This window comes from Carassius gibelio, chromosome A25 (assembly GCF_023724105.1).
Source record: "Carassius gibelio isolate Cgi1373 ecotype wild population from Czech Republic chromosome A25, carGib1.2-hapl.c, whole genome shotgun sequence".
Taxonomy (NCBI): Eukaryota; Metazoa; Chordata; class Actinopteri; order Cypriniformes; family Cyprinidae; genus Carassius; species Carassius gibelio.
Window position 1 is genome coordinate 12,741,521 of NC_068395.1, and position 62,915 is coordinate 12,804,435.

The following is a 62,915-nucleotide window of genomic DNA, read 5'->3' on the forward strand; positions in this document are numbered from 1 at the left end:
ACAAACTAAAGGTAAGAGACTCAGACTAAAGGTTAGAGTCGTAGAGTAAAGGTAAGAGTTGAAGAATAAAGGTAAGTGTCGCAAACTAAAGGTGAGAGTGGTAGACTAAAGATAAGAGTCAAAGATTAAAGGTAAGAGTCACAGAATAAAAATAAGAGTCATAGACTAAAGGTAAGAGTCGTAGACTAAAGGTAAGGGTCGCAAACTAAATATAAAAGTCGCAAACTAAAGGTAAGTGTCGTAGACTAAAGGTAAGAATCATAGACTAAAGGTAAGTGTCGCAGAATAAAGGTAAGAGTTCAATAAAAATAAGAGTTGCAGACTAAAGGTAAGAGCTATTGACTAAAGGTAAGTGTTGCAGACTAATTGCAAGAGTCGTAGACTAAAGGTAAGTGTCGCAGAATAAAGGTAAGAGTTATTGACTAAAAATAGTAGTTGTAGACTAAAGGTAAGAGTTGCAGACTAAAGGTAAGAGGCGTAGACTAAAGCTAAGAGTCGCAGAATAAAGATAAATGTCACAAACTAAAGGTAAGAGTCTCAGACTAAAGGTAAGAGTCGTAGACTAAAGGTAAGAGTTGAAGACTAAAGGTAAGTGTCGCAAACTAAAGGTAAGAATCGTAAACTAAAGGTAAGTGTCGCAAACTAAAGGTAAGAGTCGTGTACTACAGCTATGAGTCGTAAACTAAAGGTAAGTGTTGCAAACTGAAGGTAAGTGTCGCAGACTAAAGGTAAGAGTCGCAGAATTAAGGTAAGAGTTATTGACTAAAAATAGTAGTTGTAGACTAAAGGTAAGAGTTGCAGACTAAAGGTAAGAGGCGTAGACTAAAGCTAAGAGTCGCAGAATAAAGATAAATGTCACAAACTAAAGGTAAGAGTCTCAGACTAAAGGTAAGAGTCGTAGACTAAAGGTAAGAGTCCCAGACTAAAGATAAAAGTCACAAACTAAAGGTAAGTGTCGTAGACTAAAGGTAAGAGTTGTAGACTAAAGCTAAGAGTCGTAAACTAAACGTAAGTGTTGCAAACTGAAGGTAAGAGTCTCAGACTAAAGGTAAGAGTCGTAGACTAAAGGTTAGAGTTGAAGTCTAAAGGTAAGCGTCGCAAACTAAAGGTAAGAGTCGTAAACTAAAGGTAAGAGTCGCAAACTAAATATAAAAGTTGCAAACTAAAGGTAAGTGTCGTAGACTAAAAGTAAGAATCATAGACTAAAGGTAAGTGTCGCAGAATAAAGGTAAGAGTTCAATAAAAATAAGAGTTGCAGACTAAAGGTAAGAGCTATTGACTAAAGGTAAGTGTTGCAGACTAATTGCAAGAGTCGTAGACTAAAGGTAAGAGTCTCAGACTAAAGATAAAAGTCACAAACTAAAGGTAAGTGTCGTAGACTAAAGGTAAGAGTTGTAGACTAAAGCTAAGAGTCGTAAACTAAACGTAAGTGTTGCAAACTGAAGGTAAGTGTCGTAGACTAAAGGTAAGAGTCGCAGAATTAAGGTAAGAGTTCTAAAATAAAAATAAGAGTCATAGACTAAAGGTAAGAGTCTCAGACTGAAGGTAAGAGTCGTATACTAAAGGTAAAAGTTGAAGTCTAAAGGTAAGCATCGCAAACTAAAGGTAAGAGTCGTAAACTAAAGGTAAGCATCGCAAACTAAAGGTAAGAGTCATAAAGTAAAGGTAAGCGTCGCAAACTAAAGATAAAAGTCGCAAACTAAAGGTAAGTGTCGTAGACTAAAGGTAAGAGCCGTAGACTAAAGGTAGGTGTTGCAGAATAAAGGTGAGAGTCGTAGACTAAAGGTAAGAGTCGCAGAATTAAGGTAAGTTATTGATGAAAAATAGTAGTCGAAGACTAAAGGTAAGATTCACATACTAAAGGTAAGAGTCGCAGACTAAAGGTAAGACTTATTGACTAAAAATAGTAGTTGTAGACTAAAGGTAAGAGTTGCAGACTAAAGGTAAGAGGCGTAGACTAAAGCTAAGAGTCACAGAATAAAGATAAAAGTCATAAACTAAAGGTAAGAGTCTCAGACTAAAGGTAAGAGTCGTAGACTAAAGGTAAGAGTTGAAGTCTAAAGGTAAGCGTCGCAAAATAAAGGTAAAAGTCGCAAACTAAAGGTAAGAGTCATAGACTAAAGATAAGAGTCAAAGATTAAAGGTAAGAGTCACAAAATAAAAATAAGAGTCATAGACTAAAGGTAAGAGTCTCAGACTAAAGGTAAGAGTCGTAGACTAAAGGTTAGAGTTGAAGTCTAAAGGTAAGCGTCGCAAACTAAAGGTAAGAGTCGTAAACTAAAGGTAAGGGTCGCAAACTAAAAATAAAAGTCGCAAACTAAAGGTAAGTGTCTTAGACTAAAGGTAAGAATCATAGACTAAAGGTAAGTGTCGCAGAATAAAGGTGAGAGTTCAATAAAAATAAGAGTTGCAGACTAAAGGTAAGAGCTATTGACTAAAGGTAAGTGTTGCAGACTAATTGCAAGAGTCGTAGACTAAAGGTAAGTGTCGCAGAATAAAGGTAAGAGTTATTGACTAAAAATAGTAGTTGGAGACTAAAGGTAAGAGTTACAAACTAAAAATAAGGGTTGTGGAGTAAAGGTAAGAGTCGTAGACTAAAGGTAAGATTCCCAGACTACAGATAAAAGTCACAAACTAAAGGTAAGTGTCGTAGACTAAAGGTAAGAATCATAGACTAAAGGTAAGTGTCGCAGAATAAAGGTAAGAGTACAATAAAAATAAGAGTTGCAGACTAAAGGTAAGAGCTATTGACTAAAGGTAAGTGTTGCAGACTAATTGCAAGAGTCGTAGACTAAAGGTAAGTGTCGCAGAATAAAGGTAAGAGTTATTGACTAAAAATAGTAGTTGTAGACTAAAGGTAAGAGTTGCAGACTAAAGGTAAGAGGCGTAGACTAAAGCTAAGAGTTGCAGACTAATTGCAAGAGTCGTAGACTAAAGGTAAGTGTCGCAGAATAAAGGTAAGAGTTATTGACTAAAAATAGTAGTTGTAGACTAAAGGTAAGAGTTGCAGACTAAAGGTAAGAGGCGTAGACTAAAGCTAAGAGTTGCAGACTAATTGCAAGAGTCGTAGACTAAAGGTAAGTGTCGCAGAATAAAGGTAAGAGTTATTGACTAAAAATAGTAGTTGTAGACTAAAGGTAAGAGTCTCAGACTAAAGGTAAGAAGCGTAGACTAAAGCTAAGAGTCGCAGAATAAAGATAAATGTCACAAACTAAAGGTAAGAGTCGCAGAATTAAGGTAAGAGTTATTGACTAAAAATAGTAGTTGTAGACTAAAGGTAAGAGTTGCAGACTAAAGGTAAGAGGCTTAGACTAAAGCTAAGAGTCGCAGAATAAAGATAAATGTCACAAACTAAAGGTAAGAGTCTCAGACTAAAGGTAAGAGTCGTAGACTAAAGGTAAGAGTCGTAGACTAAAGATAAGAGTTGAAGACTAAAGGTAAGTGTCGCAAACTAAAGGTAAGAATCGTAAACTAAAGGTAAGTGTCGCAAACTAACGGTAAGAGTCGTGTACTACAGCTATGAGTCGTAAACTAAAGGTAAGTGTTGCAAACTGAAGGTAAGTGTCGTAGACTAAAGGTAAGAGTCGCAGAATTAAGGTAAGAGTTATTGACTAAAAATAGTAGTTGTAGACTAAAGGTAAGAGTTGCAGACTAAAGGTAAGAGGCGTAGACTAAAGCTAAGAGTCGCAGAATAAAGATAAATGTCACAAACTAAAGGTAAGAGTCTCAGACTAAAGGTAAGAGTCGTAGACTAAAGGTAAGAGTCGTAGACTAAAGATAAGAGTTGAAGACTAAAGGTAAGTGTCGCAAACTAAAGGTAAGAATCGTAAACTAAAGGTAAGTGTCGCAAACTAACGGTAAGAGTCGTGTACTACAGCTATGAGTCGTAAACTAAAGGTAAGTGTTGCAAAATGAAGGTAAGTGTCGTAGACTAAAGGTAAGAGTCGTAGAATTAAGGTAAGAGTTATTGACTAAAAATAGTAGTTGTAGACTAAAGGTAAGAGTTGCAGACTAAAGGTAAGAGGCGTAGACTAAAGCTAAGAGTCGCAGAATAAAGATAAATGTCACAAACAAAGGTAAGAGTCTCAGACTAAAGGTAAGAGTCGTAGACTAAAGGTAAGAGTCCCAGACTAAAGATAAAAGTCACAAACTAAAGGTAAGTGTCGTAGACTAAAGGTAAGAGTTGTAGACTAAAGCTAAGAGTCGTAAACTAAACGTAAGTGTTGCAAACTGAAGGTAAGTGTCGTAGACTAAAGGTAAGAGTCGCAGAATTAAGGTAAAAGTTATAGAATAAAAATAAGAGTCATAGACTAAAGGTAAGAGTCTCAGACTGAAGGTAAGAGTCGTATACTAAAGGTAAAAGTTGAAGTCTAAAGGTAAGCATCGCAAACTAAAGGTAAGAGTCGTAAACTAAAGGTAAGCATCGCAAACTAAAGATAAAAGTCACAAACTAAAGGTAAGTGTCGTAGACTAAAGGTAAGAGCGGTAGACTAATGGTAGGTGTTGCAGAATAAAGGTAAGAGTCGTAGACTAAAGGTAAGATTCGCATACTAAAGGTAAGAGTCGCAGACTAAAGGTAAGACTTATTGACTAAAAATAGTAGTTGTAGACTAAAGGTAAGAGTTGCAGACTAAAGGTAAGAGGCGTAGACTAAAGCTAAGAGTCACAGAATAAAGATAAAAGTCATAAACTAAAGGTAAGAGTCTCAGACTAAAGCTAAGAGTCGTAGACTAAAGGTAAGAGTTGAAGTCTAAAGGTAAGCATCGCAAAATAAAGGTAAGAGTCGTAAACTAAAGGTAAGGGTCACAAACTAATGATAAAAGTCGCAAACTGGTAAGAGTCATAGACTAAAGATAAGAGTCAAAGATTAAAGGTAAGAGTCACAGAATAAAAATAAGAGTCATAGACTAAAGGTAAGAGTCTCAGACTAAAGGTAAGAGTCGTACACTAAAGGTTAGAGTTGAAGTCTAAAGGTAAGCGTCGCAAACTAAAGCTAAGAGTCGTAAACTAAAGGTAAGGGTCGCAAACTAAAGATAAAAGTCGCAAACTAAAGGTAAGTGTCGTAGACTAAAGGTAAGAATCATAGACTAAAGGTAAGTGTCGCAGAATAAAGGTAAGAGTTCAATAAAAATAAGAGTTGCAGACTAAAGGTAAGAGCTATTGACTAAAGGTAAGTGTTGCAGACTAATTGCAAGAGTCGTAGACTAAAGGTAAGTGTCGCAGAATAAAGGTAAGAGTTATTGACTAATAATAGTAGTTGTAGACTAAAGGTAAGAGTTACAAACTAAAAATAAGGATTGTGGAGTAAAGGTAAGAGTTGTAGACTAAAGCTAAGAGTCGCAGAATAAAGATAAATGTCACAAACTAAAGGTAAGAGTCTCAGAGTAAAGGTAAGAGTCGTAGACTAAAGGTAAGAGTTGAAGACTAAAGGTAAGCGTCGCAAACTAAAGGTAAGAATCGTAAACTAAAGGTAAGTGTCGCAAACTAAAGGTAAGAGTCGTGTACTACAGCTATGAGTCGTAAACTAAAGGTAAGTGTCGTAGACTAAAGGTAAGAGTCGTAGAATTAAGGTAAGAGTTATTGACTAAAAATAGTAGTTGTAGACTAAAGGTAAGAGTTGCAGACTAAAGGTAAGAGGCGTAGACTAAAGCTAAGAGTCGCAGAATAAAGATAAATGTCACAAACTAAAGGTAAGAGTCTCAGACTAAAGGTAAGAGTCGTAGACTAAAGGTAAGAGTCCCAGACTAAAGATAAAAGTCACAAACTAAAGGTAAGTGTCGTAGACTAAAGGTAAGAGTTGTAGACTAAAGCTAAGAGTCGTAAACTAAACGTAAGTGTTGCAAACTGAAGGTAAGTGTCGTAGACTAAAGGTAAGAGTCGCAGAATTAAGGTAAGAGTTATAGAATAAAAATAAGAGTCATAGACTAAAGGTAAGAGTCTCAGACTGAAGGTAAGAGTCGTATACTAAAGGTAAAAGTTGAAGTCTAAAGGTAAGCATCGCAAACTAAAGGTAAGAGTCGTAAACTAAAGGTAAGCATCGCAAACTAAAGATAAAAGTCACAAACTAAAGGTAAGTGTCGTAGACTAAAGGTAAGAGCGGTAGACTAATGGTAGGTGTTGCAGAATAAAGGTAAGAGTCGTAGACTAAAGGTAAGATTCGCATACTAAAGGTAAGAGTCGCAGACTAAAGGTAAGACTTATTGACTAAAAATAGTAGTTGTAGACTAAAGGTAAGAGTTGCAGACTAAAGGTAAGAGGCGTAGACTAAAGCTAAGAGTCACAGAATAAAGATAAAAGTCATAAACTAAAGGTAAGAGTCTCAGACTAAAGCTAAGAGTCGTAGACTAAAGGTAAGAGTTGAAGTCTAAAGGTAAGCATCGCAAAATAAAGGTAAGAGTCGTAAACTAAAGGTAAGGGTCACAAACTAATGATAAAAGTCGCAAACTGGTAAGAGTCATAGACTAAAGATAAGAGTCAAAGATTAAAGGTAAGAGTCACAGAATAAAAATAAGAGTCATAGACTAAAGGTAAGAGTCTCAGACTAAAGGTAAGAGTCGTAGACTAAAGGTTAGAGTTGAAGTCTAAAGGTAAGCGTCGCAAACTAAAGCTAAGAGTCGTAAACTAAAGGTAAGGGTCGCAAACTAAAGATAAAGGTCGCAAACTAAAGGTAAGTGTCGTAGACTAAAGGTAAGAATCATAGACTAAAGGTAAGTGTCGCAGAATAAAGGTAAGAGTTCAATAAAAATAAGAGTTGCAGACTAAAGGTAAGAGCTATTGACTAAAGGTAAGTGTTGCAGACTAATTGCAAGAGTCGTAGACTAAAGGTAAGTGTCGCAGAATAAAGGTAAGAGTTATTGACTAATAATAGTAGTTGTAGACTAAAGGTAAGAGTTACAAACTAAAAATAAGGATTGTGGAGTAAAGGTAAGAGTTGTAGACTAAAGCTAAGAGTCGCAGAATAAAGATAAATGTCACAAACTAAAGGTAAGAGTCTCAGAGTAAAGGTAAGAGTCGTAGACTAAAGGTAAGAGTTGAAGACTAAAGGTAAGCGTCGCAAACTAAAGGTAAGAATCGTAAACTAAAGGTAAGTGTCGCAAACTAAAGGTAAGAGTCGTGTACTACAGCTATGAGTCGTAAACTGAAGGTAAGTGTCGTAGACTAAAGGTAAGAGTCGCAGAATTAAGGTAAGAGTTATTGACAAAAAAATAGTAGTTGTAGACTAAAGGTAAGAGTTGCAGACTAAAGGTAAGAGGCGTAGACTAAAGCTAAGAGTCGCAGAATAAATATAAATGTCACAAACTAAAGTTAAGAGTCTCAGACTAAAGGTAAGAGTCGTAGACTAAAGGTAAGAGTCCCATACTAAAGATAAAAGTCACAAACTAAAGGTAAGTGTCGTAGACTAAAGGTAAGAGTTGTAGACTAAAGCTAAGAGTCGTAAACTAAACGTAAGTGTTGCAAACTGAAGGTAAGTGTCGTAGACTGAAGGTAAGAGTCTCAGACTGAAGGTAAGAGTCGTATACTAAAGGTAAAAGTTGAAGTCTAAAGGTTAGCATCGCAAACTAAAGGTAAGAGTCGTAAACTAAAGGTAAGCGTCGCAAACTAAAGATAAAAGTCGCAAACTAAAGGTAAGTGTTGTAGACTAAAGGTAAGAGCCGTAGACTAAAGGTAGGTGTTGGAGAATAAAGGTAAGAGTCGTAGACTAAAGGTAAGAGTCGCAGAATTAAGGTAAGAGTTATTGATGAAAAATAGTAGTCGAAGATTAAAGGTAAGATTCGAATACTAAAGGTAAGAGTCGCAGACTAAAGGTAAGACTTATTGACTAAAAATAGTAGTTGTAGACTAAAGGTAAGAGTTGCAGACTAAAGGTAAGAGGCATAGACTAAAGCTAAGAGTCACAGAATAAAGATAAAAGTCATAAACTAAAGGTAAGAGTCTCAGACTAAAGGTAAGAGTTGTAGACTAAAGGTAAGAGTTGAAGTCTAAAGGTAAGCGTCGCAAACTAAAGATAAAAGTCGCAAACTAAAGGTAAGTGTCGTAGACTAAAGGTAAGAGCCGTAGACTAAAGGTAGGTGTTGCAGAATAAAGGTAAGCGTCGCAAACTAAAGATAAAAGTCGCAAACTAAAGGTAAGTGTCGTAGACTAAAGGTAAGAGCCGTAGACTAAAGGTAGGTGTTGCAGAATAAAGGTAAGAGTCGTAGACTAAAGGTAAGAGTCGCAGAATTAAGGTAAGAGTTATTGATGAAAAATAGTAGTCGAAGACTAAAGGTAAGATTCTAATACTAAAGGTAAGAGTCGCAGACTAAAGGTAAGACTTATTGACTAAAAATAGTAGTTGTAGACTAAAGGTAAGAGTTGCAGACTAAAGGTAAGAGGCGTAGACTAAAGCTAAGAGTCACAGAATAAAGATAAAAGTCATAAACTAAAGGTAAGAGTCTCAGACTAAAGGTAAGAGTTGTAGACTAAAGGTAAGAGTTGAAGTCTAAAGGTAAGCGTCGCAAAATAAAGGTAAGCGTCGCAAACTAAAGGTAAGAGTCGTAAACTATAGGTAAGGGACGAAAACTAAAGATAAAAGTCGCAAACTAAAGGTAAGTGTCGTAGACTAAAGGTAAGAGTCGTAGACTACAGGTAAGTGTCGCAGAATAAAGGTAAAAGTTAAATAAAAATAAGAGTTGAAGTCTAAAGGTAAGCGTCGCAAACTAAAGGTAAGCGTCGCAAACTAAAGGTAAGAGTCGTAAACTAAAAGTAAGGGACGCAAACTAAAGATAAAAGTCGCAAACTAAAGGTAAGTGTCAAAGACTAAAGGTAAGAGTCGTAGACTAAAGGTTAGGGTCGCAGAATAAAGTTAAGAGTTAAATAAAAATAAGAGTTGCAGACTAAAGGTAAGAGCTATTGACTAAAGGTAAGTGTTGCAGACTAATTGTAAGAGTCGTAGACTAAAGGTAAGAGTCTCAGACTAAAGATAAAAGTCACAAACTAAAGGTAAGTGTTGTAGACTAAAGGTAAGAGTCGTAGACTACAGCTAAGAGTCGTAAACTAAAGGTAAGTGTTGCAAACTGGAGGTAAGTGTCGTAGACTAAAGGTAAGAGTCATAGACTAAAGGTTAGAGTCGCAGAATTAAGGTAAGAGTAACTGACTAAAAATAGTAGTCGAAGACTAAAGGTAAGATTCGCATACTAAAGGTAAGAGGCGCAGACTAAAGGTAAGAGTTATTGACTAAAAATAGTAGTCGAAGACTAAAGGTAAGATTCGCATACTAAAGGTAAGAGTTGCAGACCAAAAATAAGAGGTGTAGACTAAAGCTAAGAGTCACAGAATAAAGATAAAAGTCACAAACTAAAAGTAAGAGTATCAGACTAAAGGTAAGAGTCGAAGAATAAAGGTAAGCATCGCAAACTAAAGGTAAGTGTCATAAAATAAAGGTAAGTGTCGCAAACTAAAGATAAGAGTCTCAGACTAAAGGTAAGAGTCGTAGACTAAAGGTAAGAGTTGAAGACTAAAGGTAAGCATTGCAAACTAAAGGTAAGAGTCGTAAACTAAAGGTAAGTGTCCCAAACTAAAGATAAGAGTCAAAGGTTAAAGGTAAGAGTCACAGAATAAAAATAAGAGTCATAGACTAAAGGTAAGAGTCTCAAACTAAAGGTAAGACTCTAAACTAAAGGTAAGGGTCGCAAACTAAAGGTAAGTGACATAGACTAAAGGTAAGACGCATAGACTAAAGCTAAGAGTCGCAGAATAAAGGTAAAAGTCACAAACTAAAGGTAAGAGTCTCAGACTAAAGGTAAGAGTCGTAGACTAAAGGTAAGAATTGAAGACTAAAGGTAAGCGTTGCAAACTAAAGGTAAGAGTCGTATACTAAAGGTAAGTGTCGCAAGCTAAAGGTAAGATTCGCATACTAAAGGTAAGAGTCGCAGACTAAAGGTAAGACTTATTGACTAAAAATAGTAGTTGTAGACTAAAGGTAAGAGTTGCAGACTAAAGGTAAGAGGTGTTGACTAAAGGTAAGAGTTGAAGACTAAAGGTAAGCGTCGCAGACTAAAGGTAAGAGTCGTAGACTAAAGGTAAGAGTTGAAGACTTAAGGTAAGAGTCTCAGACAAAAGGTAAGAGTCATAGACTAAAGGTAAGAGTCGAAGACTAAAGGTAAGATTTGCATACTAAAGGTAAGCGTGGCAGACTAAAGATAAGAGTTATTGACTAAAAATAGTAGTTGTAGACTAAAGGTAAGCATTACAGACTAGAAATAAGGGATTTGGATTAAAGGTGAGTAACAAACTAAACATAAGGTTTGTGGACTAAAGGTAAGAGTTACAGACTAAAAATAAGGGTTTTGGACTTAAGGTAAGAACTGTAGACTAAAGGTAATAGTCGTAGACTAAAGATAAGAGTGAAGACTAAAGGTAAGAATCTCAGAGTAAACGTAAGAGTCGTAGATTAAACATAATAGTCTCAAACTGAAGGTAAGCATCACAAACTAAAGGTAAGAGACAACGACTAAAGGTAAGAGTCGAAGACTAAAGGTAAGAGTCGAAGACTAAAGGTAAGTTATTGACTAAAAATAGTAGTTGTAGACTAAAGGTAAGCATTACAGACTAGAAATAAGGGATTTGGATTAAAGGTGAGTAACAAACTAAACATAAGGTTTGTGGAGTAAAGGTAAGAGTTACAGACTAAAAATAAGGGTTTTGGACTTAAGGTAAGAACTGTAGACTAAAGGTAATAGTCGTAGACTAAAGATAAGAGTGAAGACTAAAGGTAAGAATCTCAGAGTAAACGTAAGAGTCGTAGATTAAACATAATAGTCTCAAACTGAAGGTAAGCATCACAAACTAAAGGTAAGAGACAACGACTAAAGGTAAGAGTCGAAGACTAAAGGTAAGAGTCGAAGACTAAAGGTAAGTTATTGACTAAAAATAGTAGTTGTAGACTAAAGGTAAGACTAACAGACTAAAACTAAGGGTTTTAGACTAAAGGTAAGAATTGTAGACTAAAGGTAAGAGTTGCAGACTAAAGGTAAGAGTTGCAGACTAAAGGTAAGAGTTGTAGACTAAAGGTAAGAGTTACAGACTAAAAATAAGGATTTTGGACTTAAGGTAAGAATTGTAGACTAAAGGTAATAGTCGTAGACTAAAGATAAGAGTGAAGACTAAAGGTAAGGTCGCAAACTAAAGGTAAGAGTCGTAAACTACAGGTAAGAGTCGAAGACTAAAGGTAAGATTTGCAGACTAAAGGTAAGAGTTGCAGACTAAAGGTAAGAGTCGCAGACTAAAGGTAAGAGTTGAAGACTAAAGGTAAGCGTCGCAAAATAAAGGTAAGAGTCGTAGACTAAAGGTAAGAGTTGAAAACTAAAGGTAAGAGTCTCAGACTAAAGGTAAGGGTCATAGACTAAAGGTAAGAGTCGAAGACTAAAGGTAAGATTTGCATACTAAAGGTAAGCGTGGCAGACTAAAGGTAAGAGTTATTGACTAAAAATAGTAGTTGTAGACTAAAGGTAAGCATTACAGACTAGAAATAAGGGATTTGGATTAAAGGTGAGTAACAAACTAAACAAGGTTTGTGGACTAAAGGTAAGAGTTTCAGACTAAAAATAAGGGTTTTGGACTTAAGGTAAGAATTGTAGACTAAAGGTAATAGTCGTAGACTAAAGATAAGAGTGAAGACTAAAGGTAAGCGTCGCAAACTAAAGGTAAGAGTCGCAAACTACAGGTAAGAGTCGAAGGCTAAAGGTAAGATTTGCATACTAAAGGTAAGAATTGCAGACTAAAGGTAAGAGTTATTGACTAAAAATAGTAGTTGTAGACTAAAGGTAAGAGTTACAGTCTATAAATAAAGGTTTTGGACTAAAGGTAAGAATTGTAGACTAAAGGTAATAGTTGCTCTGAGATTCTCACCTTTAGTCTACGACTCTTACATTTAGTCTACGACAGTTACCTTTAGTTTGCGACTTTTATCCTTAGTATGGGACTCTTACCGTCTAAAGGTTTATAAGCTGCACCAACAGAGTGGCGAGAGATGTCTCCAAATATTTGGCTAATGTTTCTCTGTTGTTCCCCTCCAGACAGCAGCGTGTGACCGCCAGCCCTCGACAGACACGGACTACACAGACCCACAGAGCACTGTGCACCGAAAGAAAGAGAGAAAGAGAAAGAAGGCCGAGCACCGGAAACCCCTCACGTTGGCTATATTTCCCCTCACGTTGGTCAATAAAATCCACCCTTTGGGGAACTCACCTTGATCCTCGTGTCGTGTACTTCTTCACCCCATCACAATATATAAAATAATTGAGTAAGGAGTTGTCATCATAGTACAGAGCCCCTCCCCTTGATATCACAGTCTCCGCCATGTTGGCAGGATCCCGACGGCCAAACATGATTGTTTACATGTGTTGTTAACTCGGTAGTAGAGGAGGTTTTCGCAATTTTCGTTTTACCAAGCCTGGAAGTCACTGCTGCGTTAAAAAACTGCTCCAATACCTCACATGATACATATGGGAAACATAGGAACAATTGAATACAGTTATTTTTGGAGAAGCTCTCAGGCATCCAAAATATTGACCCATACGAGCTCCCTGCAGCGGAGTGGCACATAGAGCTGAACCATTTACCTCCACGCACATATATGGACATTGTGAATTATCATGTTTGTGGTCGAAGTTACTACACAATGCAGGAGTTTAAAAGCCACAGGTCTTTGGAAAGTTATGAGGCTTTCTGTTGTGGCTAGGTCCATCTACAAGCCTCCGGATGGTGAAAACAGCGTTGCACTGGCCAAAGTAAGTTTCTTGCATTTACCAGACACTTCTTGACAAAAAAGACAAAGTATTAACTGCGACTGTTTCATAAACACTAGATTGTAACAAGATGTTCAATGTACACAAACGTTTCCAACATGTTTTGATGTAAGGCAAGGCAAGGCAAGATAGCAGCTGTAAATTTCCACACATAACAAGGAACTGGGCTGTTTCTCACACATTTAGGACTACCCCCTCAGGTCATCCTCAGACATTGCCCCCCCCCCCCCACCCCCAACTATAAGGCCCAATGACCCTCTCAGGTCATACTCAGACATCTGTGTATTCTAAGAAACAGCAATTCTAAGAAAACACATGCATATATAGGTATACAGAAGCAATGTTCATTGAAGTTTTCCACCACAATTTGTTATCTGATAATACTGTGGCGTGGTGTGTGGATGTCCAGCATCTGTACAGTTCTGCTGCTGTGAGTGCGTCGTCATTTTAGAGTGACTTGAATGTTCATAGTGACCCGTGAAATTGTGGATTACTTTTACTGACCCATGTATTGAAATTTACTCCAAACCCACCCCCATCTAGTCTACTGTTGAAATTGTTGATCAGCTGTGATTCCAGTTGAGTGCCTTTGTGCGGCGTAAAATGTGAATTATATTCATATGGCATATTAGCTACTATATATATATATATATATATATATATATATATATACTTTATTCTTAAACATATTGAGATTGTATACTTTGATATAACTGTTATTTAAACACTGATTATTTCTTTATTTGCTTATTGTAGAACCACAAACACCCATACCCAATAAACCTCTGCAGTATTCATTAAACCCCTTCGAATCTGACCCGTAATCCACTCCTGTGTCCTGATCAACACACAGAGAGGAAGGCTAGAGACATTCGAACCTCCTTAAAACTAAAATCCTGATTTTACTACTCAACACAAAAAATACTTAATGAATAATTTTATTGTAGTTACATTAAATGATTGGTGTTGTGCTGCTATGACTTTACATCACTCAAGTGTCACCTCAGTCAACACTTAAGAATCACCTACTCTTAGAAAAGTCCTACTTTTTACTAAATCAAAGCTTAAGATTATTCTTAAGACTATTTCTGAGTAGTTTTATACATACGGGCCCTGGCTATTTTATTTTAATGATAACATTCAGCAGCAATGTCAGAGCCACAGCCTAAGAACCTCATCATCACAGTACAACTCTAGCTCCAGCCACGCTCTACAGACGTGTCCCGGTCCACCGCAGCACCATATCCATGATCATATTATAGCAATAAAACAAACCATTGAAAATAAACTATGTAAATATATTTTTCAATAATAAAGTTATTCTTCCAAAAAACATAAGTACTATTACTAACCACATTTTCATAGCATTTAAAAATTGGTCCAGATACAGTATCTGACAGACAGAATAGTAGAAAATTGAAGTATATTTACATTACATATTTAAGTTTTTTTTTAAAAACCTTCAATTGAAACAATGTGATGACTATAATTGCATGTTGGGCATATCTTTAACTCACTCTTTATTCTGCTAACATTTAAAATCCAAATTACTTTATTTACAAAAATGTATTGCACTCTTCAATACATGATCAAATATAAATGTGTAAAACTGTAGCTGGGAAGGGGAGGGAATGTGAACGTGCAGCGTCTCCCTCCCTTCGTCCGCATTAAAGTCCCACTGCCGTCCAGATGAAGGTTATTCATAATTTAGATAGAGTTGATAATTTATATCACATGACCTATGCGCTTGTTTGTCTTTTTGTTGCGAATATTACTTATGGACACCTGATGCTTTCATATATATGAACTATGCTTTTTCAGTACAGTTTTTAAGAATACTATGAACATGTACTGTTTTAGCCTATTAATGTATATAGAATAACTTTATTAAAATATGTACAGAGCCAAAATCCCTATGACTGTACATGAGATGTTATAAAAGAAATTAGCATAAAGTATTGTGCATGCATGATCGTACAGGTGTAGATAAACAAAAACAAAGAAACAGTGACAGTAACAAGAAATCATTGGGCAAAAAGTGACTTAAAAGTGCAAAAAGGGAACAGTAGTGTGCCTCAGATATCGTCCTCCGTGACCAGGCAGTAAAAGTCAGTGCGTGCGGCGTAGTTCCTCGAGCCGAGGTCAGACACATCTATCTCTGGGGGTTTGGGTTCAGCCATCACACTGGGATCTGCAGGAAGCACAGGAGCTTTGGAAGGAAGGGTCTTGTAGATGGGCAAACGCAAACCTGTGAAGGAATCACATTACACAATTTTTTTTTAAAATTTATTTGTAAACACATGTGAAAATATGCAATTTGGTGAAGTTGCAGATATTTATAGGGCCAAAAAATAAGATGATATTCTGACAGCTTGCAATGCCCTTGAGATCTTCATAACAATGTGGCAGATTACTTAATGACATAATATAAATATTAGTTTTTACTCTGTATCTTTATCTCAATAATATGATGACTGAGAGATGAACATATAAATCAAAAGTCTTATGGATCATGTTTGATACTCACATTTTTTTACTAAAAATGGCTGGATAATCAAACAGTTGCTTCAGTTCAGTAAATGTTCATGAAGTGATTCCTTGTATTTACTTTATAAAAATACATTTACTTTATAAAAATCATTATAGAATTCAGCAAAAAAGATGCTTAATTTTTTATGTGCTAAAAAATTGTGTAACTTAATTTTAAGGGCCAATTCTCTATTAACTAACGTGCATATTACTAGCATATTAATAAGCAGCTAATTACCAGTGTATTAGGACAAAGGTTGTATTTAATAGTGAGAATCGGACCTTAAAATAAAGTGTGACCAAAAGTATAAACTATCAGTTATACAACAGAAGGCACCTAGTAGAGTGTGTACAATGTTTTTTTTTTTTTTTTCAGTAAAGTTTTGATCATGTTAATAATTTAGAAGCCTAAATCTAAAGATATTTGCACATTAAATATAATAAAGTAAGCTTTAGTGTTTAAAAGTGTACTGTTTGTCTTAAATGGACAGTTCACCTACAAATAAATTGAAGAAACATTCTTCAAAATACCTTAATTTGTGATCCACAGCATAAAAAGTCACACAGTAAATGAGTGAATAATTTGGGTGAACTATCCCTTTAAAGGAAGTGTAATCCAGATCATATGTCATTGAAAGAATGACAATGACTGAAGATAAACTCTGTTGGTTAAATAAGCACATTTGTTACCCAGGTCTCCTGCGGGATCGGGATCCGGTCTGCAGTCCAGGTAATCAGGCTGCTGCGTGAGCATGGGATCTTCATCGCCCTGCAGCAGAGTCTGTGGATCACCAGCAGATTCCCTGTGAAATGTCACCTTGAGCGGCATTGCTAACGCGAGCTCCTTCCAGAAGCCTGAAGAAGGGGTCTGTGGGAAGGGAATGAGAATGATTAGACTTCTTCATACCCTAAATCTCACAGATGTTTTGTGCACTGAGGGTCTCACTATGGAGTGTGCGCCCCAGGTGAGGGTTGTGATTCGGGGCTGGTGTTGTTTCAGCTGGTGACTGATGTCCTGGCTCATGTGCTTCTGCTGTGACTGATATATGATGAAGATGGGCTTCCTCGACAGCTCCATCAAGTGCCACAGACCCTGTCTGAAAATTAAGAACAGCATCTAACATTAAAGCTCATGTCATTAAGAAAAAAAATGTTTCTTGAACTCATTTTTAACTATATTTTGAAATGTAACTTCCACTGTTTAAAACTAGGACACTGTCTAATATTAATCGGGAAATTGACCAAGACATAATATAATAGCATTAGAGAAGATCAAAGAACGTGAAAGTTGAGGTGTCACTGCACAAACTATTTTTTGATCATGCATTTCAAATGTGAAATGAGAGTCTAAAATAACTCATTTAAAGACATTTAAAATCCTCCTTTTTTGGTTTTATATACATACAGGCACATTTAATGTTAAACAACACTGATTAAGCCCGTATAAAATGTTCAACATTATAGAAATTATGACATTTCTCTCAATAAATTCTTAATTTGCTGCTTATTAATAGTAAGTTAGTTTTTAGGTTTAGGTATTGGGTAAGATTAGGGATGTAAAATAAGGTCAAGTAGAATAAGGCATTAATATGTTCTTAATTAGCACTTATACATGGCTAATCTTTTAGTAATATGAATGCTAATAAGCAACTAATAGGTGTTACCTATACTAAAGTGTTACAGAATTTAATTTGATGTTATTTATACTTAAATTTTTCGTTGGTACAGACAATAAATGAACAACACATTGCAAAATGTAGCTTTTTTAAATAATGGACACTGACGCTAAGTACTGTACTATATATTTATAAAAGCAGGGTGGGGTGCGAGACAGTATAAACGAAGTGAAGTAACGCAAATACGCTCGCGATTTTACCTAAAGTTGGTTGTGCACCATTCCTGCTCCAGGTACGACTGAGAGAGAACCACAATCATCCGGCGACAGCGACTAATGTTCATCAGCAGCTCTGCAGATGGCTCTGAAGATGAGACATGATGAAAATGAAAAGTTGTACTTCGCATATGGACTTTTACTATATGAAACTTTACTATTGTATGTAATTTTATTCACATATGATATTAATTAAAGGTGCAGTATGTAATATTGACAGCTAGTGGTTGAAATGGGTACTGCAGTCCAAATTCAAAATAGGTTACAACTAGACGGCATACACGAAAACTACTGGGCATGTGCACATCAATACAGCTTGATTTTTTGACATACTGTACAACAGTAATTACTATTTTTCTATTCTTGTAAGGAGTACTTTTTAGGGTTGGGCTAGGTGTAGACGTGATTAAAAAAATCTAATATGTAGAAAATTCAATATATTGTTAGCTTCCATTTTTGCTGTATCCCTTCTAGCCACAACCTTCAAAATATTGGAGATTTGTTTCTCCCGCCTCCTCCTCAGACTTGCCGTTCACACGGGTTGCCAGATTGAGGATATGCAACATGAACGAGCACAACTGACAATGGAGGGCAACAAGTTTTATACTGTAAGTTTATCAGAATTAGTTGGTTCATCTGTGTTTTAATATGCCTCTAGTCACAGAGATTTTAAGATGGATGCCTTTTTAGTTCAGGTAGAATCTGCGATCTCTGACCCGGTTAATTTGCTCACTTAATGGCTGCAATATGCTGTGTTTTCCATCAACTGGCAACCCTGTGTGTCAAAATACTACAGACTAAGGCCCTGTCTACACGAACGCGGTTATTTTTAAAATCACAGCTTTTTCTACATGGTTTGGCCGTTCGTCCACACACAAAAGCAGCACCAGGCCGCTGAAACCAAAATTTTTTAAAAATGCTTCCCAGGGTGGAGATTCTCAAAAAAACAGTGAAACCATAGACATTAAAAGAAATGGACACAGCGACTCCATTGAAACTCAATTGAGAAAAGTGAAGCCCATTTTAGCTATTTTTAGCACTCCCGTTTCTGACGCGCAGACTCAAACTAAGCTTGATGACATCAGCAACCTGTCTGACAGATGTAAATCTTCTAGTAGCTGTGCGTGCAAACTGCCATCGTTAATCTTGCAGAGACGGCGAGCTTGAGCGGGGAGTTCTTTGGCGTGAGTGAGCAGGAGTACGTATTCTGATTAATTGTAACTGTACGGTAATGCGACAGAGAGTCGAGTGGTTATGACGCAATAGTTAGCCTATTTTTACAAAAACTGTTTCTACGGGGCCATAATGTAACATAGAAGGTAATGGAGCCCTTTATACATTGTCGTGTATCTTTAGAAATAAATAATGGACAAATGGAGTCTTTAAACGCCTCAGATGTAAAGTTATTCGCTGTCAAAGTGACGCCAAAATGAATGGGATGTCAATGGGAATGCTAACGCAAGTGAAGTTCTGCTACAAGATGGAGGCACGCGGCCGACTTCAACTTCCGGTCGACTTCCTTGCCGCCTGGCTGCTATCTCCGCCTACTGGAAACTTTTTCAGGCTTCCGATTGGCCAACATGGCTTTTCAGTTGAGATAATATGCACAACGATGGTCAACAACGATGTTGGTCAACAACGATGTTGGTCAACAACGATGTTGTCCCAGGAACATGTCTCACTTGGTAAAATCAGGTTAGGCAGATAATATCGCCACCTGTTGGTTTGGCATGCTTTGGAAAGTCCATCATAGCATACATTTTCATTTTCATGTATACGGAATTTCTTTTTTAAACGAAAGAAGGAAAACTCTGTTTATTAAAATATCCATGTACGTGTGGACATGGCCTAAAAAAAGAACAGACATTCCGACACGGAATACACATTTTAAAGCAGAATAACGGGCTGTAGCATTTGCTTCTCGGACAAACAAGTAGTATGTGAACTTAACATGTTTCCTAAATACCTACAGACATATAGTATTTTTATGGTTTAGTACAGTCAAAAACAATTACATGCAGCACCTTTAAACATTCATGCGATTGATTTAACAGATCCTATGGACATTCAAATCTGACTATGATTGTTATTCCTGTGATTCAGTGGTAAAGCATTGCGTTAGCCGTGCAAAATGACATGGGTTCAATTCCCAGGGAATACACATACTGATAAAAAAAAATTTATAGCCTGAATGCACTGTAAGTTGCTTTGTATAAAAGCGTCTGCTAAATGCATAAATGTAAGTGAAGATTTACCGGCTCCAGGAAGGATGTTTGTGTCATTGAGCAGCAGTTTATGACTGTACTTGTTCTCCAAATGAGGTTTCAGGATGAAGTTGACAAATTTCCTGTCATTCTCATTGTTGACATATGAGATGTAGGCATCATACATTTTACCATCTGAGAAAAAAAATCAGCAAAAAAAAATCATCATGAAATGGAAGTGATATGTCATGTCACAGATGATAAAGGGCTTTAACATACAGAATGCAGACTAACCATTAAGCTCATACTCTCCATAAATGTTCCTATACCACAGTTTAAAGTTGAGTCGGCACTTGGAATAGACCACCACTGCCAGAGCCAGTATAAGCAACAGGACCACTGATGCCACCACTGCCCCGGTGTGACTTGGGGATTCTGTGGATAAAAAATTAGATAAACCTTATTATCGAGTACACAGAAACTTAAAATATTTTACACTTTATTTTTAGGGCAACTGTAAGGATAAATAGATGAAGAATATGAAAAGTATAATATAATATGGGGGCAATAGTAAAAGGCTAAAACAAGTCATTTGTTTCTTACTGTATTCCTTTACGTTGAATTGCGCTGTGCTGTTCCTCACTGTGCAGAAATACACACCAAAATCAGCCTGATCTCTCAGAGTCAGCGTTAATTCACTGCTCTTGATGATGTGACCATCATCAGGGTGCCTGCCAAATGTTTATGTATATATAAAATCAGATTAAACAAACAGTTAACATTTTTCAAGCATCAATATCGGCTGTGTTCAAAATTAGCATACTACTCATTGTATTTCCCAAGTACGTCTACTATATACTGTATAGTGACTTTTTCTTGCACTTGCTAGTTTGTATCTCAGAATACTCAGAATTGCTAGAAAAAAAGTCATAACTGCGAGATATGAATCCAGAATTTTTAAGAAAAAGTCACAAACTGCTTCGAATGAATGGTTTGAGAATCATTGGAAAGTTAAGGGAATTAAATTCATATTTTGAGAATACATGCATGCATGTAAAGCTATTGTAGGAGACTTCCAGACAATATTATGAACCTTAAAAATAGCTTAATAATAGCATTTTAAAAACAATACATTGAATGTATTCAGTGTTTGGTACTGTATTGCATCATATACCCACCAGTCTTTTATATTTTGAGGGTAGTTGGTGAGGTTGGTAAGCGGTGTGCCATCTTTGATCCACTCTAGGTGGTCTTTGCAGTCTGGATTGGTGTGGTTCAAACCTATGGAGGCTTTGCAGGTGAGGACCGTGCTGTGGCCAAGAACCACTGAAACTGATTGAGTTTGAGCATGCTGGAACTCTGGAGTGCTGCTACAAAGCAGATCTTTGTTTTTAGAGAAAAAAAGAAAGAAAGAAGTGAGTATCAGTGTGTTACAAAGCATAAAACCTCACTTTGTGCCAAGTAAACTGTTAGATTCTTTATACAGGTAGATCTCTATGAAATGAGCACACCTGAATGACGCTCAGCTAAAAACAATGACTTCTTTATTTGGAGTAATGTTGCTGGAGTATTGTGGAGGATATCCAATCTCACGAGAGATGAGTGAAACCCTATTCTGACTCAACGGTGAGGCTGTTTCTCATCAGCACTGCTTCATATTCCCACATTTGAGAAAGAAATTCTATATCTGCCAACATGGATATGGTATTTTATGTGATAAAATGGAAATGGGTTCATAAAAAGTTTATGTAATGGTCATTCATTATGAAGGTTCATTTGAAAGAATGGCTAGTAATGTATCCATTTTAGATACTGATGTTTAATAGACTTCACTGCCAACATAAATATTGTACATGTAGATTCCCGGGAGCATGGTTGGGAAACTCCAATGTGAGTTTGTGAGTAGGTCCATAAATCCTTCAACCAACAAACGTTGGGATTTCTTGTATTGGTCAGAAGCAAGATAATCAGGTCAGTATAGTCAGTTTGACCATTGATAAATATTTTTCTCCAGTTTACTCTAAACAAGTTGAAGTTTTAGACCTAAATTGAATATGTTAGTCTTTACGGGATAGTTCACTCAAAATCAATATTACCCCATCATTTATTCACTCTCAAGCCATCCTATGTATGTGGGATTTTCTTCTTTCAGACTAATACAATCAGAGTTAAATAAAAAAAGGTCCTGGCACTTCCAACCTTTATAATGGCAGTGAATGCCTGTTAAGCTTCAGTAGTCCAATATAAGTTCAATAAAGTGCATCCATCCATCACAAAAAGTGCTCCACACTGCTCCGTAGGGTTAATAAAGGGCATCTGAAGTGAAGCCTTGCATTTGTGTAAGAAAAATATCCATATTTAAAACTTTATTTACCACCCAGTGATGGTTAGTAGGTTAAGGTACGCAGAATGGGACAGTAGGCGTGCAATGATCGGGCCCAGCATTTGTGTACTTGTGTAAAGTACTGCGTTTCAGGCCAAGGAACCCAACCAAACTGTTTCATTGGTAAATATAAGATGTAAAATCAGATTAACTGTACATCCATAACGAAATGTTTCCAACTTCAACCAGTTCTTAAAGCTGACATTTGACAGTTCGATAGAAATAAAGTATTAAGCATGAAACCGAAAGTGCAGAACTAAATTTGCTTGTATTCAAAGCAGGTATATAATGTAGGAAGAAAAAAAAAATAGGAAGAATTTCCTTCTAGAAAATACTGCTCTGTTAGTGGCTTTGGACAAATATGTCAGCTAAACTAATAAGTGCCAAAACCAAGGATTCAGAGTTATGCAGAAGGAAAACATTGTTATGCAAACAAATATTGACCATAGCAGAACAAACTCTTGTTCCAGAACAAATTTACACAGTATTGCTCAGTTTCGGCCATTTTTACTCATGTAGGTCAATCACATGATCTATTACAGCTACTATACACACACACACACACACACACACACACACAATGCCAACATGCCGGTAATTCATATAAATGGAAGAGCGATTTGTGTATAATCATGACAACAGGTTTGACAAATGCTTTTTGCTTTATGAATGCACTTGATAGGACTTTACAGTATTACAATAGCCTATCTTTTCACAGTGTCATGTTTAAGTAAGATCACTGTTCAGCACAGCAGCCCATAACTTCATTCAATCATTAATCGAGGCAGCTGAGCTAAACAGGCCGTTACCGGGTACAAAGTTCCCATTACAGCTCGAGAGGGTTTTCATTCTGGTAGGCAAACAAGATGCTGAATAAATGCTTACATGGACCGGAAAAACAGCTTCAATGTAAGGGGTTATCAGGCCATCATCACACACAATATTTGTTATGTAAACGTGAAAACAATAAAACTACAGTCATATACATAAAGGTTGAACCATGTTCTAGGACAGGACTATTTTCATCTTGTCTTATGTCAAATTAATCACAGTAGCCTACTTATTGATCACAGCAGTGGTTTGACATTATTGCACATTTTACTATTTCAGATTTCTTTTTCCTCTCACGATTATTACTATAACATTTCACTGAAAACTCATTAATAGCCTGTGTAATGGCAGATTCCACTGTGACAACTTACCCAACAGAAGGTCAAAGTGTTTTACAGGGGCAACAGCAGTAAAAATACAAATATAGTTTTGTAAAACTATGATGGCGCTACCATCGATAGATAGATAGATAGATAGATAGATAGATAGATAGATAGATAGATAGATAGATAGATAGATAGATAGATAGATGATAGATAGATGATAGATAGATAGATAGATAGATAGATAGATAGATAGATAGATAGATAGATAGATAGATAGAGACTCACCTGTAGACCGAGTAAAGGCTAGACATGTCAGATAGAGAATCAAATGACAACGCCACATTGCCGTCCTCTCATAAATCCTTTCATACGAGTAAAAACAAGTTTTTAGTCAAGTTAATAAACTCACTTTAACCGTCAGAGAGAGTGAAATGGACTGGAGCTGCTGTGTGTCATGTCTCTCTGAGCAGCTGGATGTAAACGCGGAAGGTGCGCAGCGGATAAACCGAGTCCGTCGCCAGGAATCAACCTGTGCTGGGAATACAGGGTCACGTGGTCCTGCTCACCTGCGCGCTTCTTTAACAGGTAGAGCCGCGCGCGTTCACAATCACATACCGCGCTCTCGAATGAAGCATCAGCAGATAGATGCGGTCTGAGGATCTAAGAAGAAGAAGCAGTGACAGTTCACAGAGCCTAACAAGTTATGCATCATATAACTCAGAATTCAATTTAACTTCATTGCATTACACCAACAGCTCGGAATCTGAATGAACTCGTGAACCTGATCAGCTCGGTTCAGTGAATCACTTGTGAACTGATCCGAATAAAAAAAAAATTATATATATATATATATTAACATCATGTATATTTATATTACATGAAGGCCGATCTTAACTTTAATGTAGACTACCTCGCAAATGCGTGGGATGAGTACTTGTCATATTTTTCACATTTCAAAACACATACATTTACAGTATATATTATTTACAACAGTTATGGGCTGTTAACAGTTGGTTCACTGAATCGGACTGAACGAATCTGATCGAATCACATTTGAATCAGATTTATTCTAAAGATCCGGCTCGAAAGAATGATTCGTTCATTTGTTCGTCTGACATGAAGTAGGTTAGTGTGTATGTTCAGTGATTAATAACTTAAGTTTTTGTCGTTTTTTAATACATATACAAAACTATGGGTTCAGAAGAAGATATTTCATTAGTCATATGTTCCTCTTCTATGATAGCCCACTTTAATTGGACTCTCATAAATTCACTTTATGCACTTTTGGAAGAAAGCTACTAGGTTTGGAGATGACATGAGGGTGAGTAAATTATAATGTATATTAATTTCTGGGTGAAACAGACCATAAACATTCTAGCAAATGATGTTAGGATGTGGTGAAGTTAATCTACTGCTTTTAGCCAACAGCCAACACAAAAGTTACTTTGGCTACTGTGTGCATGAAAAATATAATAACCATAATATACAGTAAAACAAAAAGCATATATCAAGTTTATTTTGCTGCTTTGTAAATCATAGAGTCAAGAAACAACTGAAAAATCACATTACTCTTGTGAATGAATCATGTTACAGTACTTCATTCATTGCTTGAGAGTTTTTGTAGACAAAATATGGCAAGAACTGAATTTTTCAAACATTACTTTTTTTTTTTTATCAGTATATACACATATATATCCATAAATAAGTATTTCTACCTTCAACAATATATTAACTCACATTTCATTCCACTAAAAATTACAACTAAAACATTTTACAGATTTCTTTTCCCCCCTTTAGCTACAACCACATCGGGTCCATTTCTCTTCCGTTTCCTAAATACAGATGAACAGATTTTTAATAAGCCATGCTTGTTTTAAACAATATGCCATAATAACAACAGGCCTTCATGTCCGCGTTTTAAGTGCCATAAAGGAAAAGTGGAGGATAGACATCTTGACACAGACATTTCTCAACTTGCAGCGTTGGGAATATCTTTAAAATTCAACACGTCAAATGAGTTCACCTTTAGATTATAATAATATAGTGATCATGTTTTTTCAATAGCTGCTGCTGAATAAAACATTGTGGCACTAATTTTGGTATAAAATGACTTCTCGTGGCAGCTAGGCTCGAAACTAAATCATATTTCACCAATTTATACAAAACATTTGGGTAGCACTTTATAATAACTTTCAAGTTTATATAATTATACAAGTCTATAACAGACAGTATTTAACAAGCATAAATGTTTAACAGCATGTTGATTTATAGAGGTCCTTTGTGTCATTTCATAATCATTTTATGAACAAAGTAATACAGAAATCAATAATGAATTCAATTTATGAATTAAACAGCTTGCATTATTTGATGTCCTCAGCTGCATCATTTTGAGATGTATTTCAATCGAGTTTTTATTATATATATTTTATTATCCATATGATCGTGATCATACATTCATGTACATGTTCATTTAAAACTGCCATGAAGCACTTGAATGTACATGAACTGCTGGTGGTCTGCTAAATATTGTATGCTGTTTGTCAGTAATGAAAGTTTTTATAAAGTAATCCCCACATTGGATCGGTTTTATTTTAGTGTCCATTTTCAAATAACCTGATTATAAATGTGGCATTGAAATTTTGGATGGAGGGAGAATAGCAAAGCATACAGGAAAGAGCACTAGACAAACACTTTCATGACTTTCGGACAATTATAATTAATAAACGAAAACCTTTTCTCTTTTTTTCTTTTTTTTTTTTTGAATTGGAAACTCAATTCAACCCACTTCTTTCTAAAACATTTCTCCTAATCTGACCAGCAGTACCTTATCAACACATTTTTTTTCCCCCCTGCAAAAAGCATTAAAATATTTATATTCCAAATTACGGTCCTTTGTATAATTAATCATTAATAATAAAAACATACAAAAATGTGATTTGACAGTATTTTACATAATCATATTCTTTTAAAATCTGTATAAATATGAAAGCATTTGAACTAAATTCCACATCGGCTCGTCATCCAGAACCAGAGTTTTCTACCAAATGTCTGAGAGATCAGTTGTAAGTGCACATCCAGCTCTGGGGTGCTTTTCTGCACCTCTTGGCAAGCGTCCTGTCAAATGTAGTCCGTATGTCAAGTAATGGATATGTGTGATGGCTGTTTTGTTCTGTCTAGTGGTTGGACTTGTAGTGCAGTGAGTCACAGTGAGGCACCTGATAATGAACAATAGCTTGTCTATCTTCTTCATGCCGAAGCTGAAATCATCCAATGTTCTCATGTGAGACCCGCGGTGATTCCTGTCACTCTGTGGTCCATCTTCAGAGTGAGTACGGTCACCTCGGTGAAGGTCTCTTGTAGTATCCTCTGTGCCAGTTAAATAATGGCAATGTCAAACATTTCTTGATGTGTTCCAGTTCGGCCTGCATACGATCTCTCTTTAGCGCCAGATTGTGCTTCTGTGCTAACAGGTCCTAGATATAGGGGATAAAAGAGAAAACATACATACATAGTTTGTTTAAATGGTATTTATTCAAAAATCACTAAATAAATCCACTGACAACTGGTGGATTTCAAAGCTGACACAAGGGGGCGCTAACATTTCTGTTATTGTGATTGTCAACAAGGACAAATATTGGCACACACACACACACACATAAATCTCCAGAAATTATAAATATAAAACAAATCGCAAGGGAAGAATTTAATTAAAATGTAATTAAATTCAAGAAGTGAATTTTAAAGCATTAAAATAAACAATGAAACAGCCACAAGACATGCTTCCTATCCGTTTCTGTTTAAAAATAATAAAACAAAAAATATAAGAATCTTTAGAAAATTAAATATGCAATAAATACAAATACAAACATAATATGCTCTTACCCTCATGCTATGAGAAAGCTGCTCAGATGTCAGAGTGAGATTGTAATGCTGCGTCTCCAGACGTCTACACTCGCTCTGGAGAACCTGCTGCTCTACACTTCTCTCTGAGGGAGAGGGAGAGAGAGAGAGAGAGAGAGAGAGAGCGAGAGAGAGACTATATTGATGCAACAGAAAACAAACATACACTCTAAAAAGCCAGTATTCTGCAACCACAGACAAATCAAAGCAGCCTAAATGTGGGCTCACTTTTCACGAATGAAATCTAGGAATTGACATGATTGGGAGTTTTGCAAAAAGGTGAAAGATTTTCTCATGCAGATTTCGCAGCAGGTTCAAGAAGGTCAAATGGATTTCTCCACGTTGCCCCACAGAAAGCATCTTGGTTTGAAAGTGACTTCTGTGTGAGCTGTGCTTCACTACACTATTAACCATAGACACTCGCTAATGTGATGCCATCTTAAAGGGACAGTTCACCCAAAAATGAAGATTCTAATATCATTTACCCTCCCACTCCAAACCTATACGAGTTTCTTTATTCTATTGAACACAAAAGAAAACATCTTGAAGAGTGTTGGTGACTAAACCGTTGCTGGTAGCCATTGACTTCCACAATATGTTTTCCATACTATAGAAGTCAGTAGGGACCATCGCCTGTTTGGTTACAAACAGTTCTTCAAATTATCTTCATAACAGAAGAAAGAAGTTCATACAGGTTTGATACAACTCCACCAAAGGCCACCATGTTCCCTTCAAACCCAAATAAAGTTCATTTGAATCTCAAAGTGCCATCAACATACCCTGCATGTACTCCTCATACGCCTCAAATATCGACTCGATCCCTTTCCACTTGGGACTGAATGACTCCTCTTCCTCGTCTTCATCCGAACTGACGCCCTCCTCAGCTGAGAAGTCGTTCCTCGTGCCTGGAGAGTCACGTTGGGTCGATATTTGGCAGGAGTGGCCATTGCTTTGTCCATTAGGGACTGTGTTCATCGCCCTCTGGAGGCCTGGAGGAGGAAGCGCAGGGGGCTCAAACTGCTCATTCGCTCCACCTGATTGGGATACAAACACAAAAAACATTAAGCAAAATGTCTCCGGCTGTGTTTCTCAAATTTGACCACAGAGGGAGCCATCGTCACCTTTCTGTTTCTGCTGGGATATCTGAGTGGACTGCAGCACGGACTGATGGAAGTTCTGTGCGAACTCCTCAGAGTTGATTTGCTCCCAGACGGGGAGTTTTACTCCGTTCGATCCATGCGGCCGGTCCTTGGGTCGGGCGAGGGGCTGCTGGCCCGGGCCTCTTCTGCTGGGGGACATCATGTTGGGTTGGCCTTGAGTGTGTAGAGGAGTCAGTGGTGGCGGGTCTTGAGGCGGATCAGGGTTTTCATGCGAGTGGTTTCGGGATTCAGGGTGAACATTACTGACTGACTGATTGAGATGTGAGACAGCTGTATGATGGGGAAAAGCAGAGATCAGGACTAACGCCAAAACCTGCTCCTCTGTTTAAAGCTGCATCTGTATGTGTTGTTCTTACCGGACACTGAAGTGGACGGGCTGGAGCAGGGCTTGTCTGTGGCGTATCGGAGCGTGTCCAAAGTAACAGTTTTTAGCTTGATAGCTTCCAGCAAGTCCATGATCTTCTTTTTCTCTGAGGTAAAACAAAATAAATAAATAAATAAATATGTATTGGTCAAACTGTGATAAACCCAGACTTTAAAACAAATTCTTGTCAAATATTCGATATATATATATATATATATATATATATATATATATATATATATATATATATATATATATATATATATAAATAACATTTAGGACTATCCTTCACAAGCTACAGAACATATAAAATATATAACGTTGTTTTTTTCTTATATTAATATTTACAATTGATATTTAATAAAATGTGTGGAATATATTATGCATTATATAGTTATACAAAATTATATGTAATAATATTTATGCATAAAGTGTTATTAGTGTTATTATTATAGGTTAAGTTCTCCAGCCTCTTTGATGCTGGTCATGTGACTGTGACAGTATATGGTGTGTGTGTGTGTGTGTGTGTGTGTACATACTTTGTCTTTCTTCCAGACTGACATGGCTGAGGTCGAACATGCTGAGGAAGTGTTTCTTGTCGTCCAGCTCCTCCGTGCCGTCCATCTCCTCCGGGGTGAAGCGCGTGCTGAGCGGAGGATGAGGAGGAGGCGGAGTCTTACGTTTGCTCGGCACGGCTGAGGGTGAAGGGGTTCGCTCCTGCAGCATCCTCCTCCTCTTCCTCCTCTTCGTCTCCAGCAGCTCATCCCGCTTCGAGAGCGTCGTCAGTCCAAACAAACACAGAAACTCAGTCTTCTGCAGAGAGAAGAGAACCACAGCGGCTGTGAGAAGAGTTTTTAGGACAGTAGCGGTTTTGACTGATGAAATGTGTGACTGTACCTCTGTAGACGTGTCTAGTTTGAGAGGAGGCTGCTGAGCGACTCTTCTCAGATGGGCTCGAACTTCCTCCTCATCGCTCTCATCATACGAGTCATCGAATTCATAGTAATAACCTGAGACAGGCAGAAGATTATTACAAATCAACTGAAAGACATTGTGGATGGATGGAAGAATACAATACAAACTTTTCTGCAAATTTTGTATATAATTTAACATTTTTATATATTATATATTTATACATTAAATTACATTTTTAAGCATACCATATATATTACATAAATAAATAAATACAAAAATAGATATTTTTTGATATTCAGGCAAATAAATACTGTGAATATTTTTACTTTATCTTTTTAGAACTTTAGAACTTTTTTTTATTTATTTACTAATGCTTTCTTCACCTTCAGGACTAAATTGACATCTGAAGGAACATGTTTTGTTTAAGGGTCTTATTTTCTACCTTTCTCTCTGGCTTCCCTGCGTTTCTTCTCCTCCAGGTCAAGCTTGCTGACGAGTCTCCTGTGCTGCTGGAGAGCCTGGTCATACACCATCATGGGGTCTGTCCGGTCAAGAGCCGGTCCCTGGGGTGGCCTGTTGTCTGCAGATTGTCCCGGTTGGGAGAAGGAGGCCCTCTGCTGGCTCAGGAAGCTGCAGGTGGATTTCTCCAGCTCTGCCGGGTGTTTGCCAGGCTCCAGGAGGCTGCTGACCCGCATGGGGGAGGGCCTGACGTCCTCCTCGGGAGGCTTTGGTCTGCTGTGGCCCGAGTAAGGACGGATGTGGGACAGAGGGCGGTCAGAGGGCGAGTTGAGAAGGGAGACGGGGTTCCAGAAGCTGCTGGGAGCAGGAGAAGAGGGGTGCTGGTCCCGAGGGAGAGGTTTGGGGGTGATGAGAGGCGGCGGCGCCCCCAGAGGTTGAGGCAGGTCTCTGACACCCCTGTCATGGTGATGTGTGCTGTACCTGAAACACAGAAAACATTTCTACAGAGCACCACTAGAGGGCACAATCATACCACACAATGGAAAGAGATGGGGTGCGCCATAGTGGGGGATAAAATAGCTAAAAAATATCTATTTTCATCAGTCGCATAATTAGACATTATTTTGCTGAGTGAGTTTTTGCACAGCTATACTGGCTGGTTTAAGACCATCATGGACAGATGTTCTGACTCCCAAAGCTTTTACGTCTTCATTTTCTGTGCAATATTCAGTTCACAACACTTTTCCACTATGAACCCATTTTTGTTCCCATAAACTGACTTCTTAAGGCCATTTTTATTTTTATATGGGCAATATGTTTGCCACCCTAAATTGACTTATAAGGTGTACTTTTACCTCTATAAGGGAATTTTTTGGCTCCTTAAATTGACTTTTGTTGTGCATTTTTATGTTACAAGGGTCATTTCTTTCCACCTTAAATTGATATTCATGGGACATTTTTGCCTATTTACAGCTTATTTAGCTTATAGCTTAATTTACAACTTTTCTACTCTTTTTGTGTGTATGCATCATCTTCTATGTCAAATTAATTTCCTAATCACTACATTGATTTAGAATACAACACTATCAACCAATCACAGAAAATCATATCAACAAAACTACATTTTGCTCTGCAGAGGTGGCACAGAAGCTGCATCTAAAGCAGCATTTAGATATTTTACACTGCAATTACAAATGCATAAATAATGCTGCAATTTTTTTTAGTCAAACAAATATTTACACTTTATTCATCTACAGAAGAAGAGAATAATTATACAATATAAATACATTAAATAAATGTAAATCTACCTAAATATGAAACCAAAACCAGCAGTAGATGGCCACAAGTCACTGTCTTGAGTGAATCGAGTCATTGATTCAACCGATTCATTCAAGAAGCTGATTCTTTTTCTTTATTTTTTATCTTTGATACAAACAGCAGTTCTGTTGTGGCTTTGTTTGGAACTATATTTGCTGGCGAAATAGAGCAAAAAAAGACAACAATGTGTCTAAAATGGGTAACTCTTATTCAATCTACATCATGCAGTGAAATCTTCATTCTCAAGACAAGATGAGTGACATACTCAATGTCGCCTTCCACATCATTAAAAAACCCAATTGCATTTCCATGTGATTTTGTTTTCCTTTAACACTGACCTGTGAGTCTCCCTCCCAGCATCCTGCTGCTTGTCTTGCTGTTGAAACTCCTGGCCGTGTCGGTCCGCTCTCTCCACCTTCAGCGCCCTCTGTCTGCCGAGCCATCTGTCGTCGTCCTCCTGCCGCTGGAGCATCATGGGAGTTACCATGGGCCTGTGGCTCTTCCCAAACGGGACGCTTGAGGAGAGGCCAGGGCCTGAGGTTGAGCTGGAGGAAGGACCTCCTGAGGATGAGTACGGACCAGACTGAGGCATGAACAGCGGCGTTTCTTTGGGTTTGTCTGTATAGAGACGACAGATGCAAAGATGAATAAACACGTGCTTCTCAAAGCGCAACATCTGTAAGGATTTATACGTAGTAAATATACTAGAAGGACCAAAATAGCAACGTCTTACATGATACATTATTATAAAGAAACTGTTTGTCTTCAGAACTACAGTATTATTTATATACTATTGTAGTACTTATTAAAAAACTTTAATCTTTTTAATTTTACTTTAGTTAGTACTAGTTGTTTTAAAAATAGCTTAATTTTTTTTTATATTAAAAAATATTTTTAATATTATTTAATTTAAATTAATACCCATGTAGATACATTTTAATAACCCATGAGCAATGCAGTCAGTTACTAAAGCTGCAGGTGATGTGAGTTTTCAAAGAAAGCTCAGAGTGAATATCAATCATAATTTAAATGTTGAATATTCATGAACCCAGCTGCATGAAATATGTAATAAGTAACTTATGCTCACAAGTCAATAATGTGAATGATGTCTTAAAACAGATATATTGCACCATTATACTAACTGGATTTAAATATATGCAGTAGGCCTATTAAGTAAGATACATAAGATAAATAATACTTTTATGAAAACATTAAATGATTCAAAAGTGACAGTAAAAGGCATTTAGAATGATATAAAAGCTTTCTATTTCAAATGAATATGATTTTGGACCCCATTCACTTTTATTGTAACAGCTGGAACATTCTTCAAAGTATCTTCTGTTGTGTTTTACAGAAGGATAATGTGTTTTTGGCTCTAGGCGGCTCTGACTGTCATACCGGGTCTGTTAGCAGCGAGTCTTTCCTCCAGCTTGCCCCGTTCCTTCACGGGCTGCCGGTGTGTGTATGGATAAGACTGTGAGATCAAGTGTTGGCCGGCCGGCGGCTCGTGGCTCAGGTGGCGTCTCTCCACAGCCTTGACCGCCTGCATGTCTCTGCCTCGCTCTCTTTTAATCTCCAGCTCTCTGTCTTTCTCTCTCTGCACCTCCTGTTCCCACTGCCGCTCTCGTTCGATTTCACGCGTTCTCTCCTTCTCTCGCTCTCGCTCCCTCTCCCTCTCCTGCTGGCGAAGCTCCTCTTCCATCTGCAGCCTGCGGAGGGTCCAAACACACACAAGCACACAAATGGTGTGAGATGCAACACTCTCAACAGGAACAAGAAGAATCGAGTCAGCGAGAGGCTGCAGGAACACAGGAGTGTTGATGATGTTTGGTACGAAGGAAGACCGAGAGAGAGCGTGTTTGTGTGTCGAGGTGACACGTGTGTGATGTATGGGAGAATATCATATGATGATGTCGGAATGATCATATTTACACAAATAATTATCACTCGGGGCGTCAATTAAAGAATGAATGAGTAGAGTGTAGTGTTATGCAAATGAGCATCGTTGTGACATGGTAACAGCCAATAGGAGAGCAGCCAGTGAAGTTCATGTGGTTTGCATATATGTAATGCAGCAGATATTTCTAGATTTATATTTACTGAAGAGAGTATGAGCACTTGCGAGACAGTATACAAATTGTGGTGAAGTTGAATATTTTGAATATAGATGAATATAGAAAAGAGAAAGATAGCAGGTTAATAGTAGTATTCAATATAGATGGAGAAACCGATAATAGGTAAAAAAAAAAAAAAGATAAATGAATGATTACAAATTAAATATTATAAAAGACATCGTTGCGGTCAGTTTTTAAATGCCAAAATTTATATTTGATATCTTTAAACTTTTTTACTTTGTTTTAAAAAACCAAACTGGTAAATTAGCCTAAGATGGTATTGCTATTAATAATTACTTAATATTTCATTAAATATTTAATTAAAATATAATTTTATATATTAATATAAATTCATTTAAAATGTCATTTTTAAATGTCATTAAATATTACATGAAATATAAATATATATTAAATAAAAAACTTACATTTAAATTAAATGTAATAAAAAATACACAAAGTAAACTGATAATAAAATAATCAACAAATTCTGGACTCAGTAATCAGTTTGTAGAAACCATTACGGTTTGTAGAAACCAACGGTAGAAATATTAATTTTAATACTAATCTTCGCCTTGCAACCAATATAATCATTCATCAATCCTGGTTATATATATATATATATATATATATATATATATATATATATATATATATATATATATATATATATATATATATATATATATATATATATATATATATATATATATATATATATATATATATATATATATATATATATATATATATATAAAATAAATATCATTATTATATTCTTAAAATGAATCATATAATTTAAAAATAAAAAACCCTGGTATAAATATAATTATAAATATAAATGATAAAAAAAAATCTCAATTATAAATTTAAAAATGTATGCATGTAGCAGCAGAATATATAATAATTATATGTATTAAAATATAAAATAATTATATGTATTAAATATTATAAAAGGTTCAACGAGATGCATTTTATGAATTAATTTAATTAAAGTAGGCTACATATAATACAGATTAATCAAATTAAAATAATAAAATATATTTAATATTCAACTATGTAATAAATTAATATATTTAATTAATATTACTATTAATATAATAATATAAATTTAAAATGTTATCAAATATTATCAACTATAAGTGTACTGCATCAAATATTATAAATATAAGTAATTAAAATAAATGCTTTAAAACCGTTCAGTTTTTATACGTCAGCAGTTTCTCTGGAATCCCTTGTAATTATCTGTAATTTACTATCAATGTCTGAGTGAAACTGTTTCCACACTTTTTTTATTCAGTGTTATCTTCATCAGTTGGTGAAGATGACGAAGAAGGGATTTAATGCGCAAGCTGCAGCCTTGAATATGTAGTGTGTGTGTGTGTGTGTGTGTGTGTGTGTGTGTGTGTGTACCTCTCAGAGTGCAGCGCTGACAGCGACTGGTGCGTGATGTCAGGAGGGTAAAAGACGCCCGGCATGGGCAGGTGCACAGCAGACGGGTGGAGGGCCGGCAGGGATCCCCCCTCTGGAAGCGGGTAGTAATGCGAGCGCAGGGCGGACAGTCTGTAATAATCCTCCATCCTGATCAGCCACAGGAAGCAGAGACAGAGAGAGAGAGCAGATAATTAGTGCCTCTATAAATAACCGGCTCGTTCATTAACCTCTGCTCTCTGGCCCTGCGACATGAACAGCACTGCCTATTTCGGTCACTGCTGTCTCACCACAAAGACACACGCTGAGGGTGTTATTCATACACACAGAGAGAGAGAGGACACAACAGGATCAAACCCAGAGACTGTCCACATATCTGACAGAACACGACATTTCCTGCGCTTTTCAAATGAAAGACAAACAAAGTCCAGTCTATTTCCTACGCTCTCACTAAACATATAAGGTCTTATAGGTTTTTTTTTTTTTTTTTTGCTACTGTACCTTTAAAACATTGTCTTCGTTCTGATTGGCTGAACTCTGAATACTGAAGAGATGTTGATATGTGAATGTAGGCAGTCATTATGTTCTCATGGTTTTTTTTTTGCATCTTCGTTTCAGTATTTGATCGGAATGAGCTGGAATTTGTTCGTCTTTGACTTGCAATAGGGAAATACTCACTATTGGAGTGTTTTTTTGGTAAAGGACTGACAAATCTAGCACACAAAAAGAACAGGCTTGTCATACATGCATGCATCCGTTCTGATATCTGTGTATTTTGATCTTGTGTCTCAGACAGCAGTACATCTGTTCATCTGTGTGTGTGTGTGTGTGTGTGTGTGTGTGTGTGTGTGTGTGTGTGTGTCCAAGCCTGAGGTTCACTTCTCTCATTAAAGCCATTAAATCATGTGCAGGAGACGAGACAGCATGCCAAACATTCACACACAGAACAGCTAAGCTGATTTGATGGTTTAGACTCACAAGAATATATTAATACTATTTAAAATACTTCATGCCATTTCTTTATTATCTGGCGGTTCAACTATAATACACGCTGAAAGAAGAGCATCTCCAAAAAAACCTAAAATCCCTATAAAGCAAGTAACCATCTTTGGTGGTGAAACACGAAGATCAAATATCTGGGCTCACAACCAAACATTTGAGTCATCTATCAGCAACCATCAGCAATGTGATAACTGTGGTGTAATATAAGCAACGACCAGATCAGAGGACGCGTACAGAAATAGTTACGGAGATAAACATTTACATGTATGCATTTGGCAGATACTTATCCAAAGCATTTCTCACATATTTTTACACTGAGAATGAGTTTAGCGACGAACACATGACCTTAGTACCATGTTTTGCTGTTAACAGACAAAAACTGTATGTCTGTGAGGTGCATTGCACTGGGTAAATATGTATGCACCTGGCATAAACAAAACAAAAATCACTGAATAATTCCTACTGAAATAACTAGATTTTGACTGTGAAAATTGTTAAAGAAACATTAAATGCCACTGCATTTTTCCTGCACAAAAATGTCAAAAAAAGCAACATTTAGTCCAATTACGCACCTGAACCTACCAATAGTACTTTACTGAGGTATACATTGTTTTTATGTGTAGGGTAAGCCTACAGTGTGCATGAAGCACATTTCATCATCAGCATAGAGCTTGCATCCTGTTCATGCACAGCCAGATTTTTCTAGCCACGCTTACTTTATACGCTCATCTTGCACATGCATCTTAATTTTTTTACACTACTTAATTTGTCCACAAGGTGGCGCCACTGCATGCTAGCTACGGAATATCAAACTAATGTAGACACGACAACAATCAACGCCTTTAAGACTTTTAAGAGAGGCATGCAACTTTAATTTAGAAGAGTATGAAAATATATTTAGCGCTTATAACTTCTGGAGAGAAATAACGCAGATACTAGAAAAGGATGAAACTTTGTAGTGTGCATGTGGAGGATCTGTGTTGAATTATACTATGAAAGTTTGTGCGTTAGGCTGTTGCAAACTCTAGTTTGCTTCAAAAGTATTCGCATCAAAATCAAAGTATTATGTGGTGAATAGTCATGACCAAATGAACACGATGCATTGGGAAATTTTTTGCTGGATTGCGTAGATTCCTACCGAATTTACTGAATTTGTTTGTCCACAAGGTGGCGGCACTGTTCAGGCCATTGTTTTAACGTTAAAAAAAAGGAGACAGGAGATGGAACAATAACAAACTGAGATGGTTAGCAAAAACTTTCATCTCTAGTTTATAAGAGTACGAAAATATATTTATCGCGTGTAACTTTTAGAGCGAAATAGTCCATATACTTGACAATGATGAATATTTATAGTGCACATGTGACGATTCCTTGCATTTGCGCATGTTATCACACAGACTAGCGTTCGACTGCATGCATAAGCTAAGCATTTGCATCAAAACTGAAGTATACTTTAAGATTTTTTTTTTCATGTCTAATATAGGACATTTTATTTTCATATTCAAACTACAGGAATATACACACACCTGTATGAAGCGAGTGAGGGGTGAGGCAAATATCCTGAGTGAAAGTACGCCAGAGCATCAGCTGCCGTTCCTGGGCTGAGCCCTAGAGGGAACCCTAAAGGCATCCGCAGCTCTTCAGCGGAGGCGTACGGACGAAAGCCATCGCGAACATACTCATCCTGAGCCCCTGCTAGCAGCATATGAGGAACCTGCCGGGACAAGCTGAGAGAGAGGAACAGTGGATGAGTGACAGAGCGCTGTGGCATGTGCAGGTGTGAGTATGTGTGTGAGTACTGACTGGGTCTGCATCAGAGCACCCGGGGTCATGCTGAAAGGATGTGCTGAACCCAGGTACGGAGGCAGAGAGAGGGAGGGCTTCTCCTGGCCTGGTAAAGGTCGGTCTGGGGCTAAACGCTCATGGCCGGACACTCTTAATCCTGCATCAGCCTAAAAGAAGAAAACAACATTTATAGTAAGGCATCATGGAAATATTTTCCAGGTTACTGACCTATATAATTTTTTTGTTTTGGAAAAATCCATTCAGTGAATTCAAATTTCATGTAAAAAAAACAAAACAAAACAAAACAAAACCACAGATTTGGATCAGTAAATATTGAACAGTCATTACATATGTTGTAGCCATAATGATTTAATATATAAGGTGCTATGTATTGGTTCTCACCTATGCATAGCACCTTATATATTAAAGTGAGAATTAATGTAAATAGATCTATGGCTGCGTTCACACAGTCAGTGTATGGGACGTCGAAAATAAAGAAAGCTTAGGTCTTTTCTAAAATGCATGTGTATTTCCAGAGTTTCAAATGTGTATATATGGTACGTAACAGTTTCCTTACAACTTAAATACAAGTGAGTAAAACCATAATCAGTATTTTTTAATAAATAATGTAAATATAAATAAAAATAAAACATGCTAAATTACAGATTTCTTAATACAGAGTTTGTGGATGAAACAGCGACTGCATGTGTGTGCGTGTGCGTGCGTGTGTGTGTGTGTGTGTGTGTGTGGTCGAGCAAGGCACAAGAAGAGAGACAGCAGGACTGAATATATCCGGAGCTTTGGTTCCTCTATCCCGTCCCGTCTCTCTCTGAGCTAAAGAAGACTCTTTGTGTAAACAGAGAGAGGCTAGTTTGATCAGGGGAAAGTGCCTATTGTCTCCTGATGTCCCCTGACTGCAGCGCTAAATAAACTTACAAAGCCACACAGAACGAGAGCTGAGCAAACCATTCATACACACACACACACACACACTAACACACACACTCTCTTCTGGCATGATCTTGTCGTCACGCCTGAGAGCCACTGAAATGATGGACATGCAGGACCCCCACAGATCTCCCCGTTTGCACTAATCCAGCCCAATTTAAACCCAGCGAGCCCATCAGGACCTCAATCCCTCTTCAAAGCAGAAGTCTTCAGATCAAAGTGTATGGAGAGAGGGTTCTGTTTGTATTGATTGGCAAAGATAAAGGAAAAGTCACCGTCATAAACATACGGTTTTCATTTCACAAGCAAATGAATGACCTCACGGCATGCTGGACTAGTTACGGTGTCTTTGTGCTCATGACAGATCATAGATTATTCGAATGAACAGAGATTTTGGGACACCAGAACATCTCTGAAGATTATTTGAAGTAGTATCACCTTTTTTCATCATTGGCTTGTTGGTCAAATGTCATACTGTAGTCCTCTGTGTTATTTAATGAAAACCAAATCATGTACATTAACTGTATATCATTTATTTAAATATGTGATTTTATCATCATCATATATCATTCATTTATACAAACCATTAATTCCTGTCAAAATAAATGTAAATATATTCTTATTTTCCTATATTATCAAATAATAAATATACTGTATTACAGATAATTAAACAATCTTGAAAAACTGAAAAATAAATGAATAACTACTCTGTTATAATCAAATATAATATAATTATATTATATTATTTAAATTAATATTTTATTTTAAAGCAACATATTAACAAATTAAAATAAATTAGTTTACAAATCATTATTTTCAAACAAATTAACTATTTTATGTAAGAACTGAAAAAATAATTTAAAAAGACAAATTAATAAGTACGTTATGCTAACATTGGATTTCTTTTAAATTATTTTATTACCATTTACATGACATTAAAATATCAGTTTACAAAAGTTTGCAAAAATTCAATAAACAATTTATATTAAAATAAATAAGATGTAAATATTTGAATATATATTCATAATTAAATATATTACTAAAACAGCAAACCAAACAAATGACTAAAAGCACATTAACTGTATAATTGATGTTTTCTGTGAGTAATTTTCAACAGGTATATGAGTTTTGTCAACCTTTATGAATGCACTAGCATACAGATGAACTCAAAACATATATTATGGACTAAAAGCCACAAAAGTCAAATTTTTGAATGGAAAATGTAGCAATTTAGTTGGAGAACCCCCAACACTGCACATTTTAAGGTGGGCATACACGGTGCGATTTCTGTGCGTTTTCGGCAAGGTACCAACTCACACTGCACGAGTAGATTGCATGCTTAAAGTATACTTCACCATGGTTTCGTGGATGGTTTCACGCATGCGCAGTGAGGGAAACGTGGAAAATCGGTTCGTAGCCCTGCTTCAATTGTGCGATACCTCACGAGAGGCGACCTCAATTTCTGACATGTCAGAAATCCATCTGACCAACCGATTGCCGGTCGGGAGAGGTTAATCGCCTCTCGTTTCCCCTTGTACACAGCACGAACACTGCACGAGAAACGACGCACGAAAATGCTGAAAATCGGCCCGACCCGAAAAAGAGTCGCATGAGTCAGAATTCGGCTCAAAATCGGATGAAAATCATACAGTGTATGCCTGGCCTTAGACATCTCCCTAATCAAACACACCTGATTCAAGTCATTAGCCCCTTAATAAAGACTCCACATGTGTGTCACATAAAGCCAAGTTCACTAGGGATGTAACGATTTGCTCAAGTCATGATTCGATTCAAGATTACCGTTTTAAACTAAATTAGATTTACGTAATAAATTAAAAGGTGTACTTTTATTAGCAGAAATATGTCAAATATCAAAACTAAATAGAAATTTAAAAAACCCAAAATCTAATAAAATAAATTAAAATATAAATATAAACAAAGGCTTTGTCTGTGCTTGTTCCAATCAAAATGAGAGATAACCACTTCATCTGAATCACAAACCAAAGAAAGATGCTGCATACACACAGCATGAACAGTTTTTAAATCTACAAGAAAATCAGAATGATCAGACTTTAGTTCTGTAACACTATATCACATAAAACATTTGCAGGAAACAAAGAGAGTAGAAGCTCTAAATGAGATGCAGATTCACTCTCTGACAGCAGGAGGCGCTTCTGGAACAGCAGCAATATAGCGTTAGCTTGGTTAGCGCTGTAAACAAAGCACTGCAGCACGTATGAACGCTGCTTTAATATGTATTACACCGAGTCGCGATGAAAATAAAATACCATCTAAACTTTTCTAAAGACAGTCAGTTCCCCTCAGAGATACATTGATATAAACGCTCACCCCCAAATGAATCGCGATTCGTTAAACATCTCACCCGATTTGAATCGTCACATATTTGTATCGATTTTCAATGGCTCACGGTGAATTGTTACATCCCCAAAGTTCACACTTCACTATTTAAAAAAAACTTGAAAGAGGAGTTGTTGATTTGAAAAAGGACGTCAGGAAGAAATAAGTGCTTTATAAGTGTTTGCGAGATTATCTGTTTTAAAAAATTTCGCTCCATTTCTTCTGTCCAAACTGTTCTCGAAGCCGTGTTGCTGCTGCTGTTTTTCTTCTGCTGACGTCAACCCATGCCTTACTCTCTCATTGGCTGTAGCTCATCGCCACACCTGACACCACGTGATATTGATTCGGCTGACAGGTCCAGACATTTAGCATGCGAGATATTCCTTTGGTGTCTGCGAGGACATCGGCGAGCCTCTTTAATGCATCATTCAGTAGTTCACACATAAAGACTGCCGAGCACTAATCATCCACTGGTTTTCCCCCGATCAGAGCCTGACCTTCGCGAGCTCATTTATTGCTAATCGTGTTTAAAATCCAGTAGCGTAAACTTGGCTACAGAGAGACAAAACATCAAAAACATGCCGTGTTGGGGTTCTGCAGGACCAGGATTGGGATCCACTGGTCTAGATAATATATGCTTTAGCAAAACATCCGTTCTGTCATACCTGGCGTCCTTCAGACCTCCAGAAGCCATTGACTGTTTTTGTCGGGGCGATGGTGACCACAGGAGGGGTGACCGTGGGCGGGCCCAGGCTGGGACCCATGGCAACCCGCTTAGGCGTACTGACTGGAGAAATGTGATTGGCCACCGGGGAGGAAACATGTGATGACTCGCCACTAATGGAGCCTGAGAGAAAGAGAAGACAGATGAGTTCAGAGATAAATCAAAACTTTTCATACCAACTGAATTTAATTAAATAGAAGCAATCTCCAAAAATAGAAAACATTTATTTTAGCATTATTTACATTAAAAGAAATAAATACAATAAACAACTGTCTTTATCTTAATGTATTATTTTATATAATATGTATATGCTATCAAAGTAACAAATAAAATGTAATAAAAAAAAAAAAAAAAAATCGTTTACCATTATTTTCATTTATAATTTTCGTTTTCGTTTATATTTCGTTTGTATTACAGAAGATTTGACAATTTTGAAAAAGGCAAAAATGAAGAAATAATTATTATAATACTGGAATTCTTTTCATATATTTTAATATATTAGTTATATATCGGTTATTTATATGACATGATATGAACATATCATAATAAAGCATATAGGCATTAATTTATATTAAAATTAATTAGAAGTACATTTATGAATTTATATGCATATATTATAAAAAATAAACTAATAGAATTCAATACAATCCATGTATTAGATTTGCAGCTCCCAACAAAGGAGTGATTTCTCATAAACTGCAACATTCAACGATGTAAGAGAACCGTACTGTATAATAACATCAGAGGCAAAGACAGAGCAGTAGAAGTGGCAAAGTAAGGCGATTCATTTATGTGTGTTTGCATGCCAGACTGAACTAACAACTTGTCAGAAGAAGTGAACATATATCATCACTTCCCTGACTGCCAGCCTCGCCGCTATCAAAGGCCCCTCTGGGCTGTCAGATCAGATGCCAGTTTAAAGAGAGAAAGAAACAAACACTGCCATCTCCCCGCGGTAAACTCATGAACACAAACACACACTCATACCGCGGTAATGCAGAGTTGTACTGTGATCAAAGATCGCTAGAGTGTGCGTGTGTGTGTGTTTGTGTGCACATACATTTCTGAACTGACACTCCACACAGAACAAAGACAGTCTTTGTGTCTCACAACCAAGTGCACAAAGAGAGAAACTTCATGTGAATGTTATATCGGTATTTATTACGCCCGGCTCCAGAATGCTTCATTCGAGATGGTCAATATCAGCACTGAGCACTGAGATATGTGTGTATAACATTGGCTAAATAGTACACCATTACACTGCTTTCCACAGCAACACATCGATACCTGTGTGGCTAGTCTTATCTCTCTCATATTTTCATTTAAATTAAAATTCTGATGTATATATAATCATTTATTTTCATACGTTATCAAATATAAGTCTATTTATTAACAATTATTTTACTGGGGAGAAAAAATGCGATGAAATATACAATGGCTAGAAATGGAACCAGAGTTAAATCAAATATAAATATTATAAATATATTTTAAAAATATCATAATTGTTTGTTTCTTTATTTATTGATATATAATAAAATATATTTAATTTACATATACTGTTTTAATCCCATATAATATATACTTAAATAATATATTACAAGAAAATATATATAGAGTAGGGCTGCACGATGTGTTGTTTAAGCATCTATATCGCGATGTACAAATCCACGATAGTCACATCGCAGGATGTGCGATGTAGGCTGTTGTAGTTGATCAGTTATTCATTAACTGTATGGGCCAAAGAGCGCGAGCGCGCGGCCATCGACACACTAGATGCGTGGCGCAAGCGTGCCAGCTGCGTGGTGTGTCCGCAATGTAAATTTTTCCCAATATCGTGCAGCCCTAATATAGAGAGAGAAAAAATAACTGAAAATTATTAAGATGTCGAATTAATTAGATGTAATTCATTCATAATAATTTATATAAAAATGAATGAGACATAAAAAATGTTCTATCTTATCAAATATAAATGCAAAAGGTATTGTATAAATAAATAACATTTTATTTAATTGATTTTTTTTTTAATGCATGTTAAAATAATGTAAAATAAAACAAAATATATAATAATTTTATATTTGGATATAACTTTGGATAAAAGCGTCAGCTAAATGAATAATAACAATATATATTAGAATATATTAAAATGCAATATATTAAAATAAAATACTTTCATCTCTCATCATTCTGCAGACTTCTGTAATTTCACATCAAATACAATTCTATATTAAAATAAAATCAGTCAAATAAATCAAATAAAAATCAACATGTATTGCTTATGAATCAAACTATTGTCTGCTAACTGGAGTAAAAACAGCCCTGCAGGACAGTAACTTCTGAGCGCTGACTACCGACTAGAAGCAAGAACCAGGAAATGTCACTTAAGAAACGAAGCACCAGAGAAGGACACAAAGATCTGGATGAGAAGGAAACGCAAATATGTGAACTCGAATTTCAGATTAACAACTTATGTAAGACATACATTTCTTATTTAATATTGTAACGCTGTTCAAGTTGCAAGGCAGATTTCCTGTAATACAATGGTTTAGATAGGAATGGTAGATAATGCAACAATTTAGACTTAAATCAATAGTTCAGATCCATGTTTTTATCTATTTGGCAACCAGCCGTGTAATAAGTAGGATCACGTACAAGCTCCTCTCGCCCTGCCGCTGATAATGAACGGCAGACTGTACATTACCCTTTCCACAATATGCACTTCTTGCGGTTTCGATTGCAGAGAGTGCATGTGAGAAATGACTTTCCTTATTAAGCCAGAAACCTACGCACAAAGCTCGAAAACCACACAGCGCAGAAAACCCCCACAGCCGCTAAGAGCACTATCTATATAAGACACCCAACACAAAGAGTAAAGTAGGTCAGGCCTCCTCAGAGCGCCGCTGCCTGCCACACAGCTGATAAGACTCTCGCTTTTCTACTACTTTACTCCTGTGGTAGATTTGACTTTAGTCTTTCACATATCTGATATTTTTCTACCTAGAAAGCTTTGACAACTCATACTAAGTGGTCAAAGGAAAGCATCGCGATCACTGTCGCCAGTATTCATGGTTAGGGGTTTTTCGAAAGCCAAAGAAACTCGTCCCACACTATTCATGCTAAAGGCATGTAAGATACCTCATATAGTGCTATATATAACAGGTTTAACAATAAAACCGGTGTAAAAGCCCCTAAACTTTCATTGAAGGCCATATTTATATATAGAAAGTTGATATTTGGCAAGTCAACATCTATCAACAACACCCAAATAACACCTACCTGCTTTTATGAAAAAGAAGAGTGCTTAATTGTGTTGAATGTGCACTTGTAGTGTACTTCAAATCTTAAAAGTATATTAATAAAAATAATAAAATAAAACGGTACTTGCAGATACCAATATTAATGAAATAAAAAGGCCACTTAAATGTGCTTAAAGAGATAGACTTCATTAATTATTTCTTAACGCACTCAAGTACACTTTTTATCCTTTTGAGAAGTAACTATGTAGGCGCTGCTAAATTAAACTTCATTACAAATGTGTAATTACAATTAATTAAATACATGACATACAAATTTAAGTATATTTTAGTTGATCATAAATGCTTGTCAGTACATTCAGCTGTACACTTTAACGATATTTTTCTTTAAATGGAAACAAAAATCATAAAACAAATCAGAGGGGAAAAATCTAAATACAAAAAAAAAAAAAAAAAAAATCATGAAAAAAAAAAAACCAATACCAAACACAAAACAAAATAAAGCAAAAATATATAAAAATGCAAAATAAAACATAGCAAAAGATGTAAACGAAAAAAACTAAATTCTGAAAAAAAAAAAAAATACAAAACGTATAGCAGAACAAAACTAAAATGAAAATGCTAAAACAATACATTTATATTACAATTTGGAAATACAAACATTTAAATACATGACATACAAATTGAAGTATATTTTAGTTTACCATAAATGCTTGTCAGTACATTCAGCAGTACACTTTAAACAAAGTACATAAAGATGAACTTAAGTGGGTCAAAAAAAGCACATCTTCAATTTCAAATAATTGCATTTAACATAAATTTAATGGGGTCATATGATGCAATTAAAATTTTCTTTGGAGGGTTACAAGCTCTTGGTGCATAAAGACGATCTGTAAAGTTGCAAAGACTAAAGTCTCAAATCCAAAAAGATATTCTTTATCAAAGCTAAAACTTTGCCATGCCCTCCTAAAACACCTCGTTTAAACACGCCCCACATCTCTACATCACTATGTGGAAATATTTGTGTAATGCTGCCCAAATGTTCACTAAATAAAGAAGGCGTGGTTTCAGTAACACAGTTAGTGTTGAAGCAGTCATGTCAGGGAGATGCTGTGTGTATCTAGGAGATAGAATAAGCACTTTATTTGGCCTTCTGGAAGTAGATGCATTTAGGAATCTTTAAGATTACAGAACCGAACAGCAACACATTTTATGGACGACCACTTCGTGAACCTAAGAGATCAGGTTATTCTGACTTTGCAATCTGACGCTTCTGAATCAGCTACTGTAAGTATGTTTTGTTATTAGTTTAAGTATTTGTTATTGAATGTTCAAATGCAGAGTTTTGCGCGTTGCGTGTTGTGTGCGTGCGTGTGTGTGTGTGTTTGTGTGTGTGAGAGAGAGAGAGAGAGAGAGACAGGGTCACACAGTGGAGTCAGCTGTCTTAACCGTCCGTGGCTTGTGTACTGCAAACACATACGAGCTTCATCACCGTGTCTGTCTCGCGACTCTGTTCCTCTTTCAGCCTTGAACTGATGGTAAAACTAAAGACATTTTATTAACTGTCTTTACACTTATTTTAAAAGATGAAGATTTTATTATGGAAAGGGAAGTTTCATTTTCAACGAGTGTTTGCAGTGTTCGGCCAATCACAATGCACTGGGTCAGCTGGCCAATCAGAGCAGAGAGCTCTTGTCTGAAGGAGGGACTTTGTAGAAAATGAGGTGTTTGAGAGAGGCGGGGCATAGGACACCTATAATAATGTACAGTATTTGAAAAATAATGTGTTCTTTGAACATTAAAGCATGTCAACATATTCTGTTACATCAAATACATAAAATAATCATCTTTTTAAAAAAAAAAGCATCATATGAACCCTTTAAATATAATAAATGTTCATTTAAACATTACATTCAGTTATATTCTTTTAAAATATATTGTTTCTGTACTTTAAAAGTATGCTAAAACTCCACAGCGAAGACCTGGCAAACACCCATAACAACCTACAGCCTCTTAGCCAGATGCTAATCAGAAAATTTTATCCTCTTGTTTTGCTTTACTCTTTCATATATTTATCATATCTGTATCAAAGCTGAAATGTAATAGGTTTGCAGTCACACTATCTGTTAAACACAGAGAGAACAAAGAAAGTTAGAGAAAGAAATGTGTGTGTTTGTGCATGTGTGAACTTGGATGGAGATGTCACTTACACAGGACAACCAGCATCAGCAAGGACACACACACACACACACACACACACACACACACACACACGGACAGAGGAAAAGCCTTAAACAAAAGACAGCTTTTCCAAACAGGCTTAGCAATCTGAGACAGAGCATTGACTGTCATTGAATTACCCTAGTCAAAGACTATACGAGCGCATAAAGTGACAAGCAGAGGCAGAGCCGTATGCACAGCGTGATAAACTCACAGAGACAGCAGTAAAAGGACACTTAGAGAAGCTCTATAGAAATTACTGGCATACAAGCTCTTAACCAATCAATATAATCCTTTTCTCTCTGTCTCAGAGAATTGGAGAGAAGAATATAATGATCACTCACAATGCATCATGTCGATAAACACACGGCCAAACCATGTATGCTTGAGCTCCTTCAAGAAGACGCTTGTTAAACTGCACTGTTTTTCTTCAAAACATAATGCATCGAATGTCTTGTCTTTCAGCCGATGTTGGTTTCATACAATGTAGAGTGAAACAATTCTGACAGATGACAATTTCGTAGATCTATTCTAGATCTTAAATGCCAAGACAACAGTAGAAAACATTGTCTAAAACATGATATTGTATGTAATGTGTGTGTGTGTTTAGGTTTTTTTGGCGTTGACTATTACAATTACACAGACAGATGGGTAGATAAATGTTGTGCCAGCCATCTGAAATGCTGCAAACCCATATGCAAATATTATTCAAATCTATTCACAATTTGTTGACAGAAACCACAACCCACACTCATACTCACGCTGAGCAAAGAATGGCTGTCCATATTACACCCATACATATGGCGGCGTGCTTGTTTACATGCTGCTTTAAAAGACTTACTGCAACTGTGCTAATGGTCATGACGTTACAATGCAGTGGCAAAACATAACAGACACAGAGAAAAAAAAAAACTCACAAAACAAAACAAATAGCTGAAAATACAAAAATTAAATAAAGATAAAATACAAAAATTGCAACAAAAAAAATCTGAAAAAAGCAGCAGAACAAAAGTCAAAAACTTAATGAAAATGCAAAAATTGTAAACAAATCAGAAAGAAATACAAAACAAACAAACAAAAATACAAAAAACAAATGGCTGAACAAAATCAACAAAAAATAAAAACAAAATCACAAAACAAATCAGAAAAATGTATGACAAAGCAAAAAAAAAAAACACTAAAGAGCAAAAATAAATGAAACCGCAAATCACAGTTTGAAAACTAAACAAAAGCAGAATAAAAACAAAACAAAGATAAATAGCAGAAAAAAAAGTAAACAAAGAATACAAAGGAAAAAAAGGAAAATAATATAAATCACAAAACAAAAATTGCTCAAAAAAATAAAACAACAATTACAAAACCAATCAAAAAAAAAAAAAACTCAAATAAATTACACACACAAAAAAATTAAATGAAAGACAAAAATCACATAAAAATACAAAATAAATAGCAGAAAAAAAGAACGGCTTAGAAAAACCTAGAGGCTGTGGGTGCACATGGATAGAAAGAAACTACCTCTATAAGTAAAACAGGACATTAAAGTGCAACAGTGTTGCTGCACTAATAGTAAAGATCTGCTGACTACAGCCACATATTAGTTGTGTTTGACTTGAAGCAGCGCTGCGCAGACAGATCTCGCAGTACTTTGATGTCATACACTGATCGGTCTGTGCAGCAGCACTTCAAGTCAAACACACCTGCTGCCTGTTCAGCAGGGCATCATGGGTAATAGGATAAAGAGCGATGGGTAGAGAGCAGAGGAAAGGGCGCTCACCTCTTGGTTCTTCGGCCTGTTTGGCGAGCTTGCGGAGAGCGGCGGCGAATCCTGAGTGTCCAGACTGAGACGCAGGGCTCCCGTTGCCTACCATTGCTCCGCTGATGGGGGACGGAGTGAGGGGGCTTACAGTCGCCATGCTGCATGGTGCTGCCGAAATCATGCCTAATGATGGAGACTTGGGCTCATGGCTCATACCTGTAGAGACAGAAAGATGTCGTTTCTGTTCAAAACTGAATTCACAATAACAGAGGAAATGTAGAGGCTGACATTCAGCCAGTAAACGAGACTACTGTATATAGATTATATCCGCAAATTTAAGACTGAGCTCAATTCAAATCTATTTTTATCTCTACTCCAAGCGAGCTTTGATTTGCACAAGCTCTGATTCAAAGATGGAGAGAATGTGTTTGTGTGTGTGTCTACTGTAGCCTACTGTATCATATTTCTAAATTATCAACATGATCAAACCTTTGCTGAAAAACTTGTTGTACAGAATCTACTACGTGCCTGATCTGATTTATAGTTTATACTTTTTTAGAAAGTATAATTTGGCATAATCTGAAAAACTTCCACACTGGTTCATGTGTCTTTTTGCAGTGAAATCTTTATTAAGTAAACATAAAAATAACTTAATATAATACTAATGTTAAACTGTGAGTATCAAATATTGGAGCAATTTATTATGAAGGAACTTTTATTTGTTCATCTCGCAATCATCATTGTATTGTTTAGCATTAAACAAATAGCGGAACAAAACAAAAGCAAAAACAAAACTAATCAGAAAAAACTACAAAACGGAAACAAAAGTAAATGAAAACGCAAAAATAAAATAAATTAAAAATCACAAAACAATCTGAAAGGCAAAAAAACTAAACAAATAGCAAGACACAATAATAGTAAAAAAAATCCAAATGCGAAATCCAAAAATAAAATAAAAATAAAAATACAAAATACGGTATAAAACAAAATGCAAAACAACACAAATATAAAAAGGGACGAAGCAAACAAATGAAACCATAATCAAAAACACAAAACAAATCAGAAAAAAAAACTATATGCAAAACAAAACAGTAAATGTTTTACCCCCGCAATAATATATATATCATTTTATATATATAAAACTAAGCATTTAAATATCTTCTTACTAAAACATCTTTGTGAGATATAGAGTGTGACAACTGATTTTAATATGAAATTTATGTAAGTAGTCAGTTATTCTGTCATAAAGATCTCACTGATTTACATGAAAACAAATCACAAAATGCATCTTTTTTTTTTTTTTTTTTTTTACAAAAAATGCATACTTTTTAAGTTTTAAATAATTTTTCTATATAAAGTTGCAATAAATTGTTCTCTTTTTGAAAAATATTTTTCTGACTATTTTTTCCTTTGTGTGCTTTACAGGGTTACAACATAAAGGGGAAGTTTGCTAGCAATGAATTGCATAAACTGATAACCACATTTATTTGCATATGTTGCTTGCAATGATTTAGCGATTGATGTGTGTGTGTGTGTGTGTGTGTGTGTATGTGTGTGTATATATATATATATATATATATATATATATATATATATATATATATATATATATATATTTTTTTTTTTTTTTTTTTTTTTTTTTTAAAGGTTTGGAGGGTAGAACATAAGACATGTTCAACATTTCACATGTTAAGTTCCAGATCTGAACTTTTGAGTTTTCAACAACTTCCTTCTTTTGTGTATCTCTCTCTCACACACCTCCAGCTTTCGCTCACTGCCAGTGTTTCTATCAGAAACAAACAAAAGCTTGCTTTATCGTGATAAACTCTGCCTCACCCTTGCCCTTCTGCTGAACCGAGCAAAACAATTAATAATGAACTTAGGGCAGTTAGGAGAGCTGGCAGCAGCATCCTCTGCCATCAGCCACAACTTCATTACGACTTAATGGAGCCTTACGCATCCAAACACACAGAGTAAGAGAACATTATATGTCCGGTGGTTGAACTGAACAGATTAATCGGATTCATCTTAAATAGCGTTATAATTCAGGCACATTAATAATTGTTCTTTTTAAATATACCATCTGCCAAACAAAAAATCAAGCAAAGGAAAAAAAACAAACAAAATGCACACAAAACACAACAGAAGATAGCAATAATGCACAGCCTCTAATGGCTTCTGTAATGAAACAAAACAAAACAAAACGTATGACCTCTTAGAGCTTTTGTAGTAAACTGCAAATAAAATAAAAGACAACTAAAATACAACAAAACAACATGCAGAGCTTTTTTCTTAGTGAACTAAAAAAATAAAAGAAAATTTACAAATCACAACAAAAACATATGGTCTCTTAGGGCTTTTTGTAGAGAACTAAACATACAAAAAAGGAAAGCATAGCTTCTTACAGCTTTCATATTGAACTAAAACAAAAACAAAACAATAAAATGAAACAACACAACATGCATGACCTCTTTAGTAAACTACAAAAATAAAAAACTAAATGTATAAATGGCGGTAAAAGTAAAACAAATTAAAACAAAAAATGTATGGCCTCAGCTTTCATAATGAACTAAAAAAATAAATACAATTAAATTAATTTTAAAAAAGCAAAATCAATAAAATAAAAAAATGTTGGCTTCTTTCGTAGTGAACAAAAATTTAAACAATAAAAAAAATATTAAAAAAAACAAGACAGCATAAAATGTGGTTAAATTAATTAAGATTATCATCAATACACTATGTAAATAAGATTCATAATAAAGTTATAATCTTCACATAATATAATAAACAGGTGCAGCATATAACTGAAACAAGGTTTTCTTCCTGCCATTAAGCAAACCACCATATCCACCACTCTCCAATCCTGTTAAGAGCTTATCAATCAAATCATCATAATGCGCTCTTGAAACAAAGCTGTCATCCGTCCACTCATTTGCGTGCTACAACCAGGCATCTTCTCTTTATCTCCCTCATTCTCTCTTTCTCTTGACAAACATTCTCAATTAATGTGCTACCGAACCTCATCCGCTCACTACCCCCTTCCTCTCATCTCTGCAGCTCACACTTTCCCTCCTGGATGGTGTCAATCAGAGATAACAGAGAGTCTCTGGTCGCTGTGGAAATGAGAAAAGCCACAGGTCTCTTCCGGCACACAGCCATTCTGGGAGAGACGGCCCTCTCAACACAGAGTGATTTATAAACTGTTATGTCAAGGAGCGGGACAGAGAGAACATTTATTACTCTAGGATGCCTTAAAGCACTCATTCTCCCAAAAACAACAACTCTGTCATCATCTAATAATCCCACATATTCTGTGGAACGTGAAATGAGATATTTAGCAGAATGCCCAACCTGCTCTTTTACAATAAAGTAAATGGGAATTACTGTAGGACTGTCAAGCTTCACAAAAACAACACAGCAGAAGTCCAAAAGGACAAAAACGTATAAGCCACAATTATATTCTATTTGCACATATTAATATCAAAGCATTTATAAATGGTAAATTTGGTTTCCCTAAACGATAATATTGCTCTGACAACAATAAACATTGTTGCTTCAGTCCAGTTTTTAGCATGAACTACAGCCTTATTAAAGGAGTCAATTAGTCATCTGGCATGCTTAGTGAAATATTCCACATCATTTGACATCTATGCACTCACAGACACACCTACACCTCAAACTAACACGGAAAAGCATTTTTTAAATCCCTGGTCTAGCAGGATTTACTGTGGGTCTGTGGCTTAATAAACTCACACCTTTTATTATAGTCTCATATACAAACACGAAAAGGATACTGTACAAAAATCATTAGATCTCCAGCTGGCCATGCAGAATGAATTGCCAAATGTTTAAAAGCGCCCGAGGCTTGCTATGTGAAGATCTCTTCTCTCGCAGAGATGAAATCCTGCTCTTGCTGCTTTTTTCCCAGAGGCTTTAGCTGCAGTTCGAGTCAGCAAAAACAGTCCCACTGGCTCTCTAATAAGCTTGTTCATTAGACACTTCAGCCAATGCAAATTGACCCAGCCCTTGTCGACATGACCGGCTCATGTAAATTCAATGAGAGAAACAGCAGGGATAAAAGACTGAGTGATGGATGATGTGTCATAGTGCTTTGTTGGCCACAAATGAACACACTCACACACATACATGTCCATAATGATGACAGACAAGCATTGATGCATGGGCGACTACAGAGATCTGCTACCCTCGCATTCATTAAGACTAGATAAAGCACCTCACACACACCTGGCTTCTGCTCATTAATCCCAGTGTGTATGTATGTGTGTGTGTTTCACTGACAATATTAAAGATGGATGAGGACTAGAATGGTACTGATACTTCCACAGTGAAATGCACTAATTGGTTGTGACAACAATAGAGATTGATAACTAGAGAGAAGGTTGATCACAGAGCTACTGGTTACAAAGGGCTTAAAGGTTGAAGACCTTACACTGTGTGTAAGTACCGAAACAACTCCACTTTCCATAACTGAAGCCCGTATGCTAGGCTTGAATGTCCTTGATTAGTTTTGTATTGATTTTCTGGATCTGTCTGCAGTAATTTACAGTTATCTACAACCTGTTGATCTCAAAGCTGACTGAGTGCATTTACAATTGTATTTTCTTGGGATAACAGGTCTTTCCAGGATACCTTGAAAGTCTCACACTGTTCTCCCCGCCCCCAAACCACTGGTGTCCCACAAGGTTCGGTAATTAGTCCCTTAAACTTCCTCATTTAGACCAGATCACTCTGTATCACACTCTTAAAGGAACACTCCAATTTTTTGGAAATAGGCTCATTCTCCAACTCCCCCCAGGGTTAATAAATTGAGTTTTACCATTTTTGAATCCACCGGGCTGATCTCCGGGTCTGACGATAACACTTTTAGCATAGCTAGGATACATCATTGATTCTTATTAGACCAGTAGTATCGCATACAAAAATGACAAAAACGTTTCGATATTTTTCGTATTTAAAACTTGACTCTTCTGCAGTTATATCGTGTACTAAGACCAGTGGAAAATGAAAAGTTGCGATTTTCTATATTATACTTAAATTCTGGCATAATAATCAAGGAACTGTGCTGCCGTAATATGGCCGTAGCATGCGCAGTGATATCACGCAGCACCTAAAAATAGTTCCCAGCAACTCTGCTATTGCTGCAACTACACAAACTAGCTGGGGACTATTTTCAGGCTGCTGCGGCCATGTTACAACAGCACAGTTCTTTGATTTGATTTAAAAAATGTTGCTTTAAAGTGTTGCTTTAAAATTACTTTCCACTGCACAAAATATTCTTTATACTCTTAAACATAAAAGTTTCAAAACAGTGATGCTACAGAAGAACCATTTTTTAGGGAACCTAAATCCGTTTTTCTAAAGCATCGTTGTGAAATTGTTCATTTCTAGGAGTGCAGCATGCAGTTGTGTGGCTTCTCTAATCACTACTACTCCGACCACACTTGACAGCTCATTTCTCATTCGCATTTAAGTCTCATAATTTGGTCTGAATATGTCTGATTAACATTTCTGATAATGACCTTGGAGTCAAGACTAGGTTAATCGTCTTCCCACTCAAGAGCTTTCACACGGTCACGATCTTTATCTCAGGCGATGGTCTCAGTGTCGTCCTCTCCAGGTGAGAAAAAACCTTGGACGATGCACTAGACAATAAGCTCCCTCAGCACTGAAGCATCAGCCTCCTTTATAAGTACAAGAGGTCTTTTCTGCCAACTTGTCCAGCAACCTCCAATCCAGTCATTTGTCCACTTACATTTATGCTAGTTTATGTTATTTATGAAAATTCGATCATGTTACCCCTCTTTCCAGGTCTCTAAAGTCAATCAGATTTAAGACACCATTTCTGGCAGCGCAGAATGCTATCCAAAGGGGCTCTTGGGCACATATCTATGGAGGTGGTCTGGGTTTAAGCTTGTACTGTACTTGGGGACCCTGATGGTCAGATCAGAGTGTTCTCTTTGAGGAGGCTTTTTAGTTTAATGCACAAAGGGGGTCACACATTCCACATTTGTTGTATACAAAGAAACCCATGGGCCCTAGTGGTCAGAGTGGCCTGGAGGCTCCTGTGCTCTGCTAACACCATACACTGAGGGTCCTGATGTTAAGCTTCTTTTGGTAGTCTCGAGTAGTGTGGCCTAAGGTTTTGGAGGCAAAGTCAGTCATTTAACACAGTTCCCAACACTGGTCCTGGACTACCCTCAACACTGTGCATTTCAGATCCTCCGAACCAATCATTTAACCTAGAACCTTGAGACACACCTTTTCAGGTTTCACCTCTAAAACTTCTTGGGCTTACATCAAGATATTTTTAACATAATACACAACAAACAAAGCCACATATTTCCTACTGGCATACTTAACATTCCTTTCTTCTTTCTTATAATGCCCCTATCCATCAGCACTCCAGTTGGTTGGCTGATCTGAAGACACAAGATGATTCATCTCTAGCCACCTGAGCACACACACACAACCGTTGTAGCATTTGCAGGTCTTGATAATCAAGGCTCTTGTGGTCTAACCTTAGCACATGACCCATATCCTCAGCCTCCTGTTCTGGTAATTACTGCTTACATTACATGTGCACTTTCTTGTTAGTCAGTCTGTAAGGGTTATGAACACAATGAGGTGTTAAAGTCTGCAGCACCCTTTAGCCTTGTTTTAAAAGTAAAATCAAATGCAAACTAAAGTAGGCTAATCTTCAGCAGGTTTTACTCAATGTTTCTATTCACAGGACAGACACACAAGGTACCTCAAAGTCACCTGCAGATCACCAGCAACCCCTTCAAATCTACAGTACAGAAGTCTAGATCCCCCACAAAAGACATAAATTGGCACCTACTACTCTTCATCAATGGTTCAGGTTCAGAAGCTAAGCTAACTATGATATTTACAAAAACCCTTCACTAATAATAAAAAAAGGGTTTGCATTACAAATAAAGGTTTGCGGTTAGCGCGGTAATGCAACAGGTTCCAGGGAATGGAAATAATTGGCTTCTGTGTAATTATTAGGTTTGGCACAGTATGTTCAGCATGTGAATGACTCTCATAACACAGATAGATGCAGAGCAGGCAAAAATGACAAAAAGGATTGTACAAATATCATGAATTAGCCTAATTAGCTTATAAAGGGCCGTACGCTTCCAGGAGTCACACCAAATTATATTCTGCTACCTGAACTAACCTTGCGTTGACATAAAAATGACAAATTTATTGACCTTGATCATGGGGGTCTAGAGCGGTCCTCTCTACAATATCAGTAGACCAAATTTCTTTAAAAAGAAAAGATGTAATTGAATGTGTTACAAATAAATAAAGAAATAATCTTAGGCAATCACAGGCATCTCCATCACTGATAAATTGGTGCGCCATTAAAGACTTTTGTGCGTGTGCGTGCTAACGGAGGTCAGCTCAGAAGGTTGCGACTTTTAGATATCACAACACAACTTTTAATTTCCACAGAATAAAGCAGTTATATTGTTAAACTGCACAAAGGTTTAAAGGCGTCAAGTTCACATTTACTGGAGCTTTACCTGGCAGTTAAGGAAGCATGTGTTCTCTGACACTGTGTGAACAATTACAACATAAATACTCTTATCAGTTATCGGGACCCACAGCTTTTCTCTGTGTTCGAGTAGCAGGAAAAGTCTAACAAAAAAAGTGAAAACTTTTATTACATCCCACGCTGTCCCCTCTAAGGGACACTTGGCATCTCCTAAGCCCCCAAAAATGCTGACACACATCAAAGTATGCTGGGTAAGTATTTATGCTTTGGGAGTTTGCCCACTGTCACTATGTACGCAGTGCTGATTGGTCATTTTGGATACCTAGGGAGCATTTATGATGTCACTTGCTAAAATATAGGATAAAAAAGATGGGGTTTCTCTTGTCTTTTCATTTTGGTCATTGGATCAGGCTTTTGACCTCTCTCTCTCTCTCTCTCTCTCTCTCTCTCTCTCTCTCCCTCTTTTCTCGTGGTATCTTATTACATATGGTTCTTCTAAAACTACATTAATTTCTGTTCCCAACTTTTCAGGATTTTCCCCTAAGTTTCAAGGTGCCAATCACAACGTTCTCTTGTCACTTCAGCCCGACAGACATGTCCAAAACGAAGACCACTGTAGTGCAAACAGCCGATGTGTGTGTGTGTGTGTGTGTATGTGTGTAAATACAGCTGACCAACATCAGTTAAAGAAGCAGCAGAAATCTGAGCTAATCCCAATACAGTCTGTCTCTGAGGGTTTAGTGCTGCTGATTACACACACACACACACACACACACACACTCTCATCACAAGGGTTTTCATTATATAATCCATCCTCAACACCCCGTTAATCAATCACAAAACCAGAGGTGATCAAAAAACACTACTCCTGCCTTGAATCTCACAATAAAATGCATCTTTTAGTTGTAAACAAACTTTTTTTTTTTTTTTACTTATTTATAAAAGTATTATTATTACTTTTCAAAAAATTATATATATATATAAAAAAAATGACTAATTGGTTATGTTCTTCTACCATACTGTAAGTCACAGGTATTGCTAAATACATATATGTAAATAATATAATATAATATAATATAATATGCACATTTTACACCCGTGACTTTTCAAGAAAGTCATGCTTTATACATAAACTGCCTTTAAACAGTTTTTAATACATGAATACATTGAAAAATAAATTTTTCAAAACATTATGCACAAATAATCCCAAATTGTTTGTTCCTCTGTTGTAAAATACTTTGGATGAAAAAGTATAAATGGAAATTATAGAAATGTTTATATCTATAAATGTATAGTTATAAAAAAAAAAAAAAACACAATAATATAATTTTAAATGAACATATAATATAATATAATATAATATAATATAATATAATATAATATAATAATTTTAAATGCGCATATTTGTTTGCCCTGCCATGACTGACCTTTAGACCTTTTACATTTCTAATCATTTTTCAATCAAAATATATTATTTAAAAAAAAAAAAAAAAAAAAAAAAAATAAGCAAAACAAACAAAAAATACATTTGCCTTAATGGAAATCACTTTGGATAAATGTGACTAATAAATGCATAAATATAATAATATTTTTAAATGCATGTGTGCCCAACCATCATTGATTTATAATAATAATGATAATAATAATTCACACTTTATACATAAAATACCGGTATTATATCACCTACAACACTCAAAGGCTTAAAAATGTAAAAGAACAAAAGGCCGTCCGGTCAAATCAGCATTCAAGAATGTAAATATCCGTTATCAAGCTGGTCATAAGCAAATAAGAGTCTAATGGAGTAAAGCGTCTGCACCCCCACCTCCACCCCACCACCCCCAACATGCACTCACATCAAACCATTAGACTACACTGGTCTGGACCACAGTACCAGCTCATATTTATTGTAAAAACATGTATAGGCTACTTGCATAGTGCTTTGGCATTTGTATTTTCAAACATTGGTATTAGGAGTTTTTCCATTCGATTCGCTGTCACTTCAATTGCAACTGTTACTGACTTAATGAAGCCTTAATCTGTGGCTTTTGAGCATGTAATTACAGTAACTTCTCATAACTACTCCTTCTCATAACATCCAACTCATCCAGTCTTTCCAGTTTAACCCAAACTACAACTCGCATTTCAGTTTCGCACCTAATCAAATAAAACCTCAGCCGTTAGTTATTAAAAAAAAAAAGTCAGTGCGACTGGACAATGCAAACTCCCATTCTGCCAGTAAGTACAGCTAGACTGGTTGCTGAGTACACATGACTTTCCACAGCACACTGACATTTATCTGACCACACAAAAAGCCAGAAGAGGAAACAAGAGACTTCAAAAACGAAAACTTCAAATGTGTAAAACAGACAGGATGTGACCAAACCAACAGTTTCTATGGTTAAACAAAATGGGTTTTGCCATTTTGGCCAATAGGCTACTGATATTCACAAAGTTGGACGGCCAGTATCAGATGCACGCCAAATATGTATTTTACAATTCAGCTAAATTAATAAAATACGTATTATTATATGACAAAGCTGTCTGCACATCTTAAATTGACAAAAAAAAAATTGCAGAATATTCAGTCCAACCAAAATATATACCTAGTTTTCATATTTTTCAGTATAATCTATAGGCTAACATTCATAAATGTAACCAAAGTTCTCTCTATATCTTATAATCTCAGGTTTAACCATGAAGCATTTATTTCTGGATGGCTTCACATCAAATATTGTGTTAATAACCTAATTTACACAAGATCCAGAAGGGAGGTCTGAGACGGATGGAAAATTAACCTTGAGGTGACAGAATATCAGAAGGTCATCTAACTCAGCGTGACTCCCCAAACCCTTACTCACAGTCTGAAAATCCAACATTTAAGACTGTTAAACACTTCTGAATATGAATGAGTCCCGATAGGAAGCCAAAGGTCACATCAAGCGTATCATTTCTAATAACAAAGCCAATAAAAGCATTATCTTTCACGGAAGACGACAGTATTCCAGGTTCAAATAGAACAGCTGTGATCTACTTTCATTAAATAAACAAAAATGATAAATAATAAGCTAAGTGTACACTTGCAGGATGGACCACGAATGACTGTGAATGAAAACAAAGCGCCCCACATCACGCTGTGTTCCGGCGAGCGATGAGCTCGTAACAAACGCAGCCGAGAGCCGAGCACACTTCAGCCCGAGCCTCTTTATCACAGCCCGCCTTCGAGAACTCACCTTAAAACAGAAGAAAAAGCGTGTTTCCAGCGTATTTAGAGCTGGAGTAAATCCATGGCGTTCTCCGGCGGCGGCGCGGCGGTCGAGAGCGCTGAGTGAGCCGCAGTGGAGTGAGTGAAGGCGGCGCTTAGAGCCTCGCAGCACCTGCTCCACTGATCCGCCCCCGGAGGAAGAGCCACAGTCAAGGGTGACGGACCTCCTACTGACGGGGGTCAAGTCACACCGAGCGAGACAGAGAGAGAGAGAGAGAGAGAGAGAGAGAGAGAGTGTGTGTGTGTGTGTGTGTGTGTGTGTGTGTGTGTGTGTGTGTGTGTGTGTGTGCTCTCGAAGGAAGGAATGCTGCATGTAAATACTGTACATTCACAAACACAAACATCTCTGCGTTTTTAAGTTATAGGCTGCTATAGGACATTCTTCTATACGCTTTGCCGTTTAATTTTATTCACTATAAATATAAAACTATACAAACAAATTACAAAATCAAAATATATATATTTTTTTTTAAATCACCTATAATTCAAATTGTATTATTAAGGGAAAATACAATAATGTTAATTATATTTTTCACTTCAGGAGGCGTGGTTATTATCACCTCAGTCGATTAATTAGTGATTAATGACTGATAATGACTAATACTGAACCAGCAAGACTCTTCTGAGAGAGATTATTATTGCGATATTTATTCGTAATCAATTCACAGCATTCATTTAAAAATAATATAATATAATATAAGATTATATATATGTATATATATATATATATATATATATATATATATATATACACAATAATTACATAATATGATGTCATGAAATAATTTAAATAATTAAATGATATAACAAAAATTATATGTAAGCCTACAAATGTAATCATTTTGATGTATTTATATCACATTTTCTGAAATACTGATTTAAAAGATATAATCTGATAGACATAACATATACAAATCAAATAAAACTTAAATATATATAACGTGTTCTTCAAATCTAACAGAAAATATATAAAACATAATAAATAATTGTCAACCAGAATTAATTAGGGTAGGCTATGATTTGCTACCAAAATAAATGGAATAAAAAAAAAACATCCAGTGTATGCTCAAAACTCTTGTCTGTAAAACAAATATTACAGATTTACTATAAGAATATTCTAACAAAGGCAACATTCAAAGACTTTAAAACAAAGATTCAAAATTTTAAACAGTAGAATCGCATATGTAACAAAAAACAAGCCCACTCTACAGAAAATAATCCAGTTATTTTTGGAAAGTCTGTATTCCATAGCCTCTCTCTCTCTCTCTCTCTCTCTCTCTCAGAAAGACAAGAGAAGGAAGTGTTTACAACCTGGCATATATAAGCCTCTATTTCCAACTGATTCTGGGCACACACACACACCTGCAGGGCATCCTTGAGTTAGTATGCATGTGTGATCAAATGACACACCTCAGTGCTAATGGTGAGGAGAAGAGGATGCTTTTATGTGTGTGGTATAAACGCTACCTGCAGCCTAATCTGAGTCTGTTTCTGTGTCTCTCTGCGTGTGTGTGTGTGTGCGTGTGCATGACAGTTAACTGATTACCGAGGCACCTGCAGCTGTGAAACACACACACAGTGGAGGAAGATGAAGAGAGACTATAGGAAGGATGGATGATGGGGCGGCACATGTGCTCCTGCTGCTTTTAAGAGTGTGTGCGTGGACCAGCAAGTGTGTGTGTGTGTGTGTGGAACTGACATGATTTATCTCTACTCAGCAGGAACACAATCTCCCAGCATCCCACAATGCATTTATGCACCTCACTGCTTGACCTTGCTACTCACCAAAAAGCTCAGATCACACACATACTTATAAACACACACACACACACACACACACACACACACAGTACTGAACATATTCTTGGCCAAACACCTTCTGTTAATAATATATATATATATATATATATTGTTACATATATGAGTGTCCCTGTGTGTACCACAATTTTCCTGTTTTGACTAAAGCCTGACTTCATGCTTTAAAACTATTTTAAAATTTCCGGCGAGGCTTTGCCAAGTCAACATCAAAGTTTGTTCTGTTCCAGTTCATATTTATAATATCAAACGTTCCAAATTTATCCACCTTCTTAAAATCTCTTTGACAAAAAAAAATTAATAAAAATGTCACTGCAACACTTCTTATGTCTCATGTCAAAGTGAAACCTTTTCTTTTCTTTTTATATTTTTACATTGCCTCTCATTTTATTTACATTACACTTATTTTGACATTTGACATTGATTTTGGGCATGTTGTATTTTAGGGCTGTTTATTCTTCAGTGCAAACACATTCCTCTTCATTTCTGATAATATGTGCTGTTATATTTTTACACGCATCACGTTTGCATGTAGAATTCACCTCATGCCTTCTACTGACAATGGGTTTGCTGTTTAAATCTACACATATACATTGGCCTGCAGCATTTTGCTTCATTGAAAGTTTGACATAATCAGACATGCTGTTGATATTATTGTCCTGTCCACAACATCTGCTAAAATGCATGCTTGGGTATTGCATGTAAATATGAACAATAAGTAAACACATAACCAATTGTTCTACTTTACGATCCAAATGCTGTAATCAGGCCTCAAAAGATATGTCTGAATGTGAAAGTCACTCCCATTAGCATACATTATTATTATTAAATATTATCATACAATTAAGAAATAAATTAGGAGATAAAAAAATGCTGCAATATATTTAAATATATAAAATTAAAAAAAAAAAATATGCAAATATAAATAAAATATGAAAATAAATGTGATTATTAGACAGAAATAAAGTATTTAATTTATTTTTATTTTACATTTTTAAATGAATGAATTAATATTAATATATCAATTTAAATTGAATAAATTATAAATAAAAATAAAATACAAAATGTAAACATATATAAAAATAAATGTGACTATTAAACATAGAAATAATTTTTTTTTTTTATATTTTAAATGAATTACATTTTTAATTTAGCAGAATTTATGCTGTCATTTATTTTTACATTTGGAAGGATTGATCTAAGCATAAGATCATAAACACATTTCTGATAAGATTATGCATGCACACATGAAAAACAACACTGCTCCTCCACCTGTGCACAATGTGTGTAATATGATTTAGCATACACACATTAATATATCAAGACAAGCACAGGGTCATTCCATTTCCTCTCCTCCCTTCATCTATCTTCTTTCCATTCATATCTATCTTTTAATCATCCATTCTGTGCAAATGGTTCATGGCCCGCAGTGCCTTCCCTCTCATCCTCTCCTCTGCCTTTTTTTTCCCTCCGTTCTCTAGCCCTCCACTCACCTCCTCTCCCTTGTTGAGTAATTATTGAGAAAGTAGCATGTGTCTGACACGGTCGCTGTGGCAACGGCGGTCAGGAACCCGGTCGTGAGCCCATGCCAGAGAGAGAGAGAGAGAATAGAGATAACAGCAGGATGTCAGGATATCCACTGTGCCCTGAGAGAAGATCGCACACA

The 62,915-nt window shown here is 36.3% G+C and overlaps 2 protein-coding genes across 2 annotated transcripts; both read right to left on the reverse strand.

The window, feature by feature from the left end:
* Positions 1-13,707: 13,707 nt before the first annotated feature.
* Positions 13,708-23,469, reverse strand: sigirr (single immunoglobulin and toll-interleukin 1 receptor (TIR) domain). The gene is made up of 9 exons (XM_052544651.1): positions 23,235-23,469; positions 20,588-20,792; positions 20,013-20,140; positions 19,704-19,844; positions 19,461-19,604; positions 17,191-17,293; positions 16,261-16,411; positions 16,005-16,182; positions 13,708-15,033 (listed from the first exon to the last, which is right to left on the reverse strand). Exons 1-9 carry the CDS (start codon positions 23,290-23,292, stop codon positions 14,861-14,863), a joined length of 1,281 nt encoding a protein of 426 aa, XP_052400611.1. The 5' UTR covers positions 23,293-23,469; the 3' UTR covers positions 13,708-14,860.
* A 964-nt stretch (positions 23,470-24,433) lies between these two features.
* Positions 24,434-59,590, reverse strand: gse1a (Gse1 coiled-coil protein a). The gene is made up of 16 exons (XM_052543979.1): positions 59,403-59,590; positions 48,669-48,866; positions 41,365-41,546; positions 37,412-37,560; positions 37,135-37,335; positions 34,589-34,756; positions 32,463-32,773; positions 31,403-31,682; positions 29,731-30,227; positions 29,271-29,383; positions 28,913-29,186; positions 28,366-28,479; positions 27,971-28,279; positions 27,629-27,883; positions 26,832-26,935; positions 24,434-26,422 (listed from the first exon to the last, which is right to left on the reverse strand). Exons 2-16 carry the CDS (start codon positions 48,862-48,864, stop codon positions 26,285-26,287), a joined length of 3,291 nt encoding a protein of 1,096 aa, XP_052399939.1. The 5' UTR covers positions 48,865-48,866; positions 59,403-59,590; the 3' UTR covers positions 24,434-26,284.
* Between the last annotated feature and the right edge of the window lie 3,325 nt (positions 59,591-62,915).

Bases quoted from the DNA above. Each gene is read 5' to 3' on its own strand.
- sigirr (XM_052544651.1), bottom strand. From the start codon at position 23,292: ATGTGGCGTTGTCATTTGATTCTCTATCTGACATGTCTAGCCTTTACT. The intron at 20,793-23,234 runs GTGAGTCTCTAT...CTAAAAACAAAG, and splicing joins AGCCTTTACTCGGTCTACAG to ATCTGCTTTGTAGCAGCACT. The intron at 16,183-16,260 runs GTGAGACCCTCA...CCCTTCCCACAG, and splicing joins CCTGGGGCGCACACTCCATA to ACCCCTTCTTCAGGCTTCTG.
- gse1a (XM_052543979.1), bottom strand. From the start codon at position 48,864: ATGAGCCATGAGCCCAAGTCTCCATCATTAGGCATGATTTCGGCAGCA. The intron at 41,547-48,668 runs GTGAGCGCCCTT...TCTTTCTCTCAG, and splicing joins ACAGGCCGAAGAACCAAGAG to GCTCCATTAGTGGCGAGTCA. The intron at 28,280-28,365 runs GTAAGAACAACA...CCCATCATACAG, and splicing joins CCCGTCCACTTCAGTGTCCG to CTGTCTCACATCTCAATCAG.